Source organism: Dendronephthya gigantea, unplaced genomic scaffold, assembly GCF_004324835.1.
Source record: "Dendronephthya gigantea isolate DGI-Jeju-01 unplaced genomic scaffold, DenGig_1.0 000052F, whole genome shotgun sequence".
Classification (NCBI taxonomy): Eukaryota; Metazoa; Cnidaria; class Anthozoa; order Malacalcyonacea; family Nephtheidae; genus Dendronephthya; species Dendronephthya gigantea.
This window is the reverse complement of record NW_021163062.1, coordinates 905315-977403: the sequence shown is the minus strand read 5'-3', so window position 1 is coordinate 977403 and position 72089 is coordinate 905315. Positions and strand designations below refer to the sequence as shown.

Genomic DNA, 72089 nt, shown 5'->3' with positions numbered 1-72089 from the left:
GCTAATTCTCTTGCTATGGAAGACAAGGAAGGTGACTGCCCAAAAAAAGGTAACTAAAAATCCGACCTGCAAAATTATTAAAATTATTACGAAGTTGTTGGTATCAATGGTATGATGTCTGACTAGAGTACAATGCTATTATATTGCTAGTATTGTGACTAAATATTTTACTAGGTGCAGTATGGTTTGGTCAAAAGCAAAAGACCTTGAATTGCTGAAAGAGGTTGCCGCAGAGGGTGTTCTTGTCCACAAGCAGAGGTCGAGGGAACGGGGAATGCAGTGGCAAAAGGTGGCTGACAACATGAGTGCTATGGGTCAAGATGTCACATCAAGGGCAGTACGAGACCACTATAAGATGATATCAAAAAAATATCGAGCTAGAATGGCCAGAGAAGAGAGATCAACAGGTGAAGGTGGTGCTGAGCTGACTGAAGACGAAATGTTGCTGGAAGAATTGATTGATATGGCAGACGACACTGATCGGTTGATGGAAAATGAGACAGAGGCTAAAAATCAAAGGATTGAGAATGAAAAAGAACAAGCATTGGAAATAAGGAAGAGAGCGATGGAGAGGGTCGGGCAAACAAGAAAAAGGTTGGGAGAAACAAGTGAAAGTGGTGCAGCAACACAAAAGAGAAGAAAATCAGGGGAGATGATGGAATGGTTACAAGAAAGGATAGAGTTGGAGAAAGAAGAAAAAAGGGTGAAGGAGGCTGAGAAAAGAGAACATACGGAAGCACAGAGGATGCAACATTTGGAAATTCTGCAAGTGATGCAGCAAACACAACAGCAATTTGGAATGCAGATGAAGCTTTCAGAACAATACCTTCAGCAGCAAATGCAGCAACAACAACAGCAGCAACAACAACAACAGCAAGAATTTAAATTTATGCAACAACAAATGATGGCTATGATGCAACAACAGCAACAGCAAACACAAATTTTGGGAAAACTGTTTGAAAAAAAGTTTTAATTACATAACATTGAGGTATTATAATATGTAATTATTTACAACACAAGTTTTAAATTGTGAATTAAGTCAATTATTTTGAACAGTTTCAAAAACAGGTTTACAACTTTATTTAAAGGTCAAACTCTTCATGCTAATTAATTAATGTGTAATATTTTGTCTATATCTGTCTATGTCTATGTCATAATCTGCCCAGAAATAACATTTCCTTTACCAAAATTGTTGAAAAGGGGGGGGGGTAAAATTTTTGATATTACTTTTGATCTGAGTCACTGAAATATTTTTGGCAGAGTATAGAATGATTTGCCAATAAATTTGTCATTTTGGTGACAGGTCAGCCAATATCAGAGGGATGTCACTCTTCTCAACTATTCCCTCCCAAAGCTACAGCCATGAGACATTGTTAGTGAAATATCACCAAAAATATTCATAAATTGTTGGTGGTTGCAGCTGAAATGTTTGAGAGACAATATTCTCATACAGACAGGTATGGGCATTCTGGAGTAATGCAGAGGCACAATAGATCTTTCCGATTGCACTTAAATGTACTTTCATCTGCCTTTTAAAATCCACAAAGCTAAAATATTTCGTGATGTTACCAAACATCCACTCTACCTAGACTCTCACAGCACTCATAGCTTTGTTAAACTCCCTCTTTTCAGGTGTAAGCTCCCTATTTCTAAATGGTGCTTGCAAATGTATCCCCAATGGGTAGGCTGGATCACCATAAAGACAGAGTGGTTGGTTGTTGTAGAAGGCAACCTCCCTTAAAGAAGCTAGCAGCTGTGACTCACGAACATTGTACTATCATGTCTTTTACCTTCATAAGGCCCAGCAAGATTAGCAATAAGACCATTCGGCAGTACAACACTCTGAAATTTAATCGAATGCACCCTCTTGTGACCATTGTACACTTCTCTCTGGTAGTATTTTGGACGAGCTATTGGGCGAACTGTGCCATCAATAAATCCAAAGCAGTTTTCCAATGGGGCACCCTTGTCATGTACTGCATCAGCACAAGTCTGTAGCAGCTCTTGTGACAAAAAAGGTTGATTCCAACTCTCCAGGCGGTGATGGTTTGCATCATAGACCAATTCTAGAACCTTATTAAATATGAGGCATATCTCGGATGGGTTTCTACCAAAACGAATAGCCATGTCGGAATACCTGCATGGGTAAGCTAGTCGTTTAAGAAAGATGCATAGTCCTTCTCTACCAGAGCATGTAGTTCCTTGCTGGCAAGTGATCTTGTCAGGAATTCTGAGCAAACGCTGTAACAAGGCCATGTGTGACTTGACAAATCTCAGCTCAATCTTGCATTCTTCATCATCCCAAGAATCCAGATCAAATGATTCAAATTTCCAGTATGGAAATAATGGTTTGGATAAATTATATTCAAACAGCAAAATAAATTCGGTATTAGAAATATGCTGCTTTTCTCTGGCAAGCATTAAAGCATTGCGAACAGATTGTAAGCCACCAAGGGCCATCACAAACTATTTGCACAGCTATTGGCATAAACTATTTCGTATAAAAAACAGCTAAAACCATAAAACATCACGACAGCATCACGAAATTTGAGTACACTACAGACATTCAACGGCAAATTTATTTCAAAATCAATTATGTGTATTGTGAACAATCACAAAGGATAATCATTAAAACAAAATATTAAAGCTACAAGTTCACTTCAGCTATTTTAGTCACAATCTAGGCACATTGTATAAAATAAACTTTATACGATTTAACTTGTTCATAAATTTAAAACATTGTCAATATTTGGTTGTGGTTTTTACCATGTCTGTTTTGCATTAACATCCAATTTTCCCATCAAATTTGTCGGAAAAAATCATGAAAAATTAGGTGAGTCTGGGCCTGTGAAAGGAATCTTTTTCATTTTACTGCATTTGTAATCTAATACGCTTTAAACGTCTTCTTGACGTCCTGATTACACAATCTAAATCTGTTTTGGTACTCGACACGACGGCGTTCTCGACCCAGACCTTTGCGCGCAATTTCACGTCCTCTTGACGTCCGCGTCCTCAATCTAAATCTGTCTATTATTAATATTCATATACTGTGAGTTCAAGCCAGAAGGTCGTGTATTTTCTTTGTTTTGTCCCAATATATATTCATGACTATACAGGGTGTCCCAAAAAAAATGAAAACTATTGAAGTCACTCATTGTTAAAATTTGAATGCCGTGTTCACGAGTTTCGGCCCGTGGGGATTTAATGCAACTTATAAAATGCTAAATGCTTTGTGTTGCTAGAGAAAGGGACATGTCGAAGGTCATGGTCCTTGAGATGCACATTTAAATATTGTTATCCATATTTGTAAATTCTAAATATTGTTAGCTAATAAATATCATTTTTCCGAACAAGCAAATTTTACTGCATCATATGCATGCATAAAAATGAGTATGGCGGTAAACATTTATACACCTGTGGGTCCCAACAGAGTGCTTAGGCATTCAAACTCTAACAATTACATTGTTATGGGTGATTTCAATAGTTTTCGTTTTTTTTGGGACACCCTGTAGTATGACCATTGCGTTAAGGCCGGCGCACACTAGTGTCCCAAAAAAAACGAAAACTATTGAAATCACCCATAACAATGTAATTGTTAGAGTTTGAATGCCTAAGCACTCTGTTGGGATCCACAGGTGTGTAAATGTTTGCATGCCATAAGCATTTTTATGCATGCATATGATGCAGTAAAATTTGCTCGTACGCGAAAATGATATTTAATTACAATATTTAAATGTGCATCTCAATCACCATTACCTTCGACATGTCCCCTCTCTGTAGCAACACAAAGCATTTACTATTTTACTGAGTTGCATTAATTGAATTTTAGCCCCACGGGCTAAAATTCGCGAACGCGGCATTCAAATTTTAACAATGAGTGATTTCAATAGTTTTCGTTTTTTTTGGGACACCCTGTAGAGCTATGTACTTAGCAAAAAGTCATTTGTGGCCATTAGCGTAAGCCAGTTGCTCTCGTGTGCGGGCGACTTTTCCAGTGACTTTCGTCCGTGCCAAAAGTCGCCGGTAAAGTCGCCCGTACACGAGAGCAACTGCCTTACGCTGATGGCCACGAATGACTTTTTGCTAAGCACATAGCTCTAGTGTGCGCCGGCCTTTAAATGCGTTTCTCTCTAGGGCATTACTTATTTTTTATTTATTTGTATAGGCTTTGCCCAGCATACATATACATAAAAAACGACTATAATGACAGTGGCACGGTGCACGCAACGCTACCTTCTCGCCAGCTACAGCGGCATAGATTAGGACATAGATGTGCAACTCAGTACATCTTAAGTGTCTTTGTATTGAAAGCAGATGAGAAAATGTAGAAAAACGACAATTTTAACATAACTGTTCGCAAGATTGCCTAGGTTCATAGATATTTATCCTGGAGATAAAGATTGAATCTATATACTTCACCAGTTCCTGGTCCAATAGTACGATCGTACTTGTTATTGAAAGCTGACTGGTTTGCATATTTAAACATGTACGAATCAACGAAAGCGACGAACGAATGAACGACAAGAGTCGCTCGCTTGTACTGATCATGCATGTCTTTAATGAAAATCTATTTGAGAGTAACAGATTTTTTTATACCACAATAACATCGCGACATAGATATTTATTAACGCATGATTATAAATTTATTATTAACGCATTATTAAAGTATACGCTTGGTTATACTTGATTATAATTATTTTATTTTCAATTAAATTTCTTTATAAACTAATTATTCATACATAAAAAACCTGTTAGTTTGCTTCCAGACATCAACAACTGCATGAGTCATACCTAACCAAAGTCAATGTCAATGTATGCCCCCCCCCCCTCCAATTTGCTCGTTCGAATGCGTGATTCATGTTCGTTGTTGTTTTTAAACACTGTACAGTAAAGACCTTAGAGTGACGTGTATACAAGCAAGGCCAAAACGTTTACTTTCGTTCTTCGCATTCGGATTTTCTCACGCCATTTAGTTGTTAGTAACGAAAACTAAAGACGTCGAGAAGACTGGTGGACGTTTCGATCTAACCGCAATAGCAGGTAGACATGTAAATATCCATCAGGTTAAAGAAAAATGAATATTTACAAATTCTCCACCAGTATAGATTCATTCAGTTAGAAATGAAACATCATATTACATACTGTCTGAGCAACAGTCACCGTAGCATCAGTATACATTCAACATCAACTTCAGACTAAAACCAATCACCAGAGTTCTCCATATTTGAAAACGGCATCAGGTACAGTTTTAAACAGATATTCATTATTTTTAATCAGAAAACAACTCTCATCTAGCACTCAGTAAAAAAGTGCAAATAAAAGAAGACGTTATCCAGAAAAAATCAAATACGTGCATGCAGTCCTTGGATTCGTCGTATTTTATTACTTTTGTCTTTCAATGTCTTGTTCGAATAACATGTTCACGAGTATATTCAATGGAGTGTATAATATATTAATATGTATTTATAATTTCAATTTTTTCGTCGTTTTTCGTCGTTTATTTATGTATCTAAATCAGTTATAGAGATTTAGCGAAGAAGAATGAAACTGCATATTCAACATTGTTTCCTGATTTACATTTTGGAAAGTTTCTACATTTCTGTTGTAAACTCCACATGCAAACTGACACCACAAGTTAATTTTCCTGATGGAAAGCGAGAAAAAAGCCAAATAGAAGGCCTCGTAGTGGTCAATACAACGTCGGAGACAGCGATAAGGTGTTTTGGAAAATGTGTGGAGAATTGTCAGTGCAAATCGATTAATGTCTGCGGGAAGACCTGCCAGTTAAACTCCGGTAATCAAGAGAATAAAGCATTAAGTGACAACGCAGACTGTTCCTATTATGAACTGTCATGGAAGACACAGAATTCGGTTAGTAAACTGATTGTCTAAAATAAGAAAAAAACACATCTAGGCCTGTTTTATGACACACTTAGGCCTGTTTCATTTTCAGAAAGGGATGATTTAATAACTTTTTGTTCTAACTAAAGGTAACTGTAGTGACGAGAACTATTTTTGCGGTTTATAAACGTGATATGAAGAACTATCAAGCCGAAGTTTTCTCGTTAGTCCAACAACCCACTTCAATGATTGCTTTATTATTTATTCAAAAAAATGAACATTGCAACTTTGCTCGTCTCACATATCAGTTCTTTTACACTCCCGCTCTCTTCGGACGTTCATGTCTTTGCCATCGGTGTGTCGTCATGACAATAAAATAAAACTATTTATCACACGTTATGACGTAATAGCCGGCGGAAAAAGTGTTACGCAAGCCTTTATTGAGTTTAGATATATGCATATAAAAATAGCTTTAAGAATAGGAATATCAATTGCATGACAGGGATTAGTGAATGATTTTTGCCACAAGACGCCCGAGTAAATATAATTCTCGGCCATTAGCAAACATTATAATATAAGTATGATATAACGAGCAATTTGATTGGCTACCGCGCGTGCATTGTGAGGCCATAATGCACGCTTCTGGCTTTGAAGTCTTTGTTGCTAAGCAACATCTTAAATAACATGTAAGGAGAATTTCATTATTGATCAAATAAATAAACTTTGTTGTTGCCCTATCATTTCTTCTTATATTATAAAAGAATTAAAAAAGCTCGTCGCGTGCCTTTATGGTGTAATAATGCACTCGGGGAAATGTTGGAAGAATACTCGAGAAGCTTGTAAAACACTCGGCTACGCCTCGTGTTTTACAAGCTTCTCTCGTATTCTCCCAACATTCCCCCATCGTGCATTATTACACCATAAAGGCACGCGACTCGTTTTTTAATTCTTAATTAATCGCCTTTCCCTTTCATGTATGACATATCGTGGGATTAAATAAGTAATAAGGTGAAAATATTTATAATCCTCTCAGAACTAATACCTGGATAAACAGTCTTAAGTCGTCACTTATCTTAATGATCGCATTTTTATAAAAATTGTGCGTGCTGTAGGCCATTCAAGTTCTTATGTCAATCAATTGTGTTAAAAATGTTGCGCGGTCAAGCATGTAATAGATTATGTCATCAAAAGTTCAATTCGATAAAATAAAATGAAAATAGTTTAAGTTGAAAGATATTGTTCACAGACGTATTGTTTGTAAATTTTACTAGTTGTTGATGATGTGTATTTTAAGTTGTGAACATTTTTAAGTATTGATCGATTGGGCAGAAGACCAACTCGACTAGTGCGACAACGCCTTAAAAAAACAAGATATGAGAGCTGGAACGAGCTTCTAAGACCAACCCACATTTCTAACTTGCAACACTGATTGGTTGGATAAGGATCAGCCTACTCTGGTTGATGACGTCTGCAAGTTTCCCTCAACCGTTACTATAAAAGCGCGTGCACAACCCCTCAATCTTCAGTGGACTAGCGGGGTAAAAAGCATGTGAAACGTTAAGAAGCTCAACCTTACAGAACAGACAACCAAGACAAGAACCCAAAAACGACGAAGATCTGAAGTGAAGAGAAGAGCATCCAGAAAAGAAACTAACATTAATGAACATTAATTAACAATTGTAAAAGAACTCCTACCTCGCGTAGAAAATAAAAACGTCCTCATAACAAAAGTCGTCACCTACGTTATGACGTCACTCGTTGGACGTGACGATTTCACACATGGCTGTTAGCCAATCAGAGACTTAATTTAACTCAACTGGGGAGTGCATTTGCATAGGCGACTTATTGCAGTGACTTAGTCACATTGCAGTGACTTTTCCTATGCCGTACACAATAGTGCAAAAACAAAGAAAAGATAAAACTACTCTGAGTCAGTTTTTTCTACCTTCGGCAACTCCATAGACAAAAATGTTCTTTTCATCAGATTGAGTTCACTTCAGTCCTTCCTCTATTCGTCTCAAAAAGCCATGTATATCACGAATGGATAAAAAATCACTATTTACTGTGTTTTACTGCCTGAATAACAGCAAATCACTATATTTCGAGAAGTTTCATCCGAACTTGCCCATTTTTATTGCCGTAGATTTCTTATTGTTAGGTATTTCCCATCTTAAGTTAGAACATTTAACAGCCAGGAATGTAATTTATAATTCGTGTATTTTTAGGGCACCACAAGTGGAAGCTGCACACAAAAGCAAAGCTGTTGTAGCACAGGTAACCCATGTTTAAATGGAGGAACTTGCATTGAACAATGTCCCACGTCCTCAACAAAACGATATCGCTGTATTTGTCCTCAACATCTCGCAATTAAAGGAGAACATTGCGAAATTGGCCCGAAGAGCTGCCGAACGATATATGATGCGAATCCTGGTAGTCAATCTGGAGTGTACACATTGTTTAATAACTTTAACCAAAGCTTCCCTGCTTACTGTGATTTTAATTTGCATGATGGCAAAGTGTGGACCCTTGTCCAGTCCTTTTCCTTGGGAAATATTTTGCCACATTATCAGAAAAAACAGTTATTTGTGGATAATCCAAGAAATGTAGAAAATCCTGACAATTGGCAGGATTATCGTTTGTCTAAAGCAAGGTTTAATAGTATTCAGAAGAACTCAACCCACTTCCGTATGACGTGTAATTACGATAGTCAGTCTATAGAAGACATGGTTGATTACGTCCGCCTCAAAACCAGCGTGGTTGACTTTCTCACCTATAATATTGATAATACTGATCAAAAATGCATATTGGTGGAGTACTTAAACATACGTGGAGGATCATGCGCAGACTGCACGCTTGCTATGGTGCAAACGTCCACATGGAATATCTTTACAAGTCCAAATAGGAATGCGTTGTACAGCTGCGACTGGCAATATCCCAATGGGCACCCCGAGTGTGAAGAAAATCTTGGTGGGTATGAGTGTTGGAATACCGAATATAGATGCACCTCTTCTTCATCATCCACGACAAATACCTGGTATGGATCTTAGGGGCCGTCTTTGTACATTACATAAACATTTTCTGAATTTTTGGATTTGGCACGAGTATATTATACTAAATTAGGGAAATATAATATCTTAATGTTATTGTTGAAGCGCACAGAATTCTTAGTTGCAAACATTTAAGGCATTCAAATTAAACACCAAAATCATGCATGTGACAAGTCGAAACACATGAAAACTGCACAATTTTTAAACTTCAATTTTTTCGCAACAGCTCTATGTAGAGACATAATGCGTACAAAGATTTTCTTTTATCACTATTAATTCATCACCTGATCGATTGTAAAAAAGGATACATATATTTACGCGCACGATTTTGTACATTCCTGTATATACTATAGAGCATGTTCCATGTTTGTTGACTAGCAGGTGGTAGGATACTTAAACTTATATGCCTGTGTAAGCAAATACAGTAGTTAAAGTTTGCACTGCAATAAAACATAACTTTGTTTCGCAAACATTATGAACTTGATCACTTGACTTGCAATATAGCTGATGTCAGTATCAACTGTTCTAAACGAAAACATGTTATGAAAGAATGTTATTGGTTAAGTTCTCCGAATATTTATGTCGATATTCTATAATACATTTATTTGATATGTGTATTTCATTCTTGCACCTTCGCTCTGTCGTATCAAACAAACTATTCTAGTTTTCTGAGAACCGGTGGTCCTAAACGGCATTATTATAAATTCTATGCCAAGTTCTATGTTAATTGGGTAAGAAAAATACGTCATGGTTACTATACTTTCTTTAATTTTCAAACAAAGCGTATATAATAGTCTGACATATTAAACAAGGAATACATGCGTGCAGCAACTCCTTTGTTCCCTATCCAAATACAGTATTTAATCCAAATAAGGTATATGAAATACTATCCAAAAAGCTCTTTCTGTTTGCCTGGGTGTAGTGTTTTTGTTTTTGTTTTTGTTTGGGGCTCTCGAATTAACTTCACATACATGCAGTACTCGGATATGTGATAGCATTGCTCAAACTTGTAGCTATAATAATGATCAATCAATCCATTTTTTTTTCTTTTATGGATAATTGCTCACTGGATTGATTGATTTTACATGCACAGGGGCGTAACCAGAACGAACCCCATATCCGTTCCGCATTTTAACTTATTATCCGTTCCGCATTTTGACCCCATACGTTCCGTTCCGTCGATCCGTTCCGCATCCGTGTCCGCATTTTAACCCAAAAAAATCGATACAAATATCGCGTTGAAATATGTGTTCCATAGCCGTCAATAACATTATATACAGCTACGTTTACCTTAAAAAAGGTAAATTGAAGATGTCAGGATCATTGGAAGACCTTAAATCAATGGTGCTAGCGAAGAAAGGACATCTTGGCATTCACCGAGTGTGGGAACTTGACAGTTCGAATCCAAGATGTTGTCAGTTACATGGCATAGAAAAAGCCAAAATGTTTATTAAATAAACATTTCAAAGGTGAGAATGGAGACGAACTCACCCAAAGAATATACTCTTATATAAATCAAAAGCTTGCTGAGAATGACCGTACGGCAATGAAGTAGCAATTCTATAGAGACTGATCTAGCTATGTTCAGCCAAACTTCTACAGAGACAGAGAGATAAATAGTAAAGATATATCATCTGATGCTGTAAAGTGTGAGGGTTATGACATGCAGACTAAAGGGAAAAGGCCGAGGAGTACTAACTAAGGAGGGCGTCCAAAATAAAGTTTTAAATCTTGAAGTTCAAAGTCCAAGAGACGAAACGAGCACAAACTTGTCAACAAGCTGAGATTTGCATATTAAAGAAATAAATTTGCATAGAGCGTCACAGTCTTTTATCCCCTCTGGTTGTCATTTGTCCGACGAGTTACAATTCTGAGTTCAAAATTGGAGCCCTTAAATCTAAACTCGAGAGCTTCGCTGAGCAAGTATCGAGTAAATTGGATGACCTTGCAACTGAAATAAGCGATATTAAAGAAAACAAACCGTACTCGATTGTAATCCTAGAAAGTAGACCTGATGAACTAAAGAGAGAGAAGTTGGAGTTGAGTAGAGCCAATAGGGAGGTTAAGATCGGCTTCCGCTACGAGTACCGATACCAATAATCAGTCACGCGCATGCGCAGATGTAACAATCGTCCAAAATGTGACAACACTAGAAGTCGCGAGTACCGTTTTGGGACTGAAAATTGAAGTGGATAGGTAGGCGAAGTACCGAATTATATTTACTGTATTATTGTCATTTTCTGCAGTAGTTTTCTAATAATATTATTTAGGTTTTAGTTGTATAATGTTTCTGCTTTGTTTGGTGAGACTTAAGGATTTTGATTAGAGTTTTTGATGTGAATACAGCCGCTATACTCCGCCATGTTTATTTACTTCTTACGGAAGTCACAATCTTAACGCTTTAAAATTTCCGCGCTGCCAAACTGTAATACGTCATGTATTTTCGTATCGGTACTGGTAGTGGAAGTAGATCTTAACCTCCCTAATGACGAGGTACGGAAGGAAAACTTAATCATGAAACACACTATAGCTCATTTAAGTTCAACAAACAAGAATCTTGAATATGAAAAAGCAAGCTTATTAACCGCCCTTCAGATAATGCATAAGAAACTCAATCAAATTAATAAATCCGAGAAAGAAAACGGAAGTTTAATTATAATAGCAGAGAATAATCAGTATAAAGATAAAATTAGCAAATGTAACCGTCAAATAAAAGAATTGGAAAATGAGAAAAAAAGCTTGACAATAGTAATTAAAACCTTGCAAGAGGAAGAACAGTGGAACTATGTTAATAAAAATAAGGGAGATAAAAGGAAACTTAAATACCAAAGCAAACATTCTACAGATAAACTGACGAAGAATAATGAGGTGATGCGGAATCAGTCTCATAATAGTTGTATCATCTTAAGTGATTCCGAAAGTACTACATACAGATGATGAACTCATAGAAAACGTAAAGTCAGCAACGTCATCAACAATAACAGAGCAAAGAGACATAAAAAAATCAAATAAAGAGGTTGATAACAACAGCGAACAAAGACAGAACGAACGACCAGTCCATCCGACGATGAGAGCAAATGTGTGAACACGATTCTCATTGGCGACTCAAAGATCAAACACTTAGACTCAAAAAGGCTGAGTCGATCTTCTAAGCCTCTTCGCAAAATGCTGCGATCAATGATCTGTTGCCACAGTATTGTCACTTTACCCCTCGCTGAGTTAATGATTTACTACAATTGTTTGAAAGGCATTTCTTCATTATTTTGCATATATTCTTCATATACAATTCATTGAGATTTTGCTTGGAGACATATTAATATAACTGCAATCGGTGTAATGGTAGGCAATATATTGTGGTGGTGATTGGTGAAGTTCTTCACGCCTGCAAGTAGGAAAATATGTTATCCCTAAAGGTAGGTAAAGCCACGCGACTTGATTCTGTCGTATAATTTAATTCGGTCTACAAAATCCTTGCGTGTGCCGACGTCATTGTTAAGCGATTTTAGTCGGTCTACTGCAATCGGAGTATGTCAAAACAATTTGAATTTGCCGATTAAAATCAGCTAACTAAAATCGTACGACAAAAATCACGTCGTGTGCGCCTGGCTTAAGTTCTGATATCTATTATGTCTGACCATTAATTATTATACAGGGTGAGTCAACAAAATCTGATACCTTTGAAATTCAAATTAGCTGCAATGTGTCTGTAATCGGCTGTAACAAGACACAAGTTGCCTAAAATATCTTATGGGTATACGAAGCATATCAAATATGTCAACCTATTAATTAACCTTGAACATAAAGTTTTCTCCCTCTGGGAGTTAAAATGCATTCTAACCTCTGTAATAAGAAAGAACGTGGAATTAGTTCAATTGTTTTAAACACTTTAGCAATAATTAACCACGTCTTGTTGATTGTACACAATGGGAATTGTCAGAATCCAGCCATTGAAGTTCGCGGCTAATTTGAATTTCAAAAGTTTTTACTCACCCTGTATGTATGTTATTGAATTCAAGATGGCTCCCTACAGTTTAATGAAACTTTCAAATACACATCTTGAACAGGGATATTTAGCGTTGTAAAACGTTTGGCTAGATGACTAAACTTTTCTATTAGGGAACATAATATATATGTAGAGTCGAAATCTATTTCGAACTTTAGCCGTTGGCAACCGTTGTTATAGCATTAGAGGCGTTTGGTTGATTGATAAGCATTATTTACACAGGGTTACCCAATCAGTAATAACTGTTCTCCCTTGAGGCCCTGACATTAAATCAAATAATTTTTTTAAAAAATTCAAGTTAAAAACTACAATTACAAACTTAGAGTTATAGAAATATATAACTACAGTAGTTAAAACAATAGTTTATTATTTTGACATGCGCATGCAGTGAGAAACATAGAATCCTATGAACGTTTGTCCAATATACAATAACTAAGACGAAGATTTTAAAAAGTTTGACTAACTATATCTCTCTCGTAATGCCTGCAGCACTCGAGAGCTATCGGCTGAGCTAGGGGTTACTCGTGCCTGTTAGCTGAAGCGACAGCTCACCGTGTGCGGATAGATTTTTGTGAGTTTTCTGCCACCTGCAACCTTTTCTCGCGTATCAAACAATCTTTTCTTTTGACATAATAAATGTGAAAATAAGCAATAATTCGTTTTAGTATTACAGCTTGTTTCCACACTTATTATGTCAAAGTTGAAAAATCTTTTTCATTCATGCGTTGAATAATATAATATAATATAATATATATATATATATATTAATATATATATATATATATATATATATATATCGTTCCTCTTTTATCGTTTCTCTTAGATAGATAATTGCTAATCTCCTACCGGTATTAGTACCCTAGCGGCTCGGGGATTTGTTCTAAGATCCATATACATATCTATATAGATTTATTTATAATAGGTGACTTATTGATATTGTTATAGCCTTGATATGTTACTTATTTTAGATGTTAATTTTTGCAACCCTGCTGTTGGCTGTCCACGAGATTCGGAGTAAAGCAGGTAAAAAGTGATGGTTGTTGAAGGTCATTTACACGGAGCTATTAACCATTTCCCAATCGAGCAGGGTACTGGGTTTAGTTGCGAACCGCAACCATCTATGGACTTTTTGGAGGGACAGGAAAATGTAAATCTGAAATCAATTGTCCCTCAAAACAATTCAAAGTTTTGCTGTTCGCGAATAGACCCAGTACCCAGCTCGATTGGGAAATGGTTAATCTGAGTTACATTACAAATATTTATTATATAAAAAGAGAAATATAGTTATAATCCTTTACACCGTAGACTCGAGTGGGGGTGATGAAACATTTTAAATATAGGGGAATCAGAAGTTCATGAAGAATGATATCTCGATATCTCAGCAAATTTTGCATTGACTGTTGTATTGTAGCATAAAAACTCGTAAATTATGTAATAATTATATAATTATAGAAATACGGTTCTTAGATAACGAATTTCATCCTGATAGTACGTACGGTTGCCCCCCACAAGGGCAATACACAAAACTCAATTCTATGCACTACACAAAACTCAGTTCCTCTACTATACCATACAGCAATATCAAACTTTCGCTATTAATTTTGAAATTAATATTTGACATGAGTCTATATTATAGTTATTATGAGTTATTGGCCTTCGCATGCATGCAATAAAACTAAGGGGCTGTTTATATGGAAGCCGGGCCGGCCAAAATAGCGGGACAGCCAGCCCCGCGCAAGCGAGATCTCCCATGAATACAATTCCCAACAAAAAGTTTATATGAGCTGGCCCGCTTAGCGAGATCCCGCTCGAAACAGGCCCTCTCCAAGGTGAAACCAATTTTTATAACTTTTTTCTCAGCGTTTCTTTCCATAGTTTTGAATGGTTAAAAACGAACAAATATTACGCTCTGTTAAGGAACTTCAAATCGGTGTTTAGATGAGTTTAAGTTTAAGTTTCCTCTGCATGTGACTTAAGCTTTTTATTATATTCATTTTGAAATCAATGGTGTTTCTTACAATCTGATTGGTTAAAAATAGTATGGTTAATTCCGAAATCGCACTATTTTTGAGGGCTAATCACATCATTTATAAGCCAATGAGATTGAAGCTCTACACCAAAATAACCAATCAGATTTAGTATTTCAGTGTAACTATCCAATGAAATTACAGGGGGAAATGGCACAAAATTATATTATTTTGAATTTTCAAATGCCTGCAATATTTCTTGACAAAAATAGATGAAAATTACTCACATTTTACACCGTTTACGTTTCTTTCAGTCAATAAATCGTTTTAAATTTGTTTAATTTTTGTATGATTCAAAATGAATATAAAAAGTGGAAATTGCACTTCTTGTCGTGCAATTTTGGTGAGAAATCAAACTTGTGACCGCTTCGCGGTCGTGCGATTTTATAATCACGCACGTGTCTAATTTCACACCAAATTGCACTCCACTCAGTGCAATTTCCATTATAAATTACATAACCTTGTTTTTAGATAATTTGCTTAAGGTCACACAATACGTTTGAATACAGGGTGTATCAAAAAAAAGGTAATCCAACTTTGGTGCGCTATTGTACGTGAACTACTCATTCTATTAACGAATTTTTTCCACATTCCGAAAGGTTATGCTTTTAACTATCGAATGACATGTTTTTGATACCAAATGGTGAAAAAATGAGCAAATAGGAGGCTGATAAAAAGTGTTAGTCGAAATCGCATATTTTCACCTCTGAGAGTTGGGACTAAAACCATTGAAAATTAACTCTCTTTGGGACTTAATTGAAGAATTTTGCTTTTGAATAAGCTACCCGCATATGCATATTAAGTAGGAATAAGGAAAACATTCCAAGCAATGCGGCGTAAAACCAGTGCAAGCTGTGACATGTTCGTGATTAATTGTTTTTTTCTTTTGTTATGCACTGGTTTAATTAGGCTCAAAGGTGAAAATATGCGATTGCGACTAACATTTTTTATCAGCCTCGTATTTGCTCATTTTTTCACCATTTGGTATTAAAAACATGTCATCCGATAGTTAAAAGCCTGATCTTTCCGAATGTGAAAACAATTCGCTCATAGACTGAGTAGTTCATGTACAATAGCTTGTTGAAGTTGGATTACCTTTTTTTTGATACACCCTGTATATCCCTTAGCTGAGCCAACGAATATATGCTACGCGAATGCAACCCACGTAATGTACGTACCATCAGGTGGTGGAGAAAGTACAGTTATTCGCACAGTATCTAACGCAAAGTTAGGTTACGATGCTACAACAAGACGACTTTTTGTCTTCGAACAAACAACCGCGAACTTGCACTCGATGAAACTGGATGGCTCCAATAGTCGTTTGTTACTTGGTGTTATACGCATCAAAAGATTCAGTGTGGATGACATCCAGCAGAAGATTTATTATATAAACTCTGCAACTGATTATACTAACTCAGCAAACTTTGACGGAACAGACTCCAAAACCGTGCTTGGTGCTGGCCATGATGACCTCACTGATATTCAGGTGGACCCTTTGAGACAGTAAGTATCACCACCATGCAAGGACACGAGTACGTGTGAAAAGATAGACAAGCACGTTGTCTTTCTGCAATAACACATTGACAAACTTGATATTGGGGGGGAGAATATATTATTATTTTATTTATCAAACGTATTATTTCACTATGTTTTTATTGGAAGAACAAAAGTTTCTGGAATTTGAAATACTCAATTCATAATCTGTCACAGCAAAGAGAATAACAAAAAACTTCATTGTCTCGAATGCGATTTGAACCCACATTATCCTATGTATATTGGTGCGATTTCTCTTTTGATATCTCTTTTGCGCTTCTCATTTGACAAGGAATGGAGCGATTGGTAACTTAAACACCCTATTGAAAGAAAAGTAAACACCTAACAATATCCCTGGGTCACAAGCCTCGTTAAACACCAGGAATATTGTGTATGACAAAAATAAAATTTGTGATTTGATTTTTCAGTTAATTTTGTTTCAGTAAAATTTGAGAAAAATACGTCACGAAAAGCGCGCAATGCACGACGGTAGTTGACTTAAACGCATTGCAGCACGCTCTCGTTAAATGGAGAATTTATGTGTATACTATAGTCGTTCTCGTTTTATTTCCACCCCGTGCAGGCCTGGTGGAGAAAAACGTACAAGTTCGTTCTCATTGCAAAGTTTATAAATGCGAATGGCAATCATATGCAGCAATAACCAGGGGGTTGATAGTTTTTTTAATATCCCCGAGTACATCTGTACAGCAGAGTTTGGCAGGGAAACTTATTCATTACCTCACTTTCTGTTTCAGGTTGTTATTCTTTGCTGCTGATAATTCTGTGCAAAGAACTCTAGTTGTTTACAATATTAGCAGTGGAGTGCTAAGGACATTATACAACGCAAACAGTTCATCAATTAGGCTAACAATCGATAGATTGAATGAGATCATTTACTGGATAAGCCATAACGCTGATGGTGAAAGTTTTATCTTAAGAAAAACTGATTACAGTGGTAATACTACAGTCATAACCAGTTCGTTTGGAAGATCTGGAAAACCAGCGATTACCCAGATTGGGAATTATTACTACGTTCTTGATTCACCTCAGTCAATCATTCGTAAATACGATAAAGCCACTGATACCGTTGTTCAAAACATCACAGTTTTCAGTGGAGCTGCAGATATTATTGGAACTAATGGTATGTAGATCTGCTAAAATTGCTTTTAAAAAAAGAGAGGAGGAAAGAAGCTTCTTCGATTGACCTGTCACATACCTGATCGTTATTATTATTTTCTGTTTGAAAGTATTGCTCAGACAACCAAAGTAAAATGTTTTTATCCTTAACATATTTTGGAAGATTATTTTAAAGTTTTGCTGCTGAGTAACTTTGTTTCGTAAAATTAATTGTTGGTTTTGGGAGTGCATAATCAATACTATTATAGTGAGCTTAAGCAGGAGGCGTTTTTGACGACACAAACGGTATGAGTATAACGTCAAAAGACTGGGTCAAGGATTGTGACCGGTTAAAAACGAAAAAACGTCACTTGCTTAAGCTCACTATTATTTCGGTAAATTGTTTTGGTCGCTTTTATAAATACTAGAAATTTTAGATCCGCTCTCAGGAAGTTCGTTATTTCTTACTTTTTACATAAATATCAATTTATGAGTACTGCACCAGCTAGAAAAAAACATTTTTTTGTATAACGATACGTAATAATGTATAACGACGCAACACTATAATTTATAATTATATAATATAATATAATTTATAAATTATAATTCATAAGAACTCTATGTTTTGAATGCGGTATCTCTCAGTAAGTCATATTCGACTGTTGTGGTGATTGTTGGTTCCGTAGTTTACCTTTATTTTCCTCAAATTTATTTTGTGATATAGACCTTGACGAATGTAGTGAAAGTCCATCTCCTTGTGATCCGAAAGCAGAATGTAAGAATTATCTTGCTGGATTTTCATGTGAATGCATGTCTGGTTATACTGGAAATGGAACCATCTGCGAGGGTAATTAGCCAAAAAAACATTTATTTAAGAGTTATAAATTATTAGGCTTCGAATAAAGTCGCAATGGTAATTGACATGGTTACAATTTTCTCCCATTGCTCTGTTATAATGGTCAGAAAAACAGCATAAATTCTAGGAATATTTATTATTATTATTATTATTATTATACATAAAACATACTCCCAATAGGGCTTTTCAGTATGTACTAACAAGGCTAAAAATAGGTATATTTCTATCTACAATTACGTTATTGACTATGCTATGTTTATAAAATATGTTTACAATTAAGAGAAATCCTAGTTATATAGTTATACTAAGATTTTAATACTTTAACTAAGATAGGTTTCCGTTAACGTTATTTGTTAACATATTTTTCTTTAAGTGCTTCTTAAATGTTTTAAAAGGTAGTTTTTTAAAATCTTTATCTAAAATGTTCCAGATTTTTATTGCTCTATAGCAAAAACTTCTTTGACCTGATGTTGTTTTGCATGGGGGAATGTCAAGGTCGTCTTTATTCCGGGTGTTCTTGTTGTGAACTGCATTTCGTTTTAAAAACTGGTCACATAAGTACGGCGGTGCAAGTTCGTTCATGCATTTATAAGCCATTAGTGTATCTCTGTACTGTAAATGTTCCTTGACTGGGAGCCAACCGATCGCCTGTAGTACTGGTGTTATGTGGTCGTATTTCCTTGTATTTGTTATGATCCTACAAGCAAAATTTTGTACTTTTTCGAGTTTTTTTATGTTTGTTGCCGATGTATTCGACCACACCGTAGAGCAGTAATACAATCTGCTCATCACTAGGGCATTGACAATCGTGTGGAGGGTTTCGCTATCGAAGCTGTCCTTTACTCTATTTATTTGGTACAGTTTTGCCATTGAAGATGATATGACGTGTCGTATATGATGATCATAACTTAAATAACTGTCCATGAATAGCCCTAGGTCTTTGGCGTAAGAGGAAGGTGTGATCTCTTTTCCTAGGAACGAGATAACCAGTCCTTCAGTAAGGTTTCCGATTAACTGTCGAGTGCCTATTAGCATTAATTTTGTCTTTTCAGGGTTAATTAACAGCTTATTTGCGAAACACCATGTTGCAATCCTCTTAAGATCCTCTTCTATGTTACTTTTTGCATCGATTATATTCGTGATTGGAAAGGACATGAATATTTTCGAATCATCCACAAATGATTCTAACTTAGCTGTTTTTGGTGCTGTTGGAAGGTCGTTTATATAGATGCAAAATAACAGAGGTGACAATATTGCCCCTTGTGGGACGCCATGAGTGATTGAAAGAGTTTCTGATACTGCAGAGCCAATGCGTACGTATTGCTTTCTGTCTGAAAGGTAGCTTCTAAACCAATTTAGAGCCTTACGAGATACTCCAATATTGCTTAGTTTTTGAAGCAATATTGTGTGGTCGATGCTATCGAAGGCTTTGGACAGATCTAACAGAATAAGGGCAGATAGCTCTTTGTTATCCATTGCGTTCAGGAAAAAATCGTTTACTAATATATTGAGGGTTTCCGTTGAATGGTACTTTCTGTTTCCACTCTGGTGTGCCGTAAGGTGGCCGGTCCGGTTTAAAAAACTCGTGAATTGATTTAAGGCCGCTTTCTCACATACCTTCGAGATTACATTGAGCATTGAGAGGGGACGGTTGTTGGAGGCTATTTCGTGATCCCCTTCTTTTAATATTGGTATGATTTCTGCTATTTTCCAGGCTTCTGGAAACGTATTAGTTGTAAATGAACTGTTGATGATATCCGTCAGGGGGCCTAAGATTACTTGGAGGCAGTCTTTAATAGTTCTCATACTGATTTTGTCGGGACCTGGTGATTTATTTGATGGCATAGATGTTAGTATGCGTTCAATTTCCGCACAGGTAACAGGTATGAAGTGGAATGACTCTTCGATCGGACATTGTAGGTTCTTGATTTCACAGGCAGACATGGAAGATATATTGATGTTATTATCTAAGGCCAGTTGCGTAGCTGTTTCGGCGGCTGTTATCCCTACTGACTGGAAAAAACTGTTAAAATCGTTGGCAACCTCTTCCTGGTTTTTGCTGTATATTGGGGTTGTTTTGTCTCTAGACGGAATGCGGCTATGAATTACTTTCCAAAGTGACCCAGGTTTGTCTTTATGTGTATTAACTTCAGTGCGGACGTAGTCTTTCTCTGCGACTTTTAAGGTGGATTTGATTGATTTTTGGACTGTTTTAAAGTTCTTCCAGTCCTCCATTTCTCGTGTCTGTTTGTATCGACGATGTAGCTGGTCTCTGTAGATCATTTGTTTTTTGATGTCAGCAGTAACAAATGGACAGGATCGACGTCGAATCTTGACCTCTTTAATTGGAGCATGGACAGCCAAAGTAGTAGAGAGGACATCATTAAGTTTTCTGAGTTTTGAATTGACATTGGAATCGAAAAAGATAGAAATGAGTTCTTGTGATCTTGTACCAAGATGGGTAATGAACTTTGAACTATCATAGCTTTTATAGCTTCGCGTCAGGATGCTCTGTACTGATGGCTTAGGAAGTTTCATGTTTAACGCGGTGTATACTGGTAGGTGGTCGCTTATGAGTGTGTCCATAACACCACTTTGATGGACAAGGTTGGGTGATGAAGTTATGATTACGTCGATTAGTGATTCACAAGTGTTTGTGATCCTGGTTGGTGAAGTGATCAATTGCTTTAAGTTCATCTCGTACATGAAGTTTTCCAATGCTGTGGTCTCAGCGGTGACCTTCATGGTGTTGCAATTGAGGTCTCCCAAAATAAATATGGGTTTGTCCTGCATGGCGGCTTGCATATAACTTGCTTTTAGGTTGTTTTCTAGGCAGGACGGCGGGCAGTCTGGTGGTCTATATGATACACAGAGCAGGATAGATCTTAACTTTTTAGTCTGAAGTTTGAGCCAAAGCTGCTGGAAGTAATCGGTGGAAACTGATGATATTTCCTTCAGTACGGTGACCTTAATATCACTCCGAATGTACGCAGCTACCCCTCCTCCTCTTTTGTGGAGGCGGTCTTGGCGATAAATTTTATAGCCCTCCAAGTTGATCTCGGCATTTGGTATGGTTGTGTTTAACCAAGTCTCTGGTAATGTTACTGCCTCAATCCTTGTCTTTGAAACAAATTCGGCGAATTGGATCCAATGGGAGGTATTTCGTAGAGACCTTTCAGATTTACTGGAATATTTCCGAAAAGCTGCTGATAAGCTGATCTGAATATTTAGAATTTGGATTTTTTTTGCCTCGTGAACATTTTCTCACCCAATGTTAATCAACCTATAATGATGCATGGCCAGTTTGTTCATGGTATTTGATAGTTTTATGTACTATGGTTAAAAATACGAGCGTAATACGATATGTTCAATACAACTCGGCCGCAACTTGTGAAATGACTTTGTAATGAATATATGGAAATAGTATACAAACACTAGTTGTTCTGTCGGAAAAAATACAACCACTCGTGTTTGTAACTGATTAGTATATTTATAAATCTTATTTGTATGAGGTATACAAGATGTGCATGTTTTTTTTGATAATTTTAAAAATTATTTGGAAAACCTGATTTAATTCAACAGTTGTTTTATATATGTATGATACACTAAATTTTCATTTGTACTTTTTCAATACAGATGCATGCTTTAAAATAAAGAATCGCGTTTTTTCTTCCAGATATTAACGAGTGCAACGCAACAGGTGCTAACCCTTGTTCTGATGAATCGTTTTGTGTCAATGAGGACGGCAGATATCGTTGCGATTGCAGGCCTGGTTACAATTACAATGGCACAAATTGCATAGGTTAGTTTATCACTAAGCACATTTAGATGGTGTTGATAGAAAAAAATGAGCCATGCAGTTGTAGGAATCATTATAGACGGGTTTATGCGCAACAATACTGGAATTAAGTTTTAGGCTCAAAAACTCGTAGATTTGTGAGGTAAGAGTGGGAAGATAACCTCCTATACCGGCCATACGTGCCCTTGACAAGCTTGAAGAAGCAACAGATAATTAAGTATAATGATTGATTAAAGTTTACAAAAAAAACAAGCGAAAAGTATGGGGAAATTAACACAAGAAAATATAACCTCAAATTTTAACACTACTCTACCATATAGCAATAATTCGCCATTAATTTTGATCTTAATATTTAACATGAGTCTATATTATAGTTATTATGAGTTATTGGTCTTCGCATGCATGCAGTAAAACTGTTTATATGGAGGTCAGGCCGGCCAACTTAGCGGGACAGCCAGCGGCTCAGACGAGATCTCGCCATGATAACAATTCCTAATAAAAAGTCCTGTGCGTTTATATGAACTGGCCCGCTGGGTGAGATCCCGCTCGAAAGAGGCCCGCTCCGAGGTGGAACCAATTTTTATCATGTTAATTAACTAAAAACTAGAAATACGCGAATGTAAAATGCCCTCGCCTAATGCAATTAACTTAAAAATTATAATTTCAACAGTTATAATTTTATGCTATAGTACTCGTAGCTGCTGAATGATTGACTTCCCAATTGTATAAATAAAATCCTGTAAGTCCAAGTATAATTACGTTGATCTCGAGCTATCAAATATATGCAAATTCAACTATAATTTTCTACGAATAGTTAAATTATATAATTAAATTATATAGTTAAAATAAATATTACATTTTTTAGCGAAATTCCAATTCATTTCTAAACCATATCGACCTTTAAACTTAGTTGAAATAACTGCTTTACGAACCAAAATAATTTTAACGAAATTTAGGGATAAATTCTAGCAGGTGTCGCACATTTGTTGATAAACATACAAAATCTACCCATCCACCTGTTCAAAAATACTCTAAAAAACATTCAATATGTAGATTTTTACCATCCACTTTTTATCCGAAGGCATCTTTTACATTCCCTTTGAATCAATTGCTTTTTTTAAAATATTTTCAGGATCATTCGAGTGAAAAATATTACTTCAAAACAAAAAAGTTTAAAATATCATGCTGAACCGAACAAAAATTTAATTTAGCCAATCGCACGTTTGCAGACGTTTGCTACTTACCACTTTCAACTCGTCTTAAGCTCACGCATGCGCATAACATTGATTTTGCATTCGCGGGCGTAATTAAAATCTCTGGGCGGAATTAATAACCTCGCCTGGCGCTTCGCGTTGGGTCAAGAACTACTGTGTAAACCTTCGTGGTTCATCCTTTTCTGCGCAATGACTCTGGTGAACTGAAGTCAGAGGATGTTTTAATGCTCTTGGTGTTCCAAACAAAGATTCTAGATCGAAATTTTCTATATTAATTTATAACCTACATGTACATCTATATTATACCCTAGATGTTTCCCTTTGATGCAACATTCTAACGAACGTAGCTTGCTTTTCATTATTTTGTATAATCTGAAGCTATAAAAATACAAAACAGTTTACAATAAAATGTACTATAAAATTTAAGTATGGTTAAATGTCAAGATATAAGTTAAAAGGCTCACATTCTCCGACTACGTCCGTTTCATTTCTTTAAATAACAACAAAACTATCAAATTTTATGCATGCGAAATGACGTTCTTCTTAACTGATATGCCCGCCATTTTGTATCTATCCCAGCATACTTTTGGCGACTAGTCCCAAATGAGTCCTAGATAACACAACATTTGTAATAAAGGAATCAATCATAATCATACTGAATTAAAAATTGAATGATAATTTTAAAGTTAAAAACCAACAGTGTGCGTAAATTTAGATTAATTAAATTTTCCACTGACGCATGCATTGATTACACTCAATTGCACTCTTATTAACTGTGACATGTTATTCAAGATCAGTACTTCTTTCTTTTTTTAGATCGTTGCCAAGTACCATATTTATTTTTCTCCACGTCATCGGGGACCCTATCGTATAATACGGAAGAATCAAACGGAAATGCAAGCATGATTGATAATCGTGGAAATTCGTTGTTATCATATGATAGTATCAACAAACGGTTGTATCTCTATCATGATGATAGAAGGGAATATACAAGTTATTATTTAGATGGTTCAGATTCTACTACAAGATCATTCACTGACGTTGCCGCGTTAGCTGTTGATGGAAGAAGGAATGTTATTTATTATTTCCACTCACTTTCTTCAAGAATGGAGATATACAATATAACATACGGTACAGGAAAGGAAGTCGTTCGTCTCTCGGGTATATCGAGCGTTAAAGATTTGGAAGTCGACACAATTAACAGGTTAAAAATCTCTATAAATCATTATTATAACAACGCTTCCAGCGGTAGTTAACATAGTTTTAATAGTTAATTTAATATTGTATTTATCATAATATATCACCCTGGCTTTATTAAAATCTGACGTTGCATAAATTACGCGTGGCTCCGCAAAACTGATACGATTAATAAACCAATAATCACACTTTATTTGCATCAAACTTTTGCATCGAGCTTGCCGTCGATGAGAGCGCTCTAATATCATTTGTCTATAACTTTATTTAACGGAAGATAGTTATATATTTTGTCTGAACAGCCACTTTTTCTTTATCCATGCAGCTATCTCTACATAGCCAGAGCAGGTGATCCTCCTATCATTCGATACAATCCAGCGGATGAAACCATCAAAAATTTCAACTACGCTGAAGGATCAGCGCAGTCAATATCTGTTGATGCATATAATAACGTCATCTACTGGGTAAATTTCGAAGATGCTCTTCACAGACTTATGAAAACTTCACTGGATGGACAAACAATCGCCTTAAACATTACGTATACAGGAGGTATTGAGGTGACTTCAGATGTGTTGAACTTGTATGTTCTGGACAAAGAAAACAACGCTATCGATAAGTATATAAAGTCTCCCCTCGAGAAACAAAGAAATATTACTTATCATGCTGAAATACATGACTTGATAATCGCATACGGTGAGTTTTATTATATTTTGGTATATTTTTCTTGTTTAATATTGATGCAATGATGTATAAGACACAATTGTTTATTAAGCCAGGGTTAAACAATCTTGACCGATTTGTATTTTTTTGTTAAATTTTAAGGTTTTTTTTATTAAAATTTTTAGTCTTTGTTAGTGCACTATAGGGAGAACTTAATAAGGTTACTAAAGTTATCTCAACTTTCTAAAGACATGTACTGCTCACGAAATTGCATATGTATTTTTGTTTTGCACCAAAGGTGTCAATGAGAGATTTTTTTATTATCAAGACGAGAACGAATGTTGTATTGGAAATATCTGCCATACCAACTCTACCTGCTCTAATTCTCCTGCCAGCTTTAACTGTTCATGTAACGTTGGATTTAAGGGGAATGGTACCGATTGTCAAGGTACGTAATATTTTGTATAAGAACTATAAAGAAGATTTATGCTATGATTATTACACACAATAATAGCTTACAACATAATCTCAAACGATTTTAGTAACTGTATTTTTTTCAAGTACTTTTGCTATTTTCATGCAAACATTTGTGAAAAAGAATTATGACTCACTGATCAATCATGTTAACAGTGAACCTGACGATAATGGGAAACAACGATTCAGCTCCAATATTAATATAGATATTCTAATCCAATATTGAGAATTTCAGAATGATTTTCATATTTTATTACTAGCTAAAATCCAGCCTTCGCGCATTTCCCCCCAGCCATGGGAACATGCTTATGATTGCTGTATTTTCATTTTTAGATGTTGATGAGTGTACAGGGGTCGATAGAAAGTGTCACGAAAATGCAACCTGTTCGAATTCAATAGGTTCATTCAGTTGTGTTTGTAATGAAGGTTTTTCAGGAGATGGTTTTGACTGTGAAGGTAAATGACTACAATTATACGGGCTGAATCCACAATAGATCGTTTTGTTGTTTCATATTTTTATATAGAAAATTATAAAAAGTATAATATTAAATGTATGAATAATTTGTGAAGATATATCAGGAATATTTCGAAACAAAGCTTAGGCAGATAACACTTATCAATACCTGAATATTTCTCATGTTCTATATACGATGAGCAAAATTCAATAATTTGATTATTCAGGAAAAAAACTGATCAAAACAAGCATTACTTTGCCGCGTTTCCGGCAGTTTTCCGCTCTTTTGAAATTCATGCGAAAAACCATTGACAACCACTTTATTAAAAGCACTTATTTATTTTGTCACATGCACATGCAGGTACGACATTCATTCCATCCCCACAAGATACAGAGACTTTTCAAGCAAAAAGAATACAAGAAAATGATAGAATAAATATTAATTTGTTCTTTCTTTACCACACGTAAATGCGGTAAATACGGAACTCAAATTAAGTAATTATAATGGAGAACGGAGATCATCTCTTCTCAAGACTTCTCCTCCCACTTAACTCACCTTTCACCTTTTTTTAGTTTTTCCGGTCATTTCAGGCGTATTTCGTGCATCGACAGCAGATTCAATTCCATTCAGAAAAAAGAGGCTCATGAAATTTTACTTTTATTCTTTTTTAGCCTTAAATTGCAGCAGTCTTGTCTGTGAACAAAATGAAATTTGTGCTGAGGTAGACGATATAGTAAAGTGTGTTTGCAAAATAGATCACCGAGGGCCTAACTGCGATTTGGGTGAGTTCCTTGTCTGCCTTTTTAAAGGGAAATAGCAATATATTTTTGTATTTTCTCACTTAAAAGAACTTTGAAAACTGTATTTAATTATCTTTTACCGTTTTTTTATATGTTGCTTACTTCTACAAATATTTTGATCGAAAGGAATGAAATATCCGCCATCTTGGATAATTTTTTATCTCATTAACGGTAGTTCTAGTGACGTCACAACAGGGGTTAGCCATATAAAAGTATTCGTTGCTGGCCAAATATTGATTGGTAGATGTTTTAAAGGTGTTGAGTGATCTTGATATTTCGAAGAGCATACAGAGTATAGTTTTGAGTGCAAAATGATTGGTGGTTGTCGAGATAGAAATATTGCGTGGCCCATGTTGTGACGTAACTGTATATCTACAAAAATCCAAGATGGCGGGTATTTCATTCTTTTTGATCAAAATATTTGTAGAAGTAAGCAAGATATAAAAAAACGGTAAAAGAGAATTAAATATAGTTTTCAAAGCTCTTTCAAATAAGAAAATAAACAAACATATTGCCATTTTCCTTTAAATTACTATTTTGACTGGAGCATAATTTGTTTTAATGTTACAACAAAAATATATCAACATACATATGTTAACAAAGCAACGACCAAGCTCGTTATAATATGAGCAATATATAAATTGAGTAATATGCGTTATTCGAGAGATAGATAAAAATTCTTACAAGTAAACCACAGTAGATTCAATTTTTTCCCTGTTGATTAGTAAATAAATATCTTTTAAAAAATTTTGTGTTTTCTATTCCTTACAGTCGAAGCGACGTGTGTAGCTCATGGAGATCCTCATTATAGAACATTCGATGGAAAACGTTTTGACTTCATGGGCAAATGTGAATATGTTCTGGCTAAAGACAGAGTAAACAACTCATTTGAAATAAGACAAGAAAATTAATGAACCTTGTGGAAATGGCCTAGTAACATGTACAAAATCATTAACGGTGATTTTACCAAGGGTAACCATCAAACTCCAGAGGGGCATGACGTGGGTTAATAGTGAAGAGGTCACGTTGCCAGTTAACAGCTACCCGGGTATAAGGTTAAACTTACATTCTTTTTCGGGCAAAATAGATTTCTCTCCATTCCTACCATTCATTTCGATAAAGTGTACTGTGTGAACCTTTTTTCTCTCTATTTTTGGTATTTATGCAACTGTTTTAGATCTTTCATTGTAAGGTTCACATTAATCCTCTCCCATCCCCCCTCAAGTATCAGTTCGTGTAAACGCCTTTTAAATAAGAGCTAGGTCTACATCAGTATAACCCCATATTCTGAACTGTCCCTCGGTTGGAGGTGCCTATTGTTGCCTCGTACCGCTACCTGTTCGATTTGGTGTCTGAGAATGTTTGTTTGTTTCGAAAGAATTGAACTATATTAGGTTTTGTTTTAATCAAAATGCATTTTAAAGCTTTCCTTATAGCCACTCATGATTAACGTGTGGACTGTAGTGACTAAGATAAATTCTCTTGAAATTGTTAAGGCGTCGACATCAGTGAACACGAAGATCAAACATTGGTCACAAGTGATTATGGTGTGAAAGTATTTTGGAACAATGTCTACAACGTACGAGTGGTTGTTGGAGGTCGATACTTAAACAGAACATCAGGTTTATGTGGTTATTATAGCGAAATGAAATATGATGATTTCTGGACGTCTTATGGAACAATCGCAACTGATCCAGTAGAGTTTGGAAATTCTTGGAAAGGCGATCCTACATGTGAAAATGCAACTACAGTGGACCACCCATGTGACGCCAATTTAGAGAGAAGATTGATAGCACGAGAGAATTGTTCAACATTACTTAAACCACCCTTCAGTAATTGTTCCAGTTATATCAATGCAACTGAAGAAGGATATATTGCAGATTGTGAATATGATATGTGTGCTTGTGAAGATGATCCTGTTGTTTGTTATTGTCAAGCTCTTGAAGCGTATGCTGATGATTGTTCACCCCATGTTGATATAAAATGGAAGGAATTAAATGAATCTGCAATTTGTCGTAAGTAAAATTTGTTTAGAGGATGGTTTCGGAGCTCTTCGCATTACTATTGTATATTCCATGGGCGGAAATGTGAGTCAGTGTGAATTATATACGTGGTAATTTTGAGTATTATTGTTGTATGTTTACAGCTAGAATTGTGTTTCAGTTTGCATGTTCTGGAAATGGTTTAAAGTGCCTATATCACTCGTGGGATCTTAATGCCTTTGAAAAGAACGTAAAAAGTTAGTTAATATTATTAAAAAACTTTTTTGATTTTGTGCAATAATTTCGAAGATACAAGCCTCTAAACTACCTGCGGTTCCTGAGTCCCAACCTCCTAGGTTTAAACACGGCTATTTAATTTGAAACTACCCATTGTTTACAGAACCTGGGACTCAGGAACTGCAGGTAGTTTAAAGGCTAGTATCTTCAAAATTATTGCACTGAATCAAAAAACTTTTTTAATATATTAACTAACTTTTTACATTCTTTTCAAATGCATAAAGATTCCACGAGTGATATAGGCACTTTAAAAATAATGTAAATGTAATATTCAAATGAAATAGAAAAAAAGGAATACTTGGTTATTGGTTTGATCGACGTCCTTTATAGGTACCCCATGTGCAAGTGCACCATGCTACAATGGAGGAAGCTGTACAAATCTTGGCTATTCAGCTTTTGAATGTAAATGTCCTGTTGGATATCTGGGTGAAAGATGTGAAATTAAAGGTAAACGCCTATATATAAATTGCCGGTTTAAGCGAGCGGAATTTTACGATATCGTTTTGGTCGGTGCGGACACATTCTCAATCCTGACCTCCTAGCCAGTAAATATAACACATTATTATATAGGATAAGTGTATACAACCGTCTCAGTATCATTATAAGTTGTTTTTTTTCCAATCCTCCTTTGTTAATCTTTTTATATTATTTTCTAGATCGCTGCCAAATACCATACCTATATTTCTCAACATCAGTTGGGACACGGATGTATAACATAGAAAACACTTCAAATATCCCAACCATCGTCGACGATAGAGTAAACGCGTTGTTGTCTTTTGACGCCATAAACAAACGGTTGTACCTTTATATTCAGTCTGAGGGATTGACAAGTTTCTATTTGGATGGTTCCAATTCTACTACAACGTTAGTCACGGGTGTAGAGTTTTTCACCGTGGATGGCAGGAATAATTTGGTATATTACTACTATACAATTACAAAGAAAATAAAAACAATCAACATGACAACTGGAGAAGAAGGTGACGTTGATGACGCTTTATCATCTTTGACCAGCATCAAGGATCTTGAAATGGACATGACTAATGGGTAATAATTTATTATCACCAACAGATACAGCTACTTCTCAAATTGTTCTTTTTTTTCTATTGTGTTACATGATTTCTTGCATATAGAGGTCTAATATTCACGAATGTAATCCCAGCAATATGTTAAGTCTATTTCTATTATACGTGTTTTGTAATCTCACCTGAATACCTTTGATATAGTAGGCCTAATACCTTAATTCCTTTCGTATACCTTACTCTATTGATTCATTTTTACTTTTCCTTTCTGCTCTTCTAGTATATGCAAAATATGTGGTTAGATGACTAATTCATTTTTATTTTTCACAGCTACCTCTACATTGCAAGAGCAAATGATCCTCCAATCGTGCGTTTTAATCCAGCAGATAAATCAATATTGGAGTTCAATTTTGATGGCTCAGCGCAGTCAATTTCTGTGGATGAGTACAATAACGTCATTTACTGGGCAAACTATGATGGAATCAATCACAATGTTATGAAAACTATGCTCAATAAGCAAACGGTTGCTTTGAATATTTCATATCCAGACGTAATTGATTTGACTTCGGACATGCTTCATTTGCATGTCTTGGACACCAGCAACAAGCGCATTGACAAATATTTGAAAACATCGCTTGAAAAGCAAGGAAATATGACTTATGAATATACAATTTATGATTTAGTGGTTGCATATGGTAAGTTTATATCTTTTCATCAATCACAAAATAATTTGCTTTGTTTTACCACCCAAAACAAAGAGAAATATTAACGGCCTAATTTTAGAAAAAACCTGTGGGCATAATGTTTGAATCGAGGGCCTATTTATTACTGTTTGAATATTTAGTACTAGATTTTTCATGCTTTTTTTGTTGACCGTAAAAGTATTTCTCAAACAAATCTTTAGTTATCATTAATCGTTCTTGTTATCTGTGGTCAGTAACTCGTCACGGACGTTGCAACTTCTTGTTTGTTTCCCTACAAACGGCGTTTATAAGTATGGCATACAGTCCTTCAGATAAATTAACCATACTTACGATTTTATTACCTTTGCTTTTTTAAATACAGACTCAGATGAATGTTGCCTTGATGCAGCTGCTGCCTGTCCCGCTAAATTTTCATGCATTAACACACTTGGAAACTTTGTCTGTGTTTGCAGTGAAGGATATGTTAAAAATGGCAGTGATTGCGAAGGTAGTTAGCCTATTCTCTTTAAATGGTAAATGTGTAGACAACTTTGACAAAAGTTTGCCACGCGAAAGTAAAGTACAAAAAACCTGAACTAATGTGAGAAGCGTAAATCAATTTTGTGATTATTTTCAGCATTATTTGCCAGTAGGTTTACCTAAATATTTCTTATTATTTTGTTATTTAGATAAATTATTTTCTCTTTTCTCCACAGCTACCCCATGCTTAAGTAACCCATGCCTAAATGGAGGAATTTGTACAGACGTTGGTGACTCATTTGAATGTGAATGTCCTTCTGAATATCGTAGTGATAGATGCGAAATCGAAGGTAACAAAAATCTAAGCTCTTTCGTGTTACTCGCTAATCACACTGATCTTATTGTTTTCACTACCACGGTGCGGTAGAAAACATAAGCCAAACGTGTAACTATCATCTAATAATGGCACAAATCAAGTTTTAGCTTCCTCTCAAAAGATTTATGTTTTTTTTTTAATTAATTATTTTTCATTCTTTGTCAGAAGTTTGGATTAAATGTTTACTTCGGATAAGATGATTCGTATTGCGGCGTATACAATATTTTGGTTGAAAAGAATGATCGACTGTCATCATCCACTTTGCTTCTCTGCTTTAAAAATTAATACCGCACAATATCATTTTATACTCCAAATCACGAAACCGATGATGTAAAAATGCTTTTCGCAAATTAATGTTGATGTATCATGAAAATGGCATTCTTTTCATTTTCCATACTTTTCTCTGTAGTGGAAGCAACGTGTGTAACTTTTGGAGATCCTCATTATAAAACATTCGATGGAAAACGTTTTGACTTCATGGGTAAATGCGAATATGTTCTGGCTAAAGACAGAGTAAACAACACATTTGAAATAAGACAAGAAAATGAACCTTGTGGAAATGGACTGGTGACATGTACGAAATCAATAACAGTCATCTTCAGGGGTTTAATAATCAAACTTCAGAGAGGAGTGACTAATGTGAATGGTGGAGATATCAGCTCGTCGACAAACTACGGGGGTAAAATTTATTCTAATCTAAATAGATTTACAAAATTTGTTGCATTTTGATTTGTTTTGATGCATTCATTCATTGGTGGGTACATATACTGACAATGACAACGGACGCAAATTTCTATTGCTATTGCTACTTTACACAGTAAGTAGAAATAGCAATAGAAATTTGCGTCCGTTGTCCTTGTCAGTATATGTACCCACCAAGTACAAGTAAAGTTCTGCCCATACAGTTCTGCCCGTCAGTGGCGTAGCCAGCCTGACGATTTTGTCCGGCTATGTAAATTTCGAGTTATTATAATTATTCATGTCTTTAGAAATCTATTGTTTTCATAGTCAGTGAACACTAAAATATTAGCATAGCAGGAAAAATCGACAGGCTGGCTACGCTACTGCTGCCCGTACAAATCAAATGAATTTTGACTTTCTTGACCCAAAATACAAAAATATTTCGCATTAGCAACTACTTCAACAATGCATGCACTATCACAGTTAACGAAACAACAAAATGATCGTTCAGAATACGTCGTTAGAGAAGATAACAAGACTGCCACATCTTGGCTAACTACCAAAATTTTTTTCATTTTATTCAGCTGTAAACATTACAATTCACAGCAATGGTAGGACCGTCGTGACAAGTGATTATGGTGTAACTGTGTTTTGGAACAATGTTTACAATGTTCGAGTAATAATTGGAGGTCATTACGTTAACAGAACATCAGGTTTATGTGGTTATTATAACGAAATAAAATATGATCATTTCTGGACGTCTTACGGAACAATCGTAACTGATCCAGTAGAGTTTGGAAATTCTTGGAAAGTCGACCCTACATGTGAAAATGCAACTACAGTGGACCACCCATGTGACGCCAATCCAGAGAGAAGATTGATAGCACGAGAGAATTGTTCAGCATTACTTAAACCACCCTTCAGTAATTGTTCCAGTTATATCAATGCAACTGAAGAAGGATATATTTCAGATTGTGAATATGATATGTGTGCTTGTGAAGATGATCCTGTTGTTTGTTATTGTCAAGCTCTTGAAGCTTATGCCGATTATTGCTCTTCCAAAGTCGAAATAGATTGGATGAATTTAGATGAATTCGCCATTTGCGGTGAGTAAATTAAATTCTAGTATTACAAAAATTACGCTTTGGTACTTTTTGGACCAGGAACTGGTTCCTAACCGCTGCTAGTCTTGTTGTTGTTGTTAGGGGGCGACGCTCTTTAAAAAAACCCTAAGGCTCTTTCATTACTTGTTTGATCGGAATGAAACTTGGCACAATTATTCTAAGCATTATTCCGCATCGATTGACGGAGTTCGAATTTTTACTTTTGACCTTTGAAGCAAGTTACAAGCAATTCTTGATATATTTGCAGCAAATAATATATACATATCATTAATATTCAGCCTATATATAAGTAAACGGAAACGATTAGAAATACATTGTCCTCTCCAGTGTTATAAATACAATGCAGTTCAGAACGAAATTAAACTCGGTTACGCAGTTCCTGGTCCCTATAGTACGATCGTACTTGTTGAAGCAAACATGAACAATTTCCTGCAAACTTTTGGCTAACTCGCCTCACGCGCAACAACGGCGTAGTCAGCATCAATAGTCGCAGTGGCGTAGCCAGCCTGACGATTTTGTCCCGCTATGTAAATTTCGAGTTATTATAATTATTCATGTCTTTAGAAATCTATTGTTTTCATAGTCAGTGAACACTAAAATATTAGCATAGCGGGAAAAATCGACAGGCTGGCTACGCTACTGAATAGTCGGGGAGGAAGGGTGATTTAATATGTTAATGTTAATATCAGTTATATATGGTTTGGAGACTAAATAAAAGTACAATACAACTCATCAACCATGTTCTTGTTCAGGTTTATGCAAAAAACGCATTCTTTCTCGTCATGTGTCTATTGTATTTTAGCCAAATTTACCAATGGCATTGGTCTTGCTAAGCTCGTCAACCTTGACTTGAAAAATATGTTAATTAAAAGATACCTATTGGTTTATCTGTGCAAAATACAATTGACATGTGATGAGAGAGAAACAATTTTTTGCATAAATCTACCTCAACTTAATTAATGAGTTGTATTGTAGTTTTATGTGGTCTCCAAACCATGCATATTCTATCAACTGGGTTTTACCAGACTGTAAAGACAATCGATTTGAAAAATAATAAATTCTGCGTAACATGATTATAGGAAAATACCGCCCCCAAAAAACAACCTGCTCTTTACGCCGTTCTCGCGCAACAACATTATAATATAAGTACGCGTAGTTATACGTAAGCGTTTTTCGCTGGTATATACGCCGAGATATTCCGAGGTCCAAGGGTCTGCCAGAAATAAAGCCTGCACCTTTTTTGTATAATTTTTTCACCATATGTTGATGGTTGCCAAATGCATTCCGTAAAGCAATAAAATTATATCATTATATGAGTATATTTTACTTCCACAGGTACCCCGTGTGCAAGCACGCCATGTTATAATGGAGGAAGCTGTACAAACGTTGGTAATTCATTTGAGTGTAGATGTCCTGCTGGATTTCTTGGAGTTAGGTGTGAAATGGAAGGTGTGAGCAAACAAAATAGTTATAGTATAATACAATTCGTCTTCGAAAGTTTCGTCATGTTTATAGGCGATCCAGCGCTGGAATCGCCCGGTATTTACACGTTGCAATTGTTCTTGCATCCTGCAATATGTAATTTTAATTTCAAGATCTATAAATTAGTGCAGAGTTTTCAAAATGTAGGTGTACGAAACGTCTATTGAGTGTAATAAAACGAAGAGAAGCAGCTAAAAAAGATTTAATGCGTGAACGGCTGAGGGTGCAACGTGAAACACATACGGCAAAGCTGAATTAGCTGCTTTTGAAGATACATCAGAAATAGCCCATTGCTTTCTTACATTACTGCTGAACATCACAATTTTTATGCAGAACGTTTGTAATTTAGCGAAATTGCCGCACACTTAAAGATAGTGGAGTTAAAACACAAACTTTGTTAGCGGTTAAGCGTTTGCTGTAAACGTCAAACTAAAGGTCTCTTATATTTACTACATATGGACGCCAATAGTTGTTTGCTATATATTGTAGGGTTGCATTGACGTATCACGTATGCCTTCTAAAAATTCCTTCTCTAAAAATTTCTTGAAAATTTGTAGATGTTAATAAATGCGAATATGTCTCGTGTGGTTTTAATGCAAACTGTTCAAACGCTAATGGTTCATATCTTTGTGAATGTCAAACTGGATATGAAGGAAATGGAACAAACTGCACAGGTATAATCTGTTTAGACTGTAATTATGCGGAAGATTTTATTTTAAAGTTTATTTTCTCGTACATTTGAGATCTCCCACTCACCGAGTTTAACAGAATAACCGCGAAAGCACAAAGATTTTCTAGACAACAGAAAAAATAATACCAGAGGAAAATAAAAATTGCTGACAGGTGCGGAATCGCCCAAGTGGAATTCACACAAGTGGATTTTGCCGTGATGCCAGTATAGAACTAGTACTCTCTTCAGGAAGACTCTAGGTCTGTTCTTTCACCTTTCAACGGCTGTTTTTTTTTTATTTCCACTTATAATCGCGGCATTAACAAAGTTGACGCGAACGGTAATACGGCCATAGGCGTGGCACAGGGGGGCAGGAAGGGCACTTGCACCCCCAAAATTTCAAGTATCAAGAAATTCGGGGCAAAGTTTAGCCGAAAATTCGGGCAAACTGAAAAAGAGTGACAGACCTAAAATTTGTAGAGCCAAATGTTGTAATATATATCACATATGTGCACTCTATTTGGCCATTTTTGTTACACTTTCTTGAAAGCACATCGGCTGCTTTGCCAAGTTTATTGTTACAAACTATTAAAAGTTAAAATTTGGGCACATTGTACAATTCAAAAGTTCGGGCGACTTTTTTTTCGAAGTTAAACGAAGTTACGCCCGTACGCCTATGGTAATACGACCAGCAAGGGCTCAAATGTCTTGCTGCTTTTGCAGATATCGATGAATGTTTGAAAGGTCGATGCGGTTTCAACGCAAACTGCAAAAACACTGATGGATCGTTCTTTTGTGAATGTCAAATCGGATATGAAGGAAATGGAACAAACTGTAAAACTAAAAGTAAGATTTAATTACTTGTATTTCTTACACCATGCTCACGAGCAAAAAAATATTATTTGAGTGAATCTAACAAGGAGGAATTCCGTTTTAGGCGCGTACGAATCAGGAAGTTTGTTCACATTTTTATTAACCCAGTCAGAATGCATAAATTAATATTGACTACATCCGGCGAAACATGAAACACATTGGCCGATTAGTTCGAAAGGAAATTCCTCCTTGTGTCTACCACCACTGAAATGATTTTTAAAACGATACTAGTAAGATATTTAAATAAAAGTATCCTATGTATAATACAATCCATTTGCCTTAAACTTACAGCTAGCTTAGAGGAACATATTTGTTGTTCCACAGGGTCATTAGATTACTGAAAAAAGAAGCCAAACATTGTTGTGGTCGGCCCTTCTTAGTTTGAAACAATGAAAACAACGATTATGGTAAAAATATTTGGCTAATTTTAGTAATCTGACAACCCTCGTGTTCCATACGAAAGGATTTTTGTTAACATTTTTTGGTATTGCTGCAAATACCTCCATTTTCTTTCAATATCACGCGCATCGGCATCACCAATGAATGAAGTTAGACAATTAAGTTTAAAAATAGGCAATCTAGGCTAAGGCCCAGGTTACTTTATACGCGCATTTGCCTTTCTCACGATGACGAATATATGCCGCCATTTTAAAGGTACTTTTTTCAAAACCGTGAGCGTAAGACATCGTAAGGGCAACTGGCTTTAATGTCGGACTAAATTTATTCTTCAAATGGTCTGTTGATTCTAAAAAAATGCTTTTCATGTTGTTATCATTTTTTAAACCCATTTGAGAAAATTGTAAAACGTCATCGTGAGAAAGAGTAATTCGAACGATATAAATAGTGAGATGATAATGAAGCTTAATGAGGTTTATTATTTCATTATCTATTATTTGAATTGCATTCGAAGCGACCAAAATGCAACTAACAATCTAGGCCTAAATTTAATAAGGGTGTTCAAGTGGTTAAATATCTTCGAGAGAGCTTCAACATTACTTTGATAAAATCTTTAAGTTAGAAAATACTTTGTATTTAATCATTGTTGTGACATTAAACTTTGCTTTCCCAGTATCATCTAATCAGCCAGTTTCACCAGGCAGTAACATTGGCACTGGCGTTATTGTTGGAATAGTAGTTGCAGCGGTGGTTGTTTTGGTTGCAGGCGTGTTCATTGTTGTTTGTTGTTTCCATCGAAGAAAACCACAGGTGGAAAAAACTGAAGACATCCATAACATTAAGAATGTCGCCTACGAGCCTGACACGGAAGCGGGTAACAATCCAGACTCGAGCTCTCAATTCGAAGAACCGAAATATGCAGAGCTAAACCTTTCTAAAATGGACCCAATTGATGCAAACTATCAAAGTTTGATTGCTAAAGGTCGATATGCGGCAGACCATGAAACAGTCGCGAATCCTAATCCGAAATTTGAAGAACCGGGATATACAGAACTTGACAATTCGAAAAGAGATCGTATTGGTGAGGATTATCAAAGTTTAGTTACTGAAGGTTATGAGCCTCTTCACAAGAGTCCTTATGAAGACGTCAAAGCGTATGCTTCATTGAACCAGAATAGCAATCCAGGAAATGAAGCTTCCAATGATTCCGTGTACGAAGAATTACCCTGATGTATATGATCGCAAGAACCTTTCAAATTTTGAAATTTATTTTTATATCACGTTATTTCGTATTCTATAGATTTAAATTAGTGACATTAGTCATTAGTATATATTTCGAAGTGACTATTGATTTTCCTGTATTCTGATTGGTTAAGATTCACTGTCTCTGGTCGGTGACCATAACTTTTTGTTGTAGTTTTTCAAATAAGAAATTTGAAGTAATTATAAATTTTCATGAGACTGTGTTGATTATTATTTTAAAACACTTCGACCAATTGTTAATTAGTGCCTATATAGTGGCATTTAGCTGATGTATCAGTACTGAAAACGGCCTTTTTAAAGCCATGTTTGAAAAGCTTTTCCATACAACTTTACCGCCTTCAAAATCTTTGCAGCGAGAGCCGATAAAAACAAATTCTGTCGTTTCCGGTAGAGGCTAGTCGTAAACATTAAGCTAAAGACTCTAAGCATATTCCACTACTGTGCACACAGGATTTGTAACTTTTTAGGCGAAAAAGACTACATATAAAGCTGACTGCAAAAGCGTCTTTTGACTCTTTTCGATCGATTAAAATTAACCATTCTTTCGGGAAGGAATTCAAGTAATGAAGTTTGCATAATGACATGGGTTACCTCTCGGGTTTCAAGGTTGATGGTTTTAAAACATGCTCAAACAGCTCAATTAAACTCGTACCAAGGATCCTTCACTCCTCACAGGAGTTGCGACTTGCGATGAGTTGGTTCTATTTATAGCTCTCTTGTCATAGTCACAATGTCGGGTTGTGTCGGCTGCGGATACCTTTAATTAATTTGGCTTTATTTTGGCTTTTTTGGGGAAAAATTAGTTTGGCCTTTTTTAGTAGGATTTGGCCTTTTTCAAAACCGTATTTGGCCTTGAGCATGCGCAAATTGCTAACAACCCTGAGCCACACTCACAAACCAGAACAAACCAACACCGCGGAAAAATGTCTGCGCACGCGCCGAAATATCAAAATATTATGGTAAATCTAAATATCAACTTTTGCAACAAAACATGCCCATTATTTGATAAAATATAAGTTAAGAAAAGGCAAAAATATACAAGACGGCCAGACAGAACATAAATTAAAAGCCTTCTAGCATTTAGAGTATCGAACGAACTGGAATTCTCGGTAAATTTTCCTTTTTTTTACGGAGTGGCTTTAGAATATTTTTCGAAAACAAAAGTTTAAACCTAAAAGTTAAGAAAACCCGCGGAAAGTTAAGCTTTCTAATATATTTAAATTGTAAAATACATCTTAATTTTCAATCATTGAGAACACGCAAACGTCTCGTATCTGGCGACATATTTTTTTTTAATAAAACGTGTCTCAATCAAAAGTTCGGAAACTGTCGTTGCTTATTTGATAAACAAAATGTTTGAGACGAAAAATTTGTCAACAGTCACCTTTTACAGGTGTTTTTGTAGGATGCCACTTCTAGGACTCGCTGGACGTTTTTTCTCTTAGTTTCTATAATGCAGTGTTTATTTATGCCATCGAAATATGGATTTGAAGACACGAATGAAATCACTCCTTTTTACCGCCATTTTTAGCCTTCGGAAACGTTCGGAACCGCTTTTTAATTATTTTTAATCTCACTTACAGGCAGAGTTGACGCGTGCGCAGACGTTTTTCCGCGGTGTTGAACAAACCAGGTCACAAACTGTCAGATGGTTGATGACTTGTCTTGTGTAACGATGTACGTTGAACTTTTACAGTATTTATCTGAAAAAAAAGCACACAGTGTGTAAATGAAACGGGTTATGTGGACTGCGACCAGAAATAAAGAAGACAAGCAGACAATATGTGAAATATACAAACAACAAATTGAGATATTTCGATCATAAATTCTTTACTTTAGTTGTAATCATGCTTCTTGCCCATTTTACTCGGTAAGTTTAACCCAAATGAAATTTTTTGAATTCTGTTTTGTCGTGTATTTCTATATATTGTTTTAGGAATATAAAATATTGAATACAGTTTTATTGTGAGAATATGTTTGGCCCAGTTTTAATACACACACTAGCTGCGCCACGTGCGCTTAATAGCGGTTTGCTTTACTTCAGTATATAATCCTTTGTTTTGACAAATTTTCAATAAATATCTGCCTATCTGGTACAATAATTCGCTGTTTATCATAATTTTAGTTGTCTTAAATTTTTCCAGCAAGTTTGCTTGGAAACGGGGATTTAATGGCACAAAATTGCGACAATATTTACACATATGTATTAAAGTCTGACAAGAAAAACCTTGGCAGTTTCCTGTCTATAGAGTATAGGGGGTATTTTTTGTGGTGTGCTCAGTATAATATTGCTTTATCAGCTGGACTCATTCATATATAGGATTGCTGATTAGTAACTTCTGCCATCCGTAGGGTAAAAATGTTTACCAAGGGATGCATAAGCTGATACATAAGCATGGGCCCAGTAATATATCACTAATATGCAGCTTTTATGTAAATTGTATTTAATGTATATAGTGACAGAAAAATTACAATGAATTTTTTTCTAGTTGGCAGACATAGGACTTTTCCTATTGCCTACTGTAGCATGTGTTGGTTGTCTTGACTCTATATTAGAGCCAAATTAATATTTTAAGCTCAATATTTGATCTATCATGACGAATAATGCTGATGACATTTGCTGAGACTAGCAGAAAAAGAGTATATCTATGAGCAAGCTAGTCTACTCAATCATGTGCATTGACAATTATAATTCCTTTATCCTATATGGTAGTTACATAGTAGCTGACATATACCATGATGAGTATCCCATACAGGGCTTCCACAATGCAAGGAAATTTCCTTTCAATTGACACTCCACAAGGGAGGGAGGGATCTGTTTTAATAGAATATATTATGCATTCTTTTCAAGTTCTTTGTTTATTTTTTTGCCACCCTCCCATAAGGTACAGTCATATGCAAATAAGTTGTGTAAGCCCTGATCCTATACCTTTTTGGCAAAGCCATGTTATAGTAACTTCATTTTCTTCATATATTTCTTAGTTTGGTGATTGACATTTGGTTCCATGTGATCTTCTGTAATCTTATGTCCGCTCTCTGTTCATTATAGTATGTCAAGATTGTTTTGGTAAAAAATCTTGAACCTTGTTTGCATCCATTCGAACATTGTATCGAGGCCAAGGAGGTGTGATATTTTTGTGTTACCTTTATGGTATTTTTGTGGTACTTGAACGTGACGGCTTTTTGTTTAAAAATACCGTGAAAGATTACTTAATGTTTTCTTAGCCCTATTTGTGAGTTTTTATACCCTTTGTAGCTATATAGTACCTGTTGCTATTTATTTATTATTTGTTCCTACTTCTTTACCTATGCAATCTACAGAGGTTGATTTCTTATTACAACCATGGCATATGGTAATGTTTATATATATTTGTGATTGTTTCAGCCACGACCCTTACAACCCTGAAAATACAAGGATTGGCCTCAACATTAGAAAGACAGTGAAAGTATGACCTGATGTTGGAACAAAAAGAGGTACCAGATTTTTGCTTCTCTTCTGATAGGTCACTAGGCAATGTCAAAAATATTGTGTCCACTATTGCAAAGTTGCATCTTTATTCTTTGTGCTTGCAATAGATATTCATGTGCTTCACTTGTTTTACTTTCAGTTGTTTATCATTTAACTTTCATTTCAATTTTTCATGTGACATGTTTTCTGGTGTGCAATGTTGTATTGTAATGTACTGTAGTGTGCAGTGTTGTATTTAATGTACTGTAGTGTGCTGTTTTGTATTTATACCACTTCTTATGGCTATTTAGCTGTAATGTTGTTAATTCCAACTCTCTCAAATTAGCTTGTAAATTGTTGCAATGTTATTATTTGGTGCGAATCCTGTGAATATATAGGGTTGAAGTTATCAGTTTTTTCTTGATTTTCCAAAAAAGTTCGTAGTTTTAAATAATTAATAATTGATAAAGTTCGAATTCACCATATTCGGTCTTCCAGTTAGAATTGAATCAATGAACCTAATGAACCCTCCCCGGATAGAAGCATTTCTGTTATCATATATAAATAAATATTTGTGTATATTCAAATAGACAATTTATAAATTACTATAAGCATATTGAATCTACACGCCTGCTATTCCAGAGCAGTGCTTTAACAACTAGGCTATGCCTATGGAGATATTATATATATATAAGAAGTAAGTCACCAGGTAAAGATGTATAAAACACAGAAACATATACTATTTAAAAAGGTACATACCGGTAGCATAAATGAGGTACATGCCAAAAATATATGAATGAATCACTTGCTATTTCCAATTCCAGTCAAGATTAAACTATTTTTCAAAACATCTTGCATTTTTATAGTTATGTAGCAATATGGTAATGTTCTTCTTTATGGTAATATGAATTTCTTCTGGCAAAAATCCTCAACCTTGTCACTGCCCACAATTTTCCCCATTGGGTAATTCCATGTGACTGACGTAACATTTGAAGGATTTTTTCAAACAAAAACACTTTAAATATTTTTGGCTGTTGTATGCTAACCTTCCATTTTCTTACAAACTTAAGGTTATTATATCCTCTATATTATGCAAAAGTTAAATTAAATGAAACTTATGTTTTTTACTTTTCTTGGCATTTAAGTGGCTAAGAAATGATGGAATTAAGTTGTATAGAAGATGATAAATTTTTTAATTACAAATTTTCTAACCACTTGACACTAAAATAGCTTATCAGGTAAAATACATAATTGCCATAGAATAATAGTTATAATACTATAAATTATTGAAATTTAAAAATGATAGAAGATAAAATTGTATGTCATACTCTAGTGTAGTTAAAAAACTGTGCTCATAGGAACCAGTGTAGCTAATTGTTTATTTACATATTACATATGTTTGTTTTTCTACTGTGCACTGCTTATCATCAAGGCCAAAATGTTCTCAAAGGATAAAGACTGTTCTTCCCTGATTGGTTTTTAATGCTTACTGTGTTCAGTAAACTAGGAGCTGATTGTTTATTCACATAAAAGGCAAATGTCATCTACTGTGCACTCCTCATGAACCCATGTTTTGCACACAATGCACTGCACCCAATCAGTTTTGGTATCCTTCCATCGACCACTGCAAATGTGACAGATCATAAATAGGTTTGATGAGAGCAATTATTTCATCTGGCAGACCAGGTCCAGGCTTGTACAAGTTTATTGTTAATTGCCTTGTCTTGTTGTTAACGGCACCAACTATCTGAACCGTTGCATGATAAGAATGTTTCAAAATAGGCACGAGCATTTCCAGAACGAGAAGATTCAATGTTCAAAATCCTTCAAAATAGTAACGTTGCATGATAAGAAACTTTCAAAGTAGGCACGACTGCGAGCATTTCCAGAACACAGATTTGTTCGGTATAGTATATGTAGAATGTTTCAGTTTATAAAAGAAAAGGCAATTTCGGTTGTGAAGTCACAATTCGTTCTAAAACCTTAGACAGTTCTCCTTCATGGAGTCTTTGCATTGATCGTGGATCTTGGTAAACTGGTATGCTGTGTTTGGATAGGCCAATTTTCAGACCATTGCTAAATTGGACTTCAAAGATATCAGACAAAGTGAATTTCCGCCTTGTGCCTTCCAGAAATTCTTTCACAAATACTCCTTCTGGGACAACCAGATCTTTCAAAGAAGATTCCCTGTTGTTGACCTGTTTAAAAAAATTGGGAAAATGCGTGTCTAGCATATCTCCCCAGACTAGGGTAATGAGCACTTTTTTCAAACGCCAAAACACAGTTGATGACAGTTCCCCACCAATCTCAAAATATTTCTCTTGGACGTGTGGCATTTGGGCAACGTAGGTGGCACATCGCCGAAACTCAGCAGCGCCAAGCTCAGAGAACTTCTTTTTGTCCACCGGGTATCCTTCCTTCAGATAGCACTCCACACAAACCATGAAATAGACGCGCAAAGTCAAAACATTTTGAGAACAACCGATTGAGGTCAGAGAAGCAATTGTCGAATCGAATAACCATCTGGTTGATCACATCTCCGCCGAGCTTTTGCAGATCACGAATGCTGTCGTCTAGTTCACGTGCAGACCAATCTACTGGAACTGCATTGTCACCACCGCCAACGACAAACCATCCAATGTCCAGATCATTTTGATCATAGCGCATTTCTCTAATTTCATCCACCCTTTGGCTCAGTCTGGGACAAACGTAAGTGCAGGATTTTCCTCAGATACTTGGACGATGAATCTCTCGGTCTGGTCTTTTACCAAAGGAATATGGGCGCACAATTTCCAACCAGGATACCATTGAGCTTGTGATTGGAGCATAAGGACCACCAAGGGCCACAGCAAATCGAGAACACCCAACAGGTCATGGACAAAGTCTTGGCCGCATAACTTGTAGCCAAGTTCTTCCCGATTGTCATGGTCCTTGAAGGTCTCAATATAAACTTCCAAACTCTCTGCAAGATTTTTCAGCGACAGGTAGCTCGAACTCATGAAACGCTGATGGGCATAAGAGTTGGTAACACGAAATGGAAGTTTCAGATCCTTTGCTGTGTGTCTAGCCACGCTGTGCATCTTTCCATGACTAAATAGTTGATGATGTAATGCAACTCTTCTCAAGAAACGATCTACAAAAGAAGAATCTTTGAATTCACTAAGCATCCAGAACAATGCCTTCACGAGTACCATTTACCACCGGACAAATGACGGTGACCTGGTTGGTGATCCGATGGTTGGTCGAGTTATTCCTGTGTTTGCCAGAGGGGTAGAAATAAAATTAGCAGTTTTCATGTCGATATATGCACAAGCTGCGTCAATCATGGCAGAAAACTGCAGCTTGAAGCTCTGCAATTCGCGCCTCGTACTGGATTGCCGCCGACTTCGTCTTCACAACTCCAATAGCTGCACGGAGTTGATTTTTTACAACTGTAACTTCCCTGGATCGCCCTTGCCTTATTATCTTCATGTGATCCATAGCATTTTTTGTATGTGCTCGAAGAAAGATGTCGATCGAAACATAGCATAGCTTGTTTTTGGCTATACCATTTCTCGCACTTTCGGCAATGAGTTGTTGGTATACTTCGTCTGACAAAAGTAAAGCTGTTGCCAAGCTTCCATCTGCTGCACTAGTTGGTCGACGAAAAGAAGATGAAACCGAAACACGGGTAGCAGAAAGTAACTCCTCTCAGCTACGCAGATTTTATACCAGCCGTTCGTCTCTCTCCTTAGCTAGCTAACCCAAAATCTGTAGCTTCGTCAAGGAATTCGACCAAATTACGTGCTTTAATAAGCGTACTGGATGAGGGGTTTAACGTAGTTGCTGAACTCTTAGAAAGGCTCAAAGTTGGCAGAGAACTTAACGTTTGGGCCACCCTAGTTAAAATTTTATCGGCTAACTCTTCAATATTAGAAGGGAGGTTGCTATGTTTTTGTGTGAGGGAGGGAAGGAAACTTTCCAGTGAGCTCTGAATGCTGTGACGGCTTGAAGCAATTTCGGTCTCGGATGATTTAAGTACATCAACAGACGGTGGATTCACAATTGGTTGACTGTAGTAATAAAAATGTTTATTTTCAGTACGAAATCTCATTTTAATTTCAGGCTACTGTATTTCAATAAAGGGTGTATTCTCAAAATATACTGTTCCTTTAAATTATAGACTTAGGAATACAATTAGGAATAGTAAACTTCATATCGGTATTCCGTTTCTATAGTAGAAAAAAATTATCGCTTAAATAAACCCTGACCCTGCGACCCAAAATATTCATAGAAGTCACATTCAAGTACTGCAACATTCTCGTACCCAGAGCCCTTCTTACGCGCGGTCTACGGTATAATCGTGTTTAAAGAAAACGATTAGAGACTGGAAACGAGTCATACAGAATGTCATATAGACCGAGCTCACTGTACAGACCATAGATGTCTCACATCTGTGGAACAAACATGGCTCATTTGTGCATAGTGAATATTCCCTTATAATATCAGGGGAAACATTAAGATTTAAACTAGTATCTTTCTAGCACAAAGTTACTATTAGGCTAACAGAGAGAGTGCATAACTGATAAACTGATTACTCATTACTAATATTATTACATAATAGGAGTTTGCTTGAAAGTAGCACTAGTAAAACTTCCAGAACTAAAAACCAGAAACACAGATACCATTATTAAAAATTACAAAATCATACAGTCAATAGACACTGGTCACTGGGTAGCACCGTAGCAGTGGCACACAATACACATATATATTTATATAATCTAGCTATCATAGTATCATGACAGACATGACTATCATCCATTTAATTTTTATGCTTTACTTTTCTAAGTGAACTTGTAAACAGTTATATTAGCCTGACATGCTGACTTCTATTTGTGTGTAAAAATACATGTGGACTAACCTTTCCCCCTAATTCTGTTGTTAAACCAGTTGATTGAGTATTTGGAGTAACAATTACACTAGTCGGATCATTTTCACTTCCACTGCCAGTATTTTTATCAATTCTACGCTGTTCTCTAAACAAAACATGAAAATGATCATTTTAATATGTCAGTTATAAAAATTGATTAAATGTAATATTCATTTAGGTAGCCCAGATATCTGTTTTCACTCAGTCCTCGAGTACATTGTTTATGCGCACAGTCACGGTACTGATTACTGTAACATATAGCTATGAAAGGAAGTTTTAATAAATATTTACTCCAAATAATTCAAGAATAACAGTTTTCGAACAGTGAAAATGGAAAAACACGCCACGGCGGCCACGCTGCCGCTGTAAACGGGCGCTGACATGTCCGGCGTGTCATGTCCGAAAATTTCCATTGGCGCACTAAAAATATTAATATAATAATATAAGAACAAAACATAGTGTCATTGTTACAATTAATTAATTAATTCTGTATAGCCTGGGCCAAGATTAAACAATTTTTTTTTAAATATCTTGAATAGTTCGGATTTATATATAACTACATAACATGCACGGACACTATACTTTTGCTTTGTTATTCGAAATTATTTTATTTCCTTTCTCGTGATAGTAATATATATAGCATATTATATCTCAAAAGTAAAAAAACTCCTGTAGTTAGATTTAATATCGGTGTTCAGGAAACTGTTGTACTACATTCTCTTCAACCTTTTCAGATGTTAACATCGTCTCCAACTTCAAGTACCGGGCTAGGTCGGACTTGTTGGGGTCATGCCTGTCTAGTATGCCATGCCTAGTATCAATGAACTCGAAATACTGCTTGTAGTATTTCTTCAGGATTATAACGCCCATACTCCGCTGCTTCACCCGTGTATCTTCTTCGAATAACTCGGATCCTTGGCACTTCCGGTGGATCCAATTCGTACTCATTACATTTTTGTTCAGCAACAGATAATAATACATGGAATGTTTCATCTGTACGCTATGAGCTAATATGCGTCAATGATGCCTTAACAGCGTCTACCATTCCAGAGACATTTTCAACTGCTCTAGAATTGCGACTGGCTTAGCTGCCATCTTTAATCCAATGAAGACTTTTCCCTTATCAAACCGTTCAAGAAGACCGTTCAAGAAAGCTTTAGTTGCTGTTTTTTGTTTCACCATGCACGTGCAAATTCTTCCAATTTTTGCAAAATAGCAAAATACCGATCCAGTGCTGACTGTATGGCCACCTGGTTGCAAAAGGGGTTTGATCGTTGTAGGGTGCAAAATAGGAGGAAATTTTTCATTCGAACGAAAATTTTCATATACCATACTGCCAGTGAGTTTTCTTTCACGTTATTGGTTAAGATTTTAATTATTTTAATATTCTGGCACAGCACAGTCTGTACTGGTAGTCAGTTACATCGTTCTCGTCATCGATTAACTTTCTTAGTACGCTCTGCTGCAGCTTTGTCAGCACCGGGACATCTACCAGAACATATCCAAGGGCCTGTAGCAGCTGGTGGAGCTCGGGCTGCTCGCCAGCACTGATGTTGATCTAAAGGTAATAATAAAATGTTCATAGTTTCAACTATACTTATCGTCACTCGTCAGCTACACCGCTGGATACTAACCATTATCCTGACGAGCAGTAATTTCGCCAATCTTTTGTCTTGGATTTCCCGAGCTCCCAAATACTGGCGGAGGATGGCTTCCATTCTATTAGCCCCTTCAGATGTTATATGGGGCCACACTCTTGCAAGGCGCATTCCCCAGGCTAGAAGCAGGCCTTAAGAAACACAAAAACAGCTATAGCTTTTCTATATAATCAAGAACTATAAGTCTATAAACGATTGCAATTACTGATAGCTACCCTAATAAGTTATAACCATGTGCTTTTTGTGTGGTTTCATACCTATACTTTTTACTCATATGAAATGAACGGTAATATACCTGGTGGTTTTGACAAATTGAATAAGTTCCAGTTCTCCATCATTGTGTTGCTGTTGATCTTTCACGAACTGGAACTTCATCACATCATCCAGCCTCTGCCCGATGGAAGGAGTTTGATCGTTGTAGGGTGCAAAATAGGAGGAAATTTTTCATTCGAACGAAAATTTTCATATACCATACTGCCAGTGAGTTTTCTTTCACGTTATTGGTTAAGATTTTTAATTATTTCAATATTCTGGCACAGCACAGTCTGTACTGGTATAGTCAGTTACATCGTTCTCGTCATCCATTAACTTTCTTAGTACGCTCTGCTGCAGCCTTGTCAACACCGGGACATCTACCAGAACATATCCAAGGGCCTGTAGCAGCTGGTGGAGCTCGGGCTGCTCGCCAGCACTGATGTTGATCTAAAGGTAATAATAAAATGTTCATAGATTACAACTATACTTATCGTCACTCGTCAGCTACACCGCTGGATACTAACCATTATCCTGACGAGCAGCAATTTCGCCAATCTTTTGTCTCGGATTTCCCGAGCTCCCAAATACTGGCGGAGGATGGCTTCCATTCTATTGGCCCCTTCAGATGTTATATGGGGCCACACTCTTGCAAGGCGCATCCCCCAGGCTAGAAGCAGGCCCTAAGAAACACAAAAACAGCTATAGCTTTTCTATATAATCAAGAATTATAAGTGTATAAACGATTGCTATTACTGATAGCTATACCCTAATAAGTTATAACCATGTGCTTTTTGTGCGGTTTCATACCTATATTTTTTGCTCATATGAAATGAACAGTAATATACCTTGTGCTCTTTGACAAATTGAATAAGTTCCAGTTCTCCATCATTGTTTTGCTGTTGATCTTTCACGAACTGGAACTTCATCACATCATCATCCAGCCTCTACCCGATGTCGACGTTGCGGCCAGCTATGAAGAGGCTGGCCCTGGTGGTTACAATGCTATTCACTAACCCGCCTGCCTGTGCGCCCAAAAATAGACATAAATTACACCCTTGCTGCAACGTGCAGAGTAAAGACAGGCCTTCCGAACTCGGCAAGTTCATGCAAACCTTGCTGTGCATGGGTGAGCAAGGGGAGTGTTAGCAAAAGCGTAAGTGAAATGTTTAACACCCTTAAAAAAAAGAGTTTATTTCAAAGTTTCAGCATCGTTCCTTGATTTTCCTGGACGGCAAACAGTTCTCACTTGTTGCCCAGCAGCGACATTACATTAAGAATCGACCAATCGCAATATAATTCAGCATTAGCTATAAAACAATGAAGAATACTCACGTGAATTCGTTACGAGCGTGCTGGTAACAGTCGGGTCATCTAACAGCAGCACCATTGATGTTAAAGTAAATTTTCTCAACATCGACCTCGGCGTCATCGTCAGATCACCACTAGCGAAGATTACCACATGTGCCTCTTCAGACGGAAATCCCTGCAGAAGTGCGAAAATTCTCAAAGCTAGAGACTTTCCGCACTTGCGCTCGCCAGAGTTGATGAGACCAATGCTATTCTCTATTAAGATAATGAACACGCATATCGTGTGTTAGCGTCAGTTTGGAGACATAATAAGACGTGACAATCAACAGTATTTCGCAAGAGGGGGGGATTGGCTTATAGGACAGCCTCAACCGACATCCGAATTTATATTACATGCTTTACTGAAAACCAATTATACAGCTGATAACAGGATGTATATCATTTTTGTTCTTCACTTTGCCAACCTGCATGCGCTTTCTGAAAAAAAAACGGATTAACACTTACGCCAGGACGCTTCATTTGCTGACTGGATGATCCGGAATGCCACGAAGGCCATGGCCAGATGAAAACTGGTTTTGTTTTTGCCGATATGATCAATATGATGGAGTAGACTATAAAAATAAAATTATAAGACGATGATGATATTATAAACAAAGAATACCGGATAACTAGCTTACATTCCCATTTAAGGAGAAAAATTTTAATTTCTTCAGTGAACACATTATTTTAAAAGCAGTTAGTAGCAAAGTTAGTTTCAAAGTTTCAGCATCGTTCCTTGATTTTCCTGAACGGCAAAAAGTTCTCACTTGTTGGCCACCGGCGACATTAAATATAATTCAGCATTAGCTATAAAACAATGAAGAATACTCACGTAAATTCGTTACGAGCGTGCTGGTAACAGTCGGGTCATCTAACAGCAGCACCATTGATGTTAACGTGAATTTTCTCACCATCGACCTCGGCGTCATCGTCAGATCACCACTAGCGAAGATTACCACATGTGCCTCTTCAGACGGAAATCCCTGCAGAAGTGCGAAAATTCTCAAAGCTAGAGACTTTCCGCACTTGCGCTCGCCAGAGTTGATGAGACCAATGCTATTCTCTATTAAGATAATGAACACGCATATCGTGTGTTAGCGTCAGTTTGGAGACATAATAAGACGTGACAATCAACAGTATTTCGCAAGAGGGGGGGATTGGCTTATAGGACAGCCTCAACCGACATCCGAATTTATATTACATGCTTTACTGAAAACCAATTATACAGCTGATAACAGGATGTATATCATTTTTGTTCTTCACTTTGCCAACCTGCATGCGCTTTCTGAAAAAAAAACGGATTAACACTTACGCCAGGACGCTTCATTTGCTGACTGGATGATCCGGAATGCCACGAAGGCCATGGCCAGATGAAAACTGGTTTTGTTTTTGCCGATATGATCAATATGATGGAGTAGACTATAAAATAAAATTATAAGACGATGATGATATTATAAACAAAGAATACCGGATAACTAGCTTACATTCCCATTTAAGGAGAAAAATTTTAATTTCTTCAGTGAACACATTTTTTTAAAAGCAGTTAGTAGCAAAGTTAGTTTCAAAGTTTCAGCATCGTTCCTTGATTTCCTGGACGGCAAAAAGTTCTCACTTGTTGCCCGCCAGCGACATTACATTGAGAATCGACCAATCGCAATATAATTCAGCATTAGCTGTAAAACAATGAAGAATACTCACGTAAATTCGTTACGAGCGTGCTGGTAACACTCGGGTCATCTAACAGCAGCACCATTGATGTTAAAGTAAATTTTCTCAACATGGACCTCCGCGTCATCGTCAGATCATCACTAGTGAAGATTACCACTTGTGCCTCTTCAGACGGAAATCCCTGCAGAGGTGCGAAAATTCTCAAAGCTAGAGACTTTCCGCACTTGCGCTCGCCAGAGTTGATGAGACCAATGCTATTCTCTATTAAGATAATTAACACGCATATCGTGTGTTAGCGTCAGTTTGGAGACATAATAAGACGTGACAATCAACAGTATTTCGCATGAGGGGGGGGATTGGCTTATAGGACAGCCTCAACCGCCATCCGAATTTATATTACATGCTTTACTGAAAACCAATTATACAGCTGATAACAGGATGTATATCATTTTTGTTCTTCACTTTGCCAACCTGCATGCGCTTTCTGAAAAAAAAACGGATTAACACTTACGCCAGGACGCTTCATTTGCTGACTGGATGATCCGGAATTCCACGAAGGCCATGGCCAGATGAAAACTGGTTTTGTTTTTGCCGATATGATCAATATGATGGAGTAGACTATAAAATAAAATTATAAGACGATGATGATATTATAAACAAAGAATACCGGATAACTAGCTTACATTCCCATTTAAGGAGAAAAATTTTAATTTCTTCAGTGAACACATTTTTTTAAAAGCAGTTAGTAGCAAAGTTAGTTTCAAAGTTTCAGCATCGTTCCTTGATTTCCTGGACGGCAAAATGTTCTCACTTGTTGCCCGCCAGCGACATTACATTGAGAATCGACCAATTGCAATATAATTCAGCATTAGCTGTAAAACAATGAAGAATACTCACGTAAATTCGTTACGAGCGTGCTGGTAACAGTCGGGTCATCTAACAGCAGCACCATTGATGTTAAAGTAAATTTTCTCAACATCGACCTCGGCGTCATCGTCAGATCACCACCAGCGAAGATTACCACATGTGCCTCTTCAGACGGAAATCCCTGCAGAAGTGCGAAAATTTACAAAGCTAGACACTTTCCGCATTTGCGCTCACCAGAGTTGATGAGACCAATGCTATCCTCTACTAAAATAATAATTAATATCCTGATACAGTCTTGTATGGATGATTTGCCCTAGTTGTTTGTCTACCCACAGTCCTTAACTTAGACTCTTCAATATCCACTTTAGTTGCTAATGTTAAAGCTTCATTATACCACATATCATGATATGTGTCTACAGAATTTCTCATTATAATAATTAATATGACTTCGACACAAAAGTGAGCTATTGACTTTATATTGTTGTTTAATTGGTTAATATTAATATCGGTAATTTACATTTCTTTTAAGTTTGTGCAGGCCTGATCACTTTCTTTCTTTTTCAAACATGCGTGATAATCTGACGTTATTCCTGAGACGTTTTTAGATATAGTTGTTGACCAACGTCGTAAGATCATTTAGGTCGTAAACCAAGCTTCTGTAAAGAAAAGCACCGCATTGTGAAGATAATGGCGATGAAATGCAATGTTTGTCACATTTATTTCCTTTACCTTACCTTGTCTGTTCCTGCAGGTAATAATTCTTTTATAATATCCTGATACAGTCTTGTATGGATGATTTGCCCTAGTCGTTTGTCTACCCACAGTCCTTAACTTAGACTCTTCAATATCCACTTTAGTTGCTAATGTTAAAGCTTCATTATACCACATATCATGATATGTGTCAACAGAATTTCTCATTTTAATAATTAATATGACCTCGTCACAAAAGTAAGCTATTGACTTTATATTGTTGTTTAATTGGTTAATATTAATATGGGTAATTTACATTTCTTTGAAGTTTGTGCAGGCCTGATCACTTTCTTTCTTTTTCAAACATGCGTGATAATCTGACGTTATTCCTGAGACGTTTTCATGATATAGTTGTTGACCAACGTCGTAAGATCATTTAGGTTTTAAACCAAGCTTCTGTAAAGAAAAGCACCGCATTGTGAAGATAATGGCGATTGCTAATGTTAAAGCTTCGTTATACAACATATCATGATATGTGTCAACAGAATTCCTCATTATAATGATATTATTCTTTAAACTGTTAATCATGTGAATGCCATCCATTATATCAATGCTTTTCCCTTGCAAAAGCTGTTTGACAGAAAGTGTTGCATCAAGAACATGTCTGTTTATAACTAATGCAACAACAAAATCAAACTTTGAAATGAGTGTACATGTTAAAAATGAGGATTCATCACTTGAAAGAGAAGGATTAAACTTGTTATCTAAATTATTCGTCATGTCTTTCAGAGTTTGGAATAATGGCACAAAAAGCTCCTGGAATGTATCCAAAGCCCTTAACACGTTCAACCCACCGCGTTCTGCAAACATCACCCAATTTGGTCTTTCTGCTTTCAGTAACTAAACTATAGGTTTTAATACTATCTTCAAAAGGAGTATTTCGTGTTTGAGAAATATTAATAAAATGAGATACCTCAATAAGATATTTAAGCATGTTCTTTGCCTCAAGTATAGCTAGAGAGTCACATACAGACAAATTAAGTCTATGGCTATAGCAATGGGTGTAGAGTGCTTTTGGTTTTGCCTTAAAATATGGGCAGCCAAACCATTGATGTACCCAGCAACTGCACCTGCCCCATCATAGCCCTGCCCCCTGCAGTCATCTATTGTCAAAAATAAGTCATTCAATGCATCTAAATAAGTTTTGCAAGTTAGGGCACCACTTAACCCCAATTCACAGTTTAAAAATAAAATAAACTCTGCTCTGATAGTCGTATCTGAATCAACAAACCGTAAAACAAGGGAGAGTTGCTCCTTATGAGGAGAATCTGCAGCCTCATCTGCAATAATGGAAAAAAAACATCACTGATAACTTGACCACAACAGCTGATAATCTTATTTTGACTCGTCTTGGAAATGTAACTTCTATTTTTTCCACAAGTCTTCAAATGATCCTCTGAAATTTTTAATTTAACCTTTGCTGATGTTGTACCTTGAAGCTGCTCGTCCTCTTACATCCGAAAATGCAGGTAACCGATCTCTTGCGATGCCAAGTTTCTTATCACCATGCATTGGTATACAAATGTGCAGTCTCGTCTCGTCTGGACATGAAATTGGGTTTGGCAAACTTCAGTCGACAATAGCTCTTTGCATTATTAATACGTCATTATTTGTCCTCCATCCTTCTTATGAGCACCAACTGTAAAATATTTCCACGACCGCTTCGCATCCCCCTGCAACCAACGCAACATCAAGTGCTAAACACATTTCTTGTCCAAGGGAGTGGTAAATGGATTGATTTTTGTAAAATTCTGCGGTAATATGCTTCTTGCATAACTGTGCCTTTACCGATTTCCCAGAGGCAAAACGTATCTCAAACCATCTATTAAGGAGTTTTCATCAAGTATGGGCGACAAAGCAATCAAGTTAATCAGTTCGAACTCGGGAATCGTTTTCCCATCCTTGTCAAGGAACAAGGCATCTGTACAGTTCCCTAGCTGTTGCCAAAGAATTTTCTGTATTGTTAACTTTATCAGCAGATATTATCATTCCATATTTTGACAGCACGGTAATGAAATGTTATATGGCCTGTAGCGGTTTCATAACTTGGAATGTCCAAGTTGTGGTTATTTCTAGTTTGGTGGTTATGGATGTCGGACCGCTAATAATATAATAAATTTCTTTGTAAGATGGCTTGGCCCAAGGTTGTTAAAGCATTTATAACCCACCACCACTGCGTCTTTATAAACGAGTAAGTCATCGAAGTTAACCATTTAAGTTGATGAAAACCTGGTGTCACGTGATCAATTTTTTTGATAGTCGTAATAATTCGACATGCAAAGTTTTGAACTAATAACCCATACTGAAGAACAGTATAGCAACTTGTTGATTCGCAGTGCTTTGATAAGTAAGGATAACGTTTCTCCATCAAAGCTCCTTTTTACGGGGAAATCATTACCGCATTATGATCGCTTCAGCCAACGGGTGGAAGCTGATCTGTTTTTATACCAAGATGTTCCAAATTGATAAGGCACCAATCTAAGATAGAATCGTTACTTGTAGGAAAATAAGAAGAGTAATACCCGTAAATAGGCGAGGGTACTATTAATCAGTTACGATTTTGTTACAATTCATTCGATGGTTCAATTCTTGCTGGGGGACCACAACTTCCCACTGTTTCGTCTTAAATTCTACCAAAAAAAAAATCCGTTTAGTGGAAACAGACTGGTTTTATTTCTTTAATAGTACTAAACTAAATATTCACAGGACGATTTTTTTCCGGAGCATTTTTACCCCGTTAACAACGAAAATGTAATTTCAACGAAAATGTAAGTTTCTTGGAAAAAGTCTAGTTGAGTGTTCTTTTACTTGTGCGATCTTTTTTCTGTAATGCGGATAACTTGTGAATGAATCCATGTTACATTAACAAGAAGGAATTTCGTTTTAGACCAATCAGCAAGTTTGTTTACATTTTCAGTAACCCAATCAGAATGCACAAATTTTTATTAAAGTACAATATATATGATTTTACAAGAAGTATTAAAAATTTAGGCATTCTGATTGGCTTTGCCTAAAAAATGTAAACTAGTATGGCGATTAGTTCAAAACGAAATTCCTCCTTGCTTCTTACGTTAAAAATAACAAAAGCCACATGTTTATTTGTTTGTCGTGACGTAAATAATGCTGATAATTGTTGTTTATGAATGAATAGTTTTCTTTAAAATGCGTTCAAATGTTGGTTCCGATCAATTGCAAGTCGAAGCAAAAACGTCTCTGAATCTTCACCTTGTGTAATAAATTTTGTTGTTGTTGTTTTATTTGTGTACGCGTGTGTGTGTGTGTCTAGCTTGTTAAAAAACTGTCCTTGTGTTTATATGTTTTCGTCATTTTTCCATTTTGTTTCTCATTCCTGGACACGAAATATTTTTTAATGTGACATTGCCATGTGTGACTATTCAGTTGAGTTGCTATAATCTGTCCCAATAAAATCTCATGGAAAAACAGTGAATTGTTCAGCTGCGATACTCAAGACATGCAATTTTACCAAAGTTGTGTACTCAACGATTTTGCCATTTCCTGAGAGATAAGATTTCACGATGTTAAAAGAAGGACGTTAATGGATTGATTATTCTATAGATGAAGAAATAACGCTGACGTTATTAATTCGTGAAAACATTTCTCGTATCTAGGCACTTTAAGCTAACTATATGCGTTACTTACTTATTATATCTAATTGATTCCTTAACTTGATTACACCTTGATTTACATCACTGATTAACATACATGATTGATGATAGCATGAACAGGATGTCGGTTCCAATTACAAGTAACAAAACGCATGTACGGTAGATTTGTCTTTAGCCGTTAGTCAGAGAGTGATATAGCGAGGACCTATATCAGCAATTGTTTGAATTCAGAGACTGCTGTAGAGATCCACTCTTCAGGTAAATAGCGATTACATACAGTCTTAGTCGATGGAGGACAAGAGAATGGGAGAACCAGGAGTGGGGAGAAAGGGGAATTCCTCTGTTGCTCTGTTCCGCAGTTCCCAGCTGCTACCCAGCTCCCCCATTCCCCTGTTCTACTACTCCCCAGTTCCTCCAAAGTAACACACAAAAGTAACAAAACTGTAAATACCACAATTTCTATATATTCAATTTTTATTTCTATTCTGATCACGACTATACATGTGTATAATGTGTTATATAAAACATATTAGAAAGTAAAATGAAAATTATATACACAGAACAGTTTCTTAAAATTGAGCAATATTATTCCCATATAACATAATTATAGTAAATTATATATCCTAGGAAAAATAATTTTTTTTATAGCACTCTAACACCGAAGCGCCAAAATTAAATTCCTCGTTTGGTTTATTATAAAACCGTTGAAATGTCTGTTCATTCGACCATCCTGCGGATAACATAATATCCTGAATGTTACAGTAATTGGACGCTAAAAAGGATGTAGTTGCTGCTCGAACACTATGACCTTTAAATTTGCTAACATCTAAACCTAGAGCTACTAAAACAGACTTAATCCATCGAGATATAGTATCTTTGGAAACAGGTCCATACGGTTTCACATAACGCAGTAGCAATTGCTTTCTATCATGGCTATGTTCTTCAGTTCTCTTGTTAGTTGATATACTCTAAGAGATGAGTAACGACGCAAAACGCTCAAATGGATATTTCAAAAACTCGAGGGGTTTGACATGAGCTCCGACACGTGTCTGTTTGACTTTCCTTGTCCTTCAAAGTCAGCGCGGAAGGTATAGGCTGCATTCGTAAAAACTATCTTGCTAACATCTCATGTTGTCTGGTAACGCGGTAGAGCCGGGCGCAGTTCGAATACACCTCATAAAGTTCTAAACAATAGGTAGCTGTCCGAAAGTGACTTAACTATCACTTGACTGCAAAATGTTGATTAAGCGATAGGACAAACCCGAATCAAACAGCGATGACAGAAATTTTAATGTCCTTCATACAAAATTGAACCATTTCTGCAGATGCACTTGGTACTGAGATTTAGTGCTTGTTGTAGTTGTTGCCGCAGACACGACAAACCAAAAAGGCAAAGAGGATGAGTTATTTCCGACCGAGGTTCAGTAGTTTGTGACTGGATTGTAGGACCACAGGAGGTGGAACATGAAGAGAGGCTAGGCTACCAAGGCTGCGTGGGACAGTCGGGAACAACTAAAATTCCCTTGGCATGCTCCCAGGCCCATGTTCTTTCGCTGGTAATCTTAATCCATCAAAGACAACGTACGGTTTAACTTGGTTTCTTTCAAGAAGATCGAGGTAGGTATTTAGAAGATCGCACAATCTAAAATTGCACGGTATTTGCAGATTTGTACGCAAGTATTCAAAATTGCAAACATACATAAACACACACCCCTGCACACACTGAAACACTACTGAAAAATATACCTGCTATCGTCGCCATTTCGACTGTAGCTTATAGACAGCGCTCTATGCAACACGCACGAAGCATCCACTGCAGCAGTTTGTCCTTTAAACTCGTCAAGTTTTGCTTTTCGTGTGACATCTCGCAAATACGGCAATAATGTTTTGATTCCCATCGCTTTTTTTCTGTCGGGAGCTGTTCTCCATGCGGCGTCGAATGCAAAATGAGCAATTTTTGTGATTTTACCCATAATTCCCCGGAGCGTAGTGCGCACACCGCCTGGCATGCTCCTGAATTATTTTCTTTGCAGATTGTAACAGAAAACTAAACGGGGGGAAACAATAAATTTTCAGTTCAGTCCACGAAATAGAGAAAGCATCAACGAACCACTGCTTCAGGATCTGGCGGATGAGAACAATATGTTGGGAACTGTTTATTTAAGCGTGATGCAAAAAGACCGGTCTAAGGGTGAAAATTCAAGGCGCATTATGTAATGACAGTGGTTTGGTTTCCATTCGCTATCCGGATTATGAAAATGACGAGATTCGCAGCCCATAGAGCGGCAAATACGGCTATGACAAGAGCCCATGTTATTTACTACAGCTACTGCTGTGGTGTTATCTATCATTAGTTTCACATGCTTAAGAGTGGTGCAGAACAGTTTAAGGACAAAAGATGCAGCCAAAAGTTCAATGTAGTTCATGTGATGGGTGTATTCAGCTGGCGACCATCTTCCCCCTGAAGATGTATCACCAATGATCACCTAGTACAGCTCCCCATCTTTCTAGGGGTGCATCAGAGTATATAGTTGTATCAATAGGAGGAATTATAAATGATATCTAAAACTCTCTTCATGGTAACTCTATCAAGTGATCCTCAGAGACAGTCATAGAGGAATCAAAATTACCCTTAGGTCTTTTAGGAGCATCTTTTTTATCCATTTCAAGGTACCTATAATGAAGAGCCGCATACTGAACCCCAGGTAAGGAGGAGACTAGCTAACCAATAATCTTGGCTACCTGCTGGATAGGAATGTCTGCTGGATGTTACATTATGTAATAAGGTTGATATTATTAAGAATGGGGTTAATATTTAATAAGTTGTTTGGAGGGTTGTGATTGATAAGGGGGCGTGTAGGACAGAGACTTGAAGTGAAAAGGTTGTAATTTCGTGGACTGAGTTTAGGGAATAATTATACGTATATGATACAAAGAGAATAAACTTGAAACACTGGTCATTCAATCAAACAATTTTTTTCCCTTTTTTCTCATTTGTAACTTGGATGGTCATTGATATAAAGTCAATGACAAACCCTAGGACAATTACCTCTTGAGAAGGGGAAGTGGTGGACTTATCATGATGGATAACTAGATCTAGGCAGTCAAATGTTTCAACTGTGTCAAAAGAATTTGTAGCACACTTAGCATATGTATCACCCTGCAAATAGAAGCCATATGCATCAATATACCCACTAATAGCATGATTCATATAGCTCTAAGCTTAGCCAGGGGTGGTTTTATAAGTTTATTATGTTAAGAACCTGGTCATTTATTACAATTAAGAGCAAAGAAAGTTTGCACTATATTATATCATAGGAAATAGGATTCATACGCTTTTAAATGTCACTAAAAGCCTATTGTCCATGTTGGCAAATGTCAAAAACATTATAATTTAATTTTTTTAAATATAAGTTACACTTGTCTCTTTTACAACAGAAACAGGGACACTTTAATAGGACGTAATTCAGCAAAGTCTCACAAATTATATAAACCATGCTGCATCTATTGTTTGCTTTAGTTAACTCAAAGTTGCACTGTATTTCAGAATTCAGACAAGTATTTACTGTGTTTTATGCAGGAAGTGTTTGTTCATACTAAATCTCATTAAAGGTAAGTGATACTCCTTTCTCTTACGAGAACAACAGGGCCCTTGGGATGGGATACCAGATATGGATGACACTCATCGTCATCTTTACAACAGAAGGTAAGAGTCTCCAGCTCCCCGCCTGCTTCACGGTAGCGCAGAATGAAATAGGAATCCTTTTTCCTAATCCAGGTTAAAACCAATATTTTACAAATTTTGTAGTGAAATACGACGCTCTGTACCTCATGATTTTCTGGGACTTTTATTGTTGTCTTCAGATTTCCTTCCTTGGTGTATATATGAACCGCTGTATGATCGTGTGTTGGTATCATGATTTCATTCCGCTGGGAAATACTCAATGAAAATTCCGCACTCAAGTCGCGTTTAAACTTGTATTTCAATCGACACGTCTTGTCACAAACATACACATGAGGGTCTTTGTGTTGGATGAAGATAATATCATCGTCTTTGCATATCGCGATTTTAATATCACAAACACCTTTGTCCTCCAGAAAATCCAATGAATGATTTGCATTTACATTGTAATTCGCATCCAATATCATCAACATAAATACTTCACTTGAATTGTCTCTCACCACGTAAACATTGTTATTGATATCAACAGCAAGCGCCAGTAAGAAACTATCTGCAAATTCAGGTAATTCAACCCGTTTGATTTTTCCTGTCTCATGGATAATCATGATGTGGTCAGGAGACCCAGTATCAGGGACAGTAAGAACATCCCCCTGACTGTTCACAACAGATAAGTCGGGTATTATTTTTTCATAAAGAAACTGTTCGTTTGGAGGATGAGGCAATTCCTCTGCCATAGATTTTCTTGTTGAAATTTTGTTCCAATTTATTATTGCGTGAAAACTACGATCAGGAAGTTCAATCGTTGGCATGCAGGCGGACACTTCATATGGACACTTGCTGCTGAATTTCAAAACATATTGAAACAACACATAGTTGATTAACATAACCGACTTGACGTTCTCCACTCGTTGGGTTTTATTCAACAACGATTTGACTCCACCGTTCAAATACACCGAGAATATTTCTTGAATGGCTGGTAAGCTATACAGCTTCTTTAAAAACGACAAACACCCAGTGATTGCGGTCTCAGGACTATCGAGATGTTCCAGTATTTCCGAAACTACTCGTAGCTTCGCGGCAAAAATTCGATCTTCGATACTAAATGCCTCATTTCTGAAAGCAGTGGTTGCTGTCTCGCGCGCTTTCTTGAATCTTTCCCTCGCAGTTTCAAACTCTCTGTCCGAGTTGATTTTAAGCTTTTCCATGGCGCGAGGAAGCTCTATTGCTTGGCTTAAGATACCAGACTGAATAACGCTCGAAGATTCACCCGGTTCATCCTGAGTTTCGTTCGCTTTCTGCTCGGAATTTGATTTATCAAGAGAAACACTGAGTAACTCAACTCCTTCTTCTAGAAAATCGTAACTGGCGAGTAAAGTTGATCTAGAAAAGCCGTCGATTTTAGACTTGATATCATTTAACTCGCGTACGACAATCTTACGAATTTCGGCATCGGTTACATCGCCGTCTTTGAATTTGTCTGTCGTCGAGTCTCGAACCTTATTCCATAATAAACCTAGTGTTGAACTGAGAATACTTGTCACAATTGAAGACATACCGAGTTTTTTTTACTGAAGCCAAAAATTAAGGCTAAATTTTGACAAAACACTGGTGAATAAGCTCAAACTCATTCAATCATATGATTCGTAAGGATGTTTTTATCTACGTTCTTCCGGAAACTTCATCACATGAGAAACAGGCAGATATGAAGGTTATTCAAGTTTACAGTATAGAATTACCTTGTTTACTTCCTCTGCAATATATCTGGGAGCGATCTCGTATATAAATATCCCAGCTGTATTTCACTTTGGTCCTATATGTCACTGCACGAGCCAAGTTTTATAGGGAAAGTTATAGACACGAGCGAGATGAAATCATTGCGTGTTCGTAGTTGAACAAAACATTGTTTTAACTGAACTAAGTTAGGGCTATGGGTATTTACAAAAGTACATAAATTAGGCAAATAAAAGTTAACAATATATAGCTACTTGACCTTGCATTACCGAATTCATAAATTAGTCATGACACCAACAACGGCATTTGTGAAAAAATCTTGCAAGATATTCGGACTAACAAACCGAAATCGCTTCTCTCGCCAGTACGCGTTTTTTCTCTTTGAAATTTCTTTGTTTAACCTCACCGTAGGCCAATTTAAACTCTCAAAATGCACATGGGAGGGCAGAAAGCATGATCGGTTATATGCGCCTTAAGGCTGTACGATAGTCTTTATTTATCGCTGAACTATCACACAAGACTAAAGATTAAAGAAATAGGATCAGATATCACTGCAATTATTCCTAAAATCAAACCTGGGGCCGGTTGTATCAAGCCCGTTTAGCTGAAACGGTGGATAAGTCAAAATTAAATAACACTCTTACATCTCTCTTAAATGAGTCAACTTGTATATTATGGACTGAATATGTAGTTGTAACCAGTATCTTTGTATTAAGGTTAAAAAAAATAAGTTTGCTTGTTGAATAAAACGATAGACTGGCTTTCTATTTTGAACTTAACCACCGTTTAAGCTAAACGGGCTCGATACAACCGGCTCCTGGGCGATAAATCAAGAAAGAATAGGCATAAATAAATGTGCTAGGAGAGCTTGTTGCGCATGTCCGTGACTGAATAAAAACAGAATATGATCTCTGTAAATTGGATTTAATGAGAAAGACTAATAGAAATAGCTTTCATTCACGGTAACTAAAGCACATTTGAAGTTTAACAGGAAAGTTTGCGCAACAAGCTGATAACCCGCACCTGCCCGACTCCTTCCCTTCCGCCTGCAAAGCTTATTACCACGCAATGGCAAGGCGTTTGCTTCTTGGGAAAAATCAATTATTTATATCGCATACTGTATATATAAGGTAAACGATGTTACTTTGGAGGAACTGGGGAGTAGGAGAACAGGGAAATGGAGGAGCTGGGTAACAGCTAGGAGAACTGGGGAACAGAGCCACAGCGGAATTCCCATTTCTCCCCACTCCCCATCCCTCGTTTCTATGTTCTGCCGGTTGCCTGGTGCCTCCTCCTGCTCTTGGTTCTCCTGCTCCCCAGTTGCTCCATCCCCCTGCTCTCCATTCCGCCGCTACCCAGTTCTCCCACTCCGCTGTTCCTCCATTCCTGTGTTCCCCATTCCTACCACTCCCCAGTTCCTCCATTCCTCTGCTCCCCAGTTCTCCCGCTCCCGAGTTCCTCCATAGGAATCGCCCCCATTCCTCGATTCCCCTGTTCCCCGATTCCATGATTCCCACATTTCCCGATTCCCCATTTCCCGATTCTCCGTTCCCCCTTTTTAAGATAGCCCACGAAGTTAAATCTTAAAAAATTGCTAGTTAGGGCTGGCTAGTGAGGGCTAGTTATAATAATTTTGTTTTGTGGTTAACAAAAGCATTAATTGATTCGCAATGCCTGATGAACGGAGTAATAGCAATACTTTACTTTGATTACATAATATTAACTAATGTAAACAAGTTAATTAATTGGCGGATATCCATTTAAGATCTAATCGGTGTTGCAATAATAGCGACACTCATTGGAAATACTCGCCAACATGATCAAGTTGATTGATTGACGTATATCTGGGATCTGATTGGTCGCGGTATAATTGCAATACTTGGCAATACTGCCAATGTTGAAGCAAACTCAAATTATAACTTCAGTTCTAATTACACTGCATGACTACATGATGCTCATAAAATACATAATTATATCATTTTGAGAAATTTCATTTGAACAGTTGGAGTCAAAAGGACTTGAATTTGGAACGCAACCTGTATTAAAGTTCAAGAGGCTGGTCAAACGGAAGAGAGAGATAGAGAGTGTGTTACTGAAGGTAAATATCGGTAAAATTAATCAAGCCAATGGCAATATTAAAAGGTTTTTTGCGTGCAGAGTTTCTCTTTCGTGTCAAAATGATGAAGAAAAATTACAGTTTTGTTACACTGTAGGCTCACTTGAAGGTTTCTAAATTCCCTGTTCAATTTCAACTAAAATTTGAAGAAAAAATATCTCCTCCAATAGATCTTACAGCTGCTCTATTTTTAATCTTTAATTAGATTTTTTGATACGGCAACTAGCCAAAATATTTACAACATTGGTTTTCAAGATGTCGTACATGTTGCTACGATGTACCAAATAATCGTATTTATATAATTCAACAATAGTTTATTACTACAAGTATGTGTCATCTGCATATAGTGTATCAATAAAGAGACCTTTAGAAATCAATCATATTGTTAATTTAAATGCCTTTTCAATTGCGCCTTTGCCAAAAAATATTGTAATCAAATTCGAACAGGCTTTCAGACACGCATATGATTACATGTCCCGCTTAGCCGAGATTCAACGAAGCGTAAAGTGACTTTGAGCTACTGAAATTATCATGAGCATATACATGATTCTGTCAGTCGCGTATATTTACCCTGACGGTAGGCATGTGCACGTTTGGTGAAATAAAGACTTATTTCAATACCTCAAAGTCATCTCCGGCATCCTTTTTTGTTGACTCGGGTAACCGGACTCATGTAAACAGTCCCTTAATTACCTATAGTATAAAAGGATGCAACTGAATCAAAATCAATAACGTTAGCGCCTATATGTTCATATATTAATGTTCTCCACGATCAATTTCTTTTGAAATCGATTGTCTTTACAGTCTGTTAATATTAAATTTTGACAACTGCATGGGTTGAAGTCAGCCTTGCCTAAAATTTAGCATGCGAGCAAGTTACTGGTTACATACAGCCGGCTGTTTCAAGAATCAAATTTGATTTGTTACTCCTCCGCAAGCATCTCTTATGTATTTATATTAGTTATATTAGGCGGCATGAAAAAAGATATCTAATATAAATACGGAGGAAATGCCTGCGGATGAGGCTAATTTGTTCCCACAAACGCAATTCTTCATGAAGAATACAGCTAGTGATAAAAGGGTCCATATATTCTTCAAGAGAATCGAGGATACAACTGATCTCTGCCTCTGGGGCAAGTACAGGACCTACTGAGATAAACGCCCTTGCAGTTACATAGCTAACTAAAAAATGCTGTGAAATACAGTCATGCACCTGTCAAAACATTTTCGTTTGAAATGTTTGCAATTTTATCGTCGCTATTAATGTTTAAAGAGCAAGTCGATCGACAGAATTAAATTGTGATACGTGTTAATGAGAATGCATATTACCCGGCTGAGCTAAAATTCACTGGAGTCTTAGAGGCTGTTTACATGAGCCCGGTTACCCGAGATTCAACGAAGCGTGAGAGAACTTTGAGGTATTGAAATAAGTCTTTATTACACCAAACGCTATTGTTGTGGTGATTTTACGACTGCCAAGATCATGTCATCTGCTCATTTCAATACCTCAAAATCATCTCACGCTTCGTTGAATCTCGGGTAACCGGGCTCATGTAAACAGCTCCTTAGTGTAACAGATCATGATCTAGATAATAAATAATCCCCACGTTTTTAACTTGTATCAGGCAGCCCTGTCAATGCGGGTACCGCACACTATCTTATCAATTTATAATGATTAATGACTTACTTTTCCAAGTAACGACCCATATAAATATATATATATATATATATATATATATATATATTTATATATATATATATATATATATATTATAATTTATATATATATATATATATATATATATATATATATATATATATATATATATATATATATATATATATATATATATATATATATATACACCCATTTGCAAAAACGTTGGCCGCAGATAGATAGATAGATAGATACTCGAAGTCTAATTAGAATTGCATATGTTGTGTAATATGATTGAAATCCCATGCAAATGTAATCATATGCAATTCTAATTAGACTTCGAGTATCTATCTATCTATCTATCTGCGGCCAACGTTTTTGCAAATGGGTGTATATATATATATATATTATTATATATATATATATATATATATATATATACAGGGTGTCCCAAAAAAAAAGCAACCACTTAAATATGCAGAACATTAATACAGCTCTAAAGCGCAATAGATAAGCACCTCTGGGAATTGAAAATGGCTCTTAATCCTTCATTTACAATGCTAAAAGTCATTTTAGCTGAACTATGGTGCAAACCCAAACAATATTAATATTCTTGCATATTTAAGTGGTTGCGTTTTTTTTGGGACACCCTGTATATATATTCATGTTAAAACATTGTAAGTCTGTAAAGACAATCAATTTAAAAGGAAATTAATCATGCATAACATGATTATATAAATATGGACCCCCCAATAATTATCGTGCTAGTTACGCCGCTGTTTCCACAAAATGACATTGCATTCGATTTTTTAGATTCAAGTTTCGCCATGACGTTACAGGTAAACCATACCAACGCTACTCAAATTGTAAATGAAACAGGGACGCCTTGGATTACGGACAGTGAGTTGGCAAAATTGACAACAACTATGGGTAGGCTTCTTTCGTACGCAAAAATTCCACTTACCTTCATAACTATCATCACAATTCTTGGAAATACTTTTGTTTTGGTCGCGACCTACAGAGAAAGAAGTCTGCATCAACCAAATAAATATTTTATTGCCTGCCTGGCTGTCGCTGATCTTCTGGTTGGTTCACTTTTAGTACCACTTAAGCTGTATAAGCTTGATATGGATAATTCGCAACGTACAATGTCAGTGGATTATCTGTGCCGTTTTATGATTTGGTTAGACACTTTCGCGTTAGCAACATCCATTTACATACTGACCATGATCAGTTTCGACCGATATCTGAAAATCAGCAAACCTCTTCAGTACAAATCACGAATGACAACTTCCAGAACACGAAAAATAATAATCATTATTCTTTTTATTTCAACATCTCTCGCCATATACTCGGCTACCCCGAATTCAGGGAGTTTGGGAATTTTGAAAACTGGCGGCGGACGTTGTCCTATTCACACGGACGAAAATAAAGTGAAACCATTTTACGCCTTTATTATGATAAGCACATTTTTTCTACCCGTGACTGTCATACTTGTCATGTACTTCCTTATTTTTCTCGTTGCCCATAAACGACAAAAAATGATTTTGAACGGGAGTCTGGGTCAAACATTCATTGTCCAAAGTCAACGACGTGCATTACGTCGAGATATGAAAGTGATTAGAATGCTGTTGGTCGTCGTTGGAGTTTTCATATTTTCTTGGGGTCCTTGGTTTTGTTGGAGTTTTCTGAGGTTTTACTACCCAAAAGTAGTTGAAGATATGAATACCAATTCACTTGGCTACAGCAGGTATCGGGTCAACATAATTGAATTCGCCGCAGCCACACTACCATTATTCAACAGCATGTGCAACCCAATTATTTACGCCTGCCTTGACCAAACATACAGAGAAGCATTCAAGAATTTGTTTCGGCGAATGACATCTCGGACAGACTCGAGAAGACAACAACCATCAATAGAGTCACGTTCACGGAGAACTTGATGAAAAATGTAAACCATTTAGGAATTCTTTTTGGACAGCAACGGAGAAATTCATTTTCACCTAAAAAGCGCATTTGTTGACATTTTTGGTTCCAGTGCACTGAGTACAGGCGTATATTCTCAAGAAATTCGTATGAAATTTGGTTTCAGTAAACAGGCGTATTCACAAGAAATTCGTATGTAGAAATGAACCCAAGGGTACCGTTTAAGTTCTAGATGTATAATGGTGCGTTGTTAAGGCTAATTTCCACTCCGGAAAACGAAAGCGTCCGAGACCGAATAAAAAAAGTTCAAATAGTGTAAACTCTTTTTTATCCGATCCGAAATCACTTCATGGATCGGGCCAGCTCGGAAAAAAATCCGATCCGCTGCTCGTTTCCCGGAGTGGAAGTTAGCCTTTAGTCATAACCGGGGGAAACAAAGGATGTTTACTTTACCGGAGCCTCAATTTGCTCCATCGCTCCTCTGTTGCAAAGCCGGCCATTGTTTCCATTTCCACATGTTAGCAGCGGGGATTCATTTCAGCCTATAGGAATAGGGCGCTTTCCTTCATGCGGTAAAAACGCGGCCAGACCTGTCCTAACGAATTTCAGTAGAAACAAATTACTGTTATTTTTTAGTGCTTCAAAATCTCTAAATTTAAGTACTTTGTTATTTACATTTGCCAGCACGGAAGGTGCAGTTTCATCGTATATTCCTAACGAAATATTTAATTTTTCTGAATTAATTCAAAATATGAATTTGACCATTTTTGGCGCTTAAAAGAAAGATGCCTTGGTTCTTTTTTATCGCTTACGACGAATTGTCGGGGCGAATAAAGAGGAAAATTCAGAATACAATATATTCAGATAAATCCATGTTAGTCAGTGGTCACCGGCAATGCCCCGCGCCGATAATTGCAACGTGGTTTATGAGGACTGCAGGCGTTAGAGCCTGGTTACCGTTTGATTTGGTAGCGGAAATTTGCAATGCATGTAAATTCAAGCGAGCTCAACTAGCCGCTTCTCCGCTTAGTTGGTGGGCGAAATATCATCAAAGATGACAGGCATCAAACCTTGAAAGATTACATTTACTTCTACTATCAGTATCGATACAAAACAGAATTCTTGTTTTTAAATGAAACATTGTTTTATTTTTAACTGACTTTTGCATAATAGACCACCTTTTGCTTTAGGGGACGAAAAGGGAATTTACGAAAAGAGCATACTAAAATTAGTAAAATTAAGCGTTAAGTATACAAAATTGCTAACTTCGCATGGCTATGTTATTTTCCGTACTACGTGACATTTTGCATGCTCTTTTTAGCTGTGGTGATTTATTTGCTTCTTGTTACCTAAATCATAAATTGCTCTATTATGTAAAAGGTCCATTATGTTGTAACTAGTAACATTTTTTATCTTTCAAGAAAATGAATATAGTGCGAACAGTTCCATGGTTTTGGGGAGATGTCTTCTCTAGCTGGTAATACTAACTTCATCAAGAGCAAATAAATTAGAGGTTAGATTCGTGGGATTTTCCAACCCTGGTTTCGTAAATAGTCCTTTACGTCTTTCATGGAAAACGGATGAAAGTATGTTGCAATCTTTCGTCTTGACCACCATTTGCCGTCACGGGCTTCTGGACTGCCAAACTTTGTGAACTCATAAAGATAATGTTCAGCACGGATATATCTTTAAGGGGAAATAGAAAAAAAAAATATATATATACCCATTGGCCGCAGATAGATAGATAGATAGATACTCGAAGTCTAATTAGAATTGCATATGAATACATTTGCATGGGATTTCAATCATATTACACACATATGGGTATCTATCTATATATCGGGTATCTATCTATATATCTATCTGCGGCCAACGTTTTTGCAAACGGGTGTATATATATATATATATTTCATACAACGCACTATATTTCAATAACACATAAACGTGAAGAAAAATACCTTGGTGGTGGACCATTTTTAAATGGGTTGTGTGAAATTAGTGAAGTAGCATCAGGATCATTTACAAGAAGCTTGGCGGAAAGGTGAATAAGCCATGGATTGTTTTGGTAATTCTAAAAAAATAAAATGTCCTTTCATCGAAATAATCATCATATGTGCTCTGTATGCTCTTGGTTCAGTAAGTAGGGCGTTCACAATAAGTGAAGAAACAAAAATGTTCAAGATTTTCTTTGTGAAGTGAAAATCTAAGGAAGTCATCTTTCTTCGGGAATTGAAAAACGAACGGTTGCTTGTTATAATAATTAAATCGTCACAATTGCAATAGCTCTGGACGTATTTTACCTGAAACGCAGCAAACCACATCAACCAGTCAAGACGATAATGATACGGTGATATTACACAAGGACGTTTTCTCACATTTCCAGGTTTACATTTGAACTCATATTCCTCCCATATAACATTATCGCCATAACTTGTCTTATTTCTCGTTCCTTGAATGATGATTTCCGTCCTTTCTTTAGTAATACTAGGAAATGAATAATAAACAAAGTGCATGATGAGACATTTCCTATATCGATGATTTTCATGATCTTAATCGATATTCTTCTTTGACATATGACGTCATCATTGGGCGTCATCTTGGTTGGGTTTAAAATTTTCTATAAAGATTAGTTTTAATTAATTTCCTCTTAGTTATTTTGTAACCGCTAAGTATGATTATCATCCTTATTGGGGTGATAAAAAGTACAGTAATGTATTTCATAATGCAACAAAAGCGATTCCATCACGACGGTCGGCGTTGCAAACTACATATACACAACCAATGATTCAACAGTAGGTCACTCCACACAGGATCACTCGAATAGACCTCATAAAAATATGAACTTCAAGTATACGTATTTGACGTAAGCGCCTCGTTTTCAATGTTAAAAATACAAGGCTATTGGCTCACGTTTCATGAGAACGAGGCCCCAATCTAAACTCGTGCAATTTAAAAATTCCTTTTGTGACACAAAAATAAGGCTTAAGCTCTAGTTTTAAGAAGTGATAGAATGCATGATTCCACTTTCAATATTCTGCGTAGAACACACGGATGAAAACTCGCCGATGGCTATGTATATGAGAAGAATTTGGTTTTTAGACGACGAAAAGTTGGTTTTCAGAATTCAAGTGACAGCCAAGTTTCACATCATTTTCTCTTCATGCGATGCTTACCTTCCAAAAGCACCATAAGTGTTAACAATACGAAGAGAATCAAAAGATGTGTTCATTATTTGTCTTGATGAGAATAGATTCTGCACAACTGGTATACTGAGATACGCCAAAAGTAGACCAAGAAATACGTCCATAATCCAACGTATTCGGAGACCTACAAAGTAGATTTAGAAACGTGTTTATAACGTCAGCACAATGATCATATCTCGCATATGGTCAGGGACACCAGAGTAGTGCGAAGGAGGTGAGTGCGGACAGAAAGGGTTACTGATGAACCACTGCAGTACTCGGGGGTGTAGCGCTTCTACGCTCATTTTATTAGGAATATTCGAAAAGTTCTTTCTAACTCCATTCAAAATTTCGGTTTTCTGCCAAATGATTATTTTTAATGCGATGGCTGCATTCCTACCGGTGTTAACGAATAGGCGCAAAGCCACTCTTTAAATTGAAACCCTCCCTATTATAGTAATCCCTATTATAATATCCCTATTATAATCCCTATTGTGCGAAAAAACCCCACTAAATTTATGATGCACTGTCCTATAACAGCTTTCTTTTTCTGGCTCGAAAATTTGCCAGATACGTCATCAGTTATAACTCGGTAACATTTGAACCCCTTAAAAACTCGCTTTACGAATTAAATGGCTCTAAACGCTCTAAACGCGTTTCTTGAATATCTACGTTTTTTATTGTAATATACCAGTTATTTTAGAGATGCTTGGCTTGTTAGAAGATCCTTTTCGCACAGATGCCTTAATTTCGTACCTTTTGAAGGCCTCCGTGAATTTCCATCAAGATGTAATTTCTGTAGTTTGCACACTTGTCTTCGTGCATGCGATGAGACTGGGAAACACCAGGCGAGTGCTTTGTCATCAAAGCACATTATACTGGGAAGGATTGTCAGCCAGTTGAGGAAACTAAGATTACCGCT

At 36.5% G+C, this 72089-nt stretch overlaps 5 protein-coding genes and 1 long non-coding RNA gene across 7 annotated transcripts in view; 5 read left to right on the top strand and 1 right to left on the bottom strand.

Moving 5' to 3' along the window:
• The first annotated feature begins 5527 nt into the window (after positions 1-5527).
• On the top strand, positions 5528-9415 carry LOC114528967. The gene is made up of 2 exons (XM_028550678.1): positions 5528-5871; positions 8067-9415. The coding sequence occupies exons 1-2, from the start codon at positions 5542-5544 to the stop codon at positions 8886-8888; spliced, it is 1152 nt and encodes a 383-aa protein (XP_028406479.1). The 5' UTR covers positions 5528-5541; the 3' UTR covers positions 8889-9415.
• Positions 9416-12211: 2796 nt separating this feature from the next.
• LOC114528956 (pro-epidermal growth factor-like) lies at positions 12212-28019 on the top strand. Its single transcript, XM_028550665.1, has 12 exons — positions 12212-12301; positions 13860-13914; positions 16046-16421; positions 17207-17592; positions 18292-18414; positions 22100-22225; positions 24253-24640; positions 24956-25323; positions 25619-25738; positions 26098-26220; positions 26891-27001; positions 27791-28019. Exons 1-12 carry the CDS (start codon positions 12287-12289, stop codon positions 27928-27930), a joined length of 2331 nt encoding a protein of 776 aa, XP_028406466.1. The 5' UTR covers positions 12212-12286; the 3' UTR covers positions 27931-28019.
• LOC114528955 lies at positions 27943-38321 on the top strand. The gene is made up of 13 exons (XM_028550664.1): positions 27943-28067; positions 28516-29034; positions 29629-29745; positions 29955-30342; positions 30648-31012; positions 31383-31508; positions 31717-31830; positions 32266-32535; positions 33122-33643; positions 34997-35110; positions 35701-35817; positions 36537-36659; positions 37756-38321. Exons 1-13 carry the CDS (start codon positions 28016-28018, stop codon positions 38310-38312), a joined length of 3384 nt encoding a protein of 1127 aa, XP_028406465.1. The 5' UTR covers positions 27943-28015; the 3' UTR covers positions 38313-38321.
• A 1645-nt stretch (positions 38322-39966) lies between these two features.
• Positions 39967-45504, top strand: LOC114528894. The gene is made up of 3 exons (XR_003687544.1): positions 39967-40215; positions 41395-41469; positions 41731-45504. It is a non-coding gene; the product is annotated as an uncharacterized LOC114528894 (long non-coding RNA).
• Positions 45505-64350: 18846 nt separating this feature from the next.
• LOC114528932 (trace amine-associated receptor 5-like) lies at positions 64351-68002 on the top strand. Its single transcript, XM_028550641.1, has 2 exons — positions 64351-64384; positions 66873-68002. The coding sequence occupies exon 2, from the start codon at positions 66887-66889 to the stop codon at positions 68000-68002; it is 1116 nt and encodes a 371-aa protein (XP_028406442.1). The 5' UTR covers positions 64351-64384; positions 66873-66886.
• Positions 68003-68678: 676 nt separating this feature from the next.
• The window catches only part of LOC114528964 (lipase maturation factor 1-like), a 10591-nt gene continuing 7180 nt past the window's right edge, over positions 68679-72089 (bottom strand). The window contains exons 7-11 of one of the 2 annotated variants that reach the window (XM_028550676.1): positions 71924-72089; positions 71159-71312; positions 70286-70469; positions 69944-70056; positions 68679-69671 (exon numbers count right to left, since the gene is read on the bottom strand). The exon at positions 71924-72089 is cut by the window's right edge and continues 15 nt beyond it. In XM_028550676.1, coding sequence (XP_028406477.1) covers positions 69500-69671; positions 69944-70056; positions 70286-70469; positions 71159-71312; positions 71924-72089 — 789 coding nt within the window. In that variant the 3' untranslated portion in view covers positions 68679-69499. The remainder of the gene's footprint in view (positions 69672-69943; positions 70057-70285; positions 70470-71158; positions 71313-71923) is intronic. The other variant, XM_028550675.1, reaches the window with a different exon arrangement.

Coding starts and splice junctions, on each gene's coding strand:
- LOC114528955 (XM_028550664.1), top strand. CDS start 28,016: ATGACGTGGGTTAATAGTGAAGAGGTCACGTTGCCAGTTAACAGCTAC. Junction 29,746..29,954: donor TGAAAGATGTGAAATTAAAG/GTAAACGCCTAT, acceptor ATTATTTTCTAG/ATCGCTGCCAAATACCATAC. Junction 36,660..37,755: donor AACAAACTGTAAAACTAAAA/GTAAGATTTAAT, acceptor TTGCTTTCCCAG/TATCATCTAATCAGCCAGTT.
- LOC114528932 (XM_028550641.1), top strand. CDS start 66,887: ATGACGTTACAGGTAAACCATACCAACGCTACTCAAATTGTAAATGAA.
- LOC114528956 (XM_028550665.1), top strand. Junction 16,422..17,206: donor CAGGTGGACCCTTTGAGACA/GTAAGTATCACC, acceptor TTTCTGTTTCAG/GTTGTTATTCTTTGCTGCTG. Junction 18,415..22,099: donor AAATGGAACCATCTGCGAGG/GTAATTAGCCAA, acceptor TTTTTCTTCCAG/ATATTAACGAGTGCAACGCA.
- LOC114528967 (XM_028550678.1), top strand. CDS start 5,542: ATGAAACTGCATATTCAACATTGTTTCCTGATTTACATTTTGGAAAGT. Junction 5,872..8,066: donor CATGGAAGACACAGAATTCG/GTTAGTAAACTG, acceptor GTGTATTTTTAG/GGCACCACAAGTGGAAGCTG.